Source organism: Lolium perenne, chromosome 5 (genome assembly GCF_019359855.2).
Source record: "Lolium perenne isolate Kyuss_39 chromosome 5, Kyuss_2.0, whole genome shotgun sequence".
NCBI lineage: Eukaryota > Viridiplantae > Streptophyta > Magnoliopsida > Poales > Poaceae > Lolium > Lolium perenne.
Genome location: NC_067248.2, coordinates 240,450,795 through 240,522,883, shown reverse-complemented (window position 1 = coordinate 240,522,883; position 72,089 = coordinate 240,450,795). Strand labels below are relative to the sequence as shown.

General features: G+C 44.8%; 2 protein-coding genes across 4 annotated transcripts; both read left to right on the top strand.

The window, feature by feature from the left end:
- The first annotated feature begins 30,785 nt into the window (after positions 1 to 30,785).
- LOC127302430 (GTPase-activating protein gyp1) lies at positions 30,786 to 35,173 on the top strand. Its single transcript, XM_051332897.2, has 11 exons — positions 30,786 to 31,110; positions 31,222 to 31,399; positions 31,677 to 31,809; positions 31,886 to 32,069; positions 33,143 to 33,213; positions 33,306 to 33,443; positions 33,535 to 33,626; positions 33,890 to 34,161; positions 34,413 to 34,498; positions 34,570 to 34,671; positions 34,810 to 35,173. Exons 2-11 carry the CDS (start codon positions 31,320 to 31,322, stop codon positions 34,969 to 34,971), a joined length of 1,320 nt encoding a protein of 439 aa, XP_051188857.1. The 5' UTR covers positions 30,786 to 31,110; positions 31,222 to 31,319; the 3' UTR covers positions 34,972 to 35,173.
- A 13,290-nt stretch (positions 35,174 to 48,463) lies between these two features.
- On the top strand, positions 48,464 to 55,993 carry LOC127302429 (disease resistance protein Pik-2). 3 transcript variants are annotated; one of them, XM_051332894.2, is made up of 6 exons: positions 48,464 to 49,313; positions 49,665 to 51,291; positions 54,122 to 54,200; positions 54,282 to 55,012; positions 55,325 to 55,403; positions 55,509 to 55,993. In XM_051332894.2, the coding sequence occupies exons 1-6, from the start codon at positions 48,499 to 48,501 to the stop codon at positions 55,706 to 55,708; spliced, it is 3,531 nt and encodes a 1,176-aa protein (XP_051188854.1). In that variant the 5' UTR covers positions 48,464 to 48,498; the 3' UTR covers positions 55,709 to 55,993. The 3 variants fall into 3 exon arrangements, with proteins under 3 accessions (XP_051188854.1, XP_051188855.1, XP_051188856.1); XM_051332895.2 differs by having other exon boundaries at positions 55,325 to 55,387; positions 55,472 to 55,651; XM_051332896.2 differs by lacking the exons at positions 55,325 to 55,403; positions 55,509 to 55,993 and having other exon boundaries at positions 54,282 to 54,670; positions 54,742 to 54,967.
- Positions 55,994 to 72,089: the final 16,096 nt, after the last annotated feature.

The window sequence follows — 72,089 nt, the reverse complement described above, 5'->3', positions numbered from 1 at the left end:
ACCACCTGTATTTCACTATCTCTTCGCCGAACTAGTGCACCTATTAGGTGTGTTGGGGACACAAGAGACTTCTTGCTTTGTGGTTGCAGGGTTGCATGAGAGGGATATCTTTGACCTCTTCCTCCCTGAGTTCGATAAACCTTGGGTGATCCACTTAAGGGAAAACTTGCTGCTGTTCTACAAACCTCTGCTCTTGGAGGCCCAACACTGTCTACAGGAAAGGAGGGGGAACGTAGACATCAATCGACCGCTGATAATCCCGACAAAATCGGAATTTCGAGACGATACGCTCCTTCCTTCTCGACGCGAAAGTGGAACCTTCCGAACATCATCTCCATGGGCTCCTCCAGATACGCATATGCATCCAACCGGGAGGGCGGGTGAGGCACAAAATCAACTAGACCAGTTTCGATCTGTTTACCTCTGTCCATTGCTTTGCTTGCAGTTGATGAAGTCGACGATCTTGAACGTGCCATCGAGTAATTCCCACAGACGGCGCCAATTGACAAGGGATTAACTTATCAATGCCTACAAGTTGTAGACTAGGGTTTTGCTGGAAGTAGAGGGCAAGTAGATCTCGAAGGTTTCAGCCGAAAAGTACTCGACGAATATGAAAACTATGGGTTTGTAAGACAATGATTCGATTCTCTCTTTGTCCCTCGACTCCCCCTTATATAGGAGGCGGAGCCGAGGGATTCGCGATACACAAGTTTACAGAGTCCGGGAGGGTTTCTGACCCGTCCCGCAAGATTACAAGTCTATGTTTCCTAATACAACTCTAACTTTCCTTAACACTATCTTGGGCTTCCGAACTTCATATTCTTCGATACGTGGGCCTTCAGTAAACCCCGGGTACTATCTTCAGCAGGCCCATTGGGGATGCCTATGTCAGCAACAACATCAAAAGAGAGACAGCGAAAACAAAAAGAAAAAGTGGTCAACTTGACCTCCGGCTTCGATGAACTTGGGGCTGGAGCTGGTTTGAATCCAAGGAATAAGGCAAGTATTTTCTTTGAGTTTGGCTTGGCAGCCTTGATCAAAGACACCCACGTCTTCGTCTCCATCTTCAGAACGTCGCCAACCTTGGCCCAGTCGACGTTTTGTTGGCTGCTAGAAACCAAGGCAATGGTGCCTTCAACACCAACCTTCAAGCCTTCTGGTCGAAGATTGTGTCCAAGATCTTCTTCAACGTTGAAGCACTTGGCCAGCTCGCCAAAAGACTTGGGTTCTTCTTTCTTCGAGAAGAAATACGGAAACAGCTTCGCCAGGCCCAAGTTGGCATCATTAATGCCTTGGCGTGCTTCATCTCCATGAATCTCGAGGAGGGAGAGCGCGTCGAGAAGGGGGTCACCCTCAGGAAATTCGAGTTCGTAATCTTGACGCGTCTTCCCTGATGGTGGAAAATATAGCTTGTCAAAAGAAAAGAAAAAAGCACGGTACCCGAAAAATAAAAAGTTGGTGAGAGTACTTACTAACAAAACGTCGACTCTGCGCTTCTAAGCGAGAGATAATTTCTTTTTCTCGAGTGGCTTGCTGAGTGATGTGGTCACTCAGAGAGGTTTCAGCGTTGTGAAGTCTTTTTCGAAGATCTTCCACAGCGGCAGCGCTGGATTCAGCCTTCTTGCGAGCCTTTTCGCTTTGCTCCAATTTCAGAGCAAGAGCGTCAGCACGTTTGTTAGCTTCCGCAAGATCGGCTGGAAAAACAGTCGACAATAATAATTGTCATGACAAGAATTATGAGGAAGGCAATTCAATCAAGAGAAGAACAACAAGATAGTACCTTTCAGCTTGTTCGAAAGATCACGGTACCCGACGAATTGGGTACCGAGACGGAAAAATTCATTCATCAAAGGCTGGAGAGATCCAAAGAAAGAAAAATCAAATATAGTATGGAAAAAGTTCGAAGACAACTAGCAAAAAAGAGAAAACACACAACAAAGGAGAAACTTACATCATTCAACGAAGAAGTCGTGAAACCACCACTTAATTGGGTGGGTTCTTCGATTGACTCAACCCTGGCTCTCATCGGTGAAGGGGCTCGAGGGCTTGCAGCTGGAGCAGTAAGCTCAACACCTTGTTGAGGTGCCGAGGTCTCATCTCCATCAGGTTGAGCTTCCGAGACAACCAAAGTACGAGACGTGCTCGTTCGAGCAGTCACGTCAATGGCGGGATTGTCCTCCTCTTCATCACTGCGATAAACAGGTTACAGTATAAAGAGACAATATAGTCAAAAATGACGAGAGCAACAAGTAAAAGAAAAACTTACGAGCTGATAAGGGCAGCTTCATAAGGGTTTAAAGTTGTCCTTTCTTCAGAAGGAGCAACTTCTTCGGCATGTGATGTGCCGGCTTTGGACGTACCAGTGTCGACAACCTCAAGCCTTTTTCTTTTGTTCCCTGGGGAAACAGTAGAAGGAAGGGATTGTGTCGACTCGCTGGCGTCAGATTCAACTTCTTTTTCAGAGGAAGCCGCAGATTTGCGAGAACCTGCGACTTCACTCCCAGGGAGAGAAGTACCCTGGTTGTCGTCAGTGACAACAGCCTGTTCTTCAACTTCTCCGTCTTCGGGGAGAGGAGGAAGAGAAGATAGGACCGGGTGGTTCTATAAGAAAAATAGCAACAAGGAAATATGCAGGGGTGTCAGTAAAAAAGAAGAAGCAGTAGTCGATAAAACAGCAAAAATTCGGGAAGACAAAAAAGTCGAGAGGACAAAATACAAGGAAAATACCTGGGGGAGAGGATTGGCGGCGCTGTATGGCACCACGCGGCAAGAGGATGGAATGGGATCCTTCTTGCTGGCCGATGAAATTCTTCGAATAAGCTTCTCCAAGTCCTTTACAGAAAGATCCTTGGAGAGCCTATTGGCATCTTTTTCGCCAGCATAAGTCCAAAGGGGATTTTTGCGAGCTTGCAGAGGCTGCACTCTAATCCTAAGGAAATAGGCTGTGATCTGGATACCCGACAGTTCCTTGCCTCGGGTATTCTGAAGCTCACGGATACGGGACATGAGAGCCTCTGTCGCCGTTTTTTCTTCTTCGGTAGCTTCAGCATCCCAGGAACGGCGGCGAAGAATCTTGGCGCTTCCGTCAAAAGGAGTAATGTTGTGCTCGACGGAGTTGGCACTTTCTTCGTGTATATAGAGCCATCTTTTGCGCCACCCTTGGACGGAGTCAGGGAATTCGACGTCAAAATACTCGACGTCGGAGCGAACGCAGATAACAACGCCCACTAGTAGGAAAACCCTTATAGGCGGAGCTTATTTCTGTGGCGCACCACTAAAAATGCGCCACAGAATATTATTTTGTGGCGCACCATTCTGGGTGCGCCACAGAAATAGCTTAATTTTGTGGCGCACGCTTGGGTAGTGCGCCACAGAAACTATGTGGGGCCCACATCCTGCCACCACCATTTATTACTGTAGGTATTTCTGTGGCGCACATGTCTTGCTGCGCCACAAAAATAATTTTTTCTGTGGCGCACTAGCTTTGGTGCGCCACAGAAGTAGTTGATTCTGTGGCGCACCTTCTCCGGTGCGCCACAGAATTAAGGGACTTATATCATCTCGCCCGTGCCCTCCCCGCCTGTTCACCTCTCCCCTCCCGAGCCCCTCCCCTCTCCCCTCTCCTCCGTGGTCGCCTGGATCCGCCACCGCCGCCTTCCTCCGTGGTCGCCTGGAGGATTCCTCCCCTCTCCCCTCTCCTCCGTGGTCGCCTGGATCCGCCGCCGCCGCCTTCCTCCGTGGTCGCCTGGATCCTCCATGGTCGTCGCCGCCGCCGTCGCCGCCGCCTTCCTCCGCGAGGGGCGCATGCCGCCGCGGTCCTCCCATCCCCGCCACCTGCAGCACAAACTGCCCCTACGGCGAGGAGGGGCCGCCGCGAGGAGGGGCCGCCGTCGCGGCAAGGTGGAGGATCCGCCGCCTCCTCCTCCTCCTCCACCCCTGCCGTCATCTTCAAGCTCGTCCTCCACCCCTGGCATCGGTGCTCTCTCTTCCCCCCCTCCTCTCCCTCTTAATTCCTCCTCCGCTGCCCCTATGGCTTGTGTTTGCAAGCTCTGGTGATCATTTGATCACCAATTGGTTGATAATTACTTACTACTTTCTCTATCTATGCATGTTGCTTGATATACTGTGTTGTTGCTTGATTTGTATAGCTTCTCACCATGTACTGGTGGTTGCTTATGCTTTGAAAAGCATATGAATGGATGCATGATGCTTGCCAAGCATCCCTGTTGCCTACCAGTTGACTAATTCATTTATCTGTGAAACTTTATCTTGTTAATGTAGATAATTGAGATGAACTACTTTGCAGTAATGATTCTATTACTGTATTTACTTAAGCTAGATGGATGCCAACTATTGTTGGGGACCCTAGCTTCATTTTGAATCCTGTTGGGTAATGATAAGTGTGTAGGCTTGGTGGTTTGGATGGTTTGGTGGTTGAATTGGCCTTTGCAGTCATGAACTGCTGGCTTGGTAAATCATCTGGGATGGTTTCCTTCCTAGTTCCATTTGGAAGATGCTACTATTCAATTGGTTGGCATAACCATGGTGACTTGAGTTGGTCAAATTCCTGGTCCTTGCCATTTGTACCAGGCTTCACTTGGTCTATGATTAAATGATGACCAAACATTGTTATTCCACCCTATGTGCTTGTGTTTGACATGGTTGTTGCTATGTCTCTGTACATATTTACTTGATGGATTCTTGTGAGCTTATGGTATGCTAAAATAGAGATATCCACAGTAGGGGATCATGTAAATGAATGCCACTGTGGTATCCTTTGAAGAAAATGGGAAGTTTCTGATGGTTTAAAAGACTAGGTGATGCTAGGTTATTAAGTTGGCTGTCAAGGTTGGTTTTATCTGGTTAACTTGGATAGGCTATGTGTTCTTGCTTACTTATGCATATCCATCTCTACTGGATTGACTAGCTCAGGCTTGGCCTCTCTCTTGCCAGCATCACTTGGTTACTACCAAGTGATGAATAATCCCTTATGGTACCCCAGCTTTGTTTTGAACTCAACTGAGTAATGATAAATTTCTATTTCTTGTTGGCTTTGATGAAAATAGAGATATCCACAGTAGGGGATCATGTAAATGAATGCCACTGTGGTATCCTTTGAAGAAAAAGGACTGTTTCTGATGGTTTTAAAAGGCTAGGTGGTGCTAGGTGATTCAGTTGGCTACCAAGACTTGTCTCATCTGGTTAGCTGGGATATGCTATGTGTTGTTGCTTGTTTAGGCATATCTATCACTTACTTAGTTCTTGGTTCTTGATTGGCCTCTCTTTTGCCAGCATCACTTGGTCTATATACCAAGTGATGAATAATCCCTTTGGAGCATCTGCTCCATGCATGCTATGTGTGTTTGAGCATCTTGACTTATGTCCCTATGATAATGGATCATCAAATGTTTCCCTTTGTCCCTGGTTGCCTCCTTAATTGATGCCTTATGATCCAAATGATCCAAGTCCCTTGCATGATCCCATTTGTCCCTAATGTTGCTTAATTAAGATGAATAAATTCCCTCTAATCACCATTTGGAGATCAAGACTAGTTCTTGATATCCATTAGTTACTGTCAACACATGTGTTTGCATGTGTGTGTGAGCTGCTTGTAGTGTCACTTGTCGACTATTCAAGTTTCAATGTTGGTTACTTTTCCTCTAGTGCAAGAAATGGTTGAGCAGATTTTTATCCACTGTTGGCCTTTATTCTTGGGTAGCTCAAAGTGTCATGCACTTACTGGATCATCAAATGTTTCCCTTAATTTGTCCCTGGTTGCCTCCTTAATTGATGCCTTATGATCCAAATTACTATATTATTGGATTGAGTGATATGGCTACTGCTTGTTTGCTCTCCAAATGCTATATATGTGTATTTGACCATGCTTATGATGGATTTCTTTTAAGGACTCTCTAGCTAGATTAGAGGGGAAAAAGTTGCTGCTTTGTTGCCTATGATAATGGATCATCAAATGTTTCCCTTTGTCCCTGGTTGCCTCCTTAATTGATGCCTTATGATCCAAATGACCCAAGTCCCTTGCATGATCCCATTTGTCCCTAATGTTGCTTAAGATGAATAAATTCCCTCTAATCACAAAGTATGAGGCATTCCATTTAGTTGATACCACTTGGCTCTTTCTTCCATTTTAGTGCCCATGATTAGAATGTTCGGTCAACTGTCCACTCCGGGGTGTCGCTAGTGAGCCTGGTGTGATGGCACAAATATCAATCTCTTGTGCATCCTACCTGGCCTCGCTAACGCCATCTCGGAATGTTCATATTTCTTTCGACCAACAAAGTATGAGGCATATGATATCTAGTTGAGATACCACTTGGCTCTTTCTTCCATTTTAGTGCCGATGATTAGAATGTTTGGTCACCTATACGCCGCAATATACTTTGTAGACGAGCCCCCCTTTCCCTGGCCGCCGTTCCGTGAACGAGTCCTTGACGAGACAACAACGCCGACATGCCTCTCCGGCACAGCACCACTTTTCTTCTCTCGCCGTCCAGTACGTGAACGAGTCCTTAAAGCCAAGACGGTGCCAGCCTCCCTAGCATCATGCCGACCCCTGTTGTCGCGCTTCAGGCCGTGTCGATCACGCGCCCTGCACTCTTCGCCTTTTTGCCCGGTGAACGAATAGACTAATCGTTGGAATAAGGAAGCCGATGACGGCCGATCGCAATTTAATCTTGCGACCGGCTGTCATCGGTTTCCTTATTCAAAACGATCAGCCTATTGGTTCACCGGGCAAGAAGGCGAACAAAGCGAGGCGCGGACACACGGCTTGAAGCGCGGCAACACGGCCTGGCATAATGCTGGGCAGGCCGGCACGGTCTTTGCATCAAGGACTCGTTCACTGGACAGCGAGGGACTGGCGTGGTTCTGCGTCGGAGATGCAGATCGGCGTTGTTGTGTCGTCAAGCACCCGTTGATGGAACGCCGACCGGGGAAAGGGGGCCCTTCTGCAAAGTATACGGCGGTGTATACTGCAACTATGGTTTCTGACCATAGTATTTGTGTTGACCAACAATGTATGAGGCACATATTCTATTTTGTCATTCCATTTGCTTTGAGATTTTCAAAATGCCGATGATTAAAATGTTTGGTCACCGTACACTTGGGGTGGCGTAAGTGAGCTGGTAAGATAGCACAAATATCAATCTCTTGTGCATCCTACCTGGCCTCGCTTACACCATCCCTAAATGTTAATATTTGTGTTGACCAACAATGTATGAGGCACTTATTCCATTTTGTCATTCCATTTGCTTTGAGATTTTCAAAATGCCGATGATTAAAATGTTTGGTCACCGTACACTTGGGGGTGGCGTAAGTGAGCCTGGTAAGATAGCACAAATATCAATCTCTTGTGCATCGGACTTGGCCTCACTGACGCCATCTCTAAATGTTAATATTTGTGTTGACCAATAATGTATGAGGCACTTATTCCATTTTGTCATTCCATTTGCTTTGAGATTTTCAAAATGCCGATGATTAAAATGTTTGGTCACCGTACACTCGGGGGCGGCGTAAGTGAGTCTGGTAAGATAGCACAAATATCAATCTCTTGTGCATCGGACTTGGTCTCACTTACACCGTCCCTGAATGTTAATATTTGTGTTGACCAACAATGTATGAGGCATTTATTCCATTTCTCTTGTGCATCGGACTTGTTGGTCTCACTTTCTTCCATTTTCATCATAGTAGGAACTGGATGAAGGACCCCGATGCAAGCGAGCCTGGTGGGTAGAGATGACGGAGCAAAGGAGGAACCGGATGAAGACTACTTTGTATCTCGAAATTGTGAATTTTGTATGAATTAAGAGTTGTATGCAAAACATTTGACACTTGCCACTATATATGTATCTCGATCGGGCTCTAAGTAATGTGATGATGATGTCTATGTTATATCTGTGCAATGTACATGATATTTATATTATATATGAATGTTGCTGTATATAACCTGTGTATCTGTATTGCTGTCTATAAACTGCATATGTATAGCAGGCAGCACAAAATCGTGTATAATACAAGCAAATTTTGTGGCGCACTTAGAACCAATTCTGTGGCGCACGCTTTTCTGTGGCGCACCTAAGAACAAGTGCGCCACAGAAACCTTAATTCTGTGGCGCATGGGCCGGTGCGCCACAGAAACCTTATTTTTGTGGCGACGTTTCTGTGGCGCACCTCCCATGCGCCACAGAATCCATTTTTGGTGCGCCACTGATGAGGCTTTTCCTACTAGTGGCCGCCTATGTTGTAGGTGGCGTTGTGGGAGCCATTGCGGCGGAGGCAGAAGATGCGCTTCCACAGAGCCCAATTAGGAGGGACTCCAAGGAAGCACTCGCAGAGGGTGATGAAAATAGCGACATGGAGGATGGAGTTGGGGGTTAGCTGATGCAGCTGAACCCCATAGACAAAGAGAAGGCCACGAAGGAAATCATGGATTGGGGTGGAGAGACCGCGGATGAGGTGGTCGACAAAACTAACCCGATACTCGATTGGCGGAGTAGGGTAGCTTTCTTCGCTGGGGAAGCGGATGGCGCCTTCCTTCTTCATCAGTCCCAGCCTCTTCAGCATGTTCATGTCCTGGTTGGAGATTTTAGATCTCTCCCACTCGAGATCTTCAACGGCCATCTTGGATTCAGGAGTGCTGTGGCGAGTAAGTCGCGCGCGTGGTGGCATCAACGGCAATGAAAGAGCGAAGCTTGTGCGTGGGTGAGCTCAGAGAGAATTGGGCGCAATGGAGGTTCTTTGCAAAGGGGAGCAGAGGTGCGGCGTGAGCGAAGGTGTGAACGGAGGTAGAAGAAGGGCTTACATAGGGATTTGGCGAAGCAATGCACCGTTGGATGGAGAAATCGTAAGGTGGAAAATGAACTCGTAACTGAAGGGTAAAAAGGTATTTTTACTGGGATGGAACAGAACAGGCGCTACAGTGCGTGCGCCAGGAAAAGCGGAGGACGTGTGTCCCCCACTTGCACGACGTGTCAACATGACAGGAAATTTGGACCCACAAGACAGAGAGAGTAGTCCTCGCGCTTTCCGGATGCAAAGATCGTAGCTATCGTCCGTAATGAGGTCATTTTGACCAAGGAGAAATTCTCGACAGTAACAACAAGAGAAGATTGATGGCAGGAAAAATTATTTCGGGAGCCTTTGATCAAATACAAGTTTTTGCCCAAATCCTCGGGGGCTACTTTGGAAAAAAGTAAAATTCGAGTATGACAATATAGAAATTGCGGGAGCCTATGATCAAACGCAAGCATTTGTTCATAGCCTCGGGGGCTACTCCCATCGGGAGCGCTGTTCGCGCACCCGATAGATATGAAAAGCTCGCGAAAGAATGACAATATAGCGGCATAAAGTATGGAGCCTACAAACAAGTCCAAGTCCTTGGCTGTAGCCTCGGGGGCTACTCCCATCGGGAACGCTGTTCGCGTGTCCGATGAAATAATACAAGAAGTGAGCATATTTCGAGTTATCCAAATAACTCGATATATACTCCCATCGGGAAGTCAATATAAGTCATCCGTGACTCAATAAAATGTGCTATTCCAGCAGCCGAAAAAGCACTCGACGATATATTCTCAGAGCGCTAAAAGTCGCGAAAAATATCTGAATGCCGCAAAACTTTGCGAAGGTAAGACCCCAGATCCGTTCTGAGCGGCGTGGCACCGTCTCTGACGTCGGATTGCTACTTTTTTCCGTATCAACAGATACGAAGAAAAATCCTAACGGACGCGTTAGGTACCCGATAAAATATGACTGGGACTCGACAGAATGGTAAGACCTTAAGCGGCACCTGTCGAAGTTTACACCAGTATCCCGAGATCATGTCCAGGGACGTGATCTTGAAGTAGGTTTTTGCGGATTGCCACTAGAGCAGTTAACTAGTACCTGATCCGTCAGATGAACTAGCCCCAATTACCAGTATTCTTGTACAATATAGAATTGCGTATCTAAAGATATGTGATGAGCTTGGTAAAAATATAAAATTGGAGATTTTCCCTGATTCTTCGATTCAAGCAAAATCTCGGGGGCTACTGACAAAGGCATCCCCAATGGGCCTGCCGAAGATAGTACCCGGGGTTTACTGAAGGCCCATGTATCGAAGAATATGAAGTTTGGAAGCCCAAGATAGTGTTAAGGAAAGATAGAGTTGTATTAGGAAACATAGCCTTGTAATCTTGTGGGACGGGTCCGAAACCCTCCCGGACTCTGTAAACTTGTGTATCATGAATCCCTCGGCTCCACCTCCTATATAAGGGGGAGTCGAGGGACAAAGAGAGAATCGAATCATTGTCTTACAAACCCATAGTTTTCATATTCGTCGAGTACTTTCCGGCTGAAACCTTCGAGATCTACTTGCCCTCTACTTCCAACAAAACCCTAGTCTACAACTTGTAGGCATTGATAAGTTAATCCCTTGTCACTAAGGCCATTAGTTGATGAACTTTTATAGTTGTGGGGCAGACCTAGTGTACGTGTGTGGGATGAGCACAAAGAAGAGGAATTTGACCTATGAGCGTTGCTTTTCGTAACCATCAACGATTGGCCTGCTCTTAATAACCTTTCGGGACAGTCAAATAAGGGATACAATGCATGCACGCACTGCTTACATGAGACTGAAAGTGTATATTTGCCAAATTGTAAGAAGAACGTGTACCTTGGGCATCGTCGATTTCTTCCGAAAATTCATAACGTAAGAAAGAAAGGCAAGCATTACAACGGCAAGGCAGATCACCGGCCGAAGCACAACGGAACGTCTTTGGTGCTTTGAGGTATTTGATATGGTCAAGGATTTGAAAGTCATCTTTGGAAAGGGTCCTGGCGGATAATCAGTTCCGCAGGGAGCTGACGGGCACGCACCCATGTGGGAGAAGAAATCTATATTCTGGGAGCTAGAATATTGGAAAGTCCTAGATGTCCGCTCTGCAATCGACGTGATGCATGTTATGAAGAATATTTGCGTGAACCTCCTAAGCTTCTTGGGCGTGTATGGGAGGACAAATGATACAAAGGAAGCACGGCAGGACCAGCAACGTTTGAAAGACCCTAATGATCGGCATCCGGAATGGTTTCAAGGTCGTGCTAGCTACGCTCTTACCAAAGAACAGAAGGTCATCTTTTTTGAATGCCTGAGCAGTATGAAGGTCCCGTATGGATTCTCGTCGAATATAAAGGGAATAATAAACATGGCGGACAAAAAGTTCCAAAACCTGAAGTCTCACGACTGCCACGTGATTATGACGCAATTGCTTCCGATTGCTTTGAGGGGGCTCCTACCGGAAAATGTTCGAGTTGCCATTGTGAAGCTATGTGCATTCCTCAATGCAATCTCTCAGAAGGTAATCAATCCAGAAGATCTACCACGGCTACAGAACAATGTGGTCCAATGTCTTGTCAGTTTCGAGTTGGTGTTCCCGCCATCCTTCTTCAATATTATGACGCACCTCCTGGTTCACCTAGTCGAAGAGATTTCCATCCTCAGTCCTGTATTTCAACACAATATGTTCCCCTTTGAGAGGTTCATGGGAGTATTAAAAAAATATGTTCGTAACCGTGCTAGGCCAGAAGGAAGCATTGCCAAGGGCTATGGAAATGAGGAGGTAATTGCGTTTTGTGTTGACTTTGTTCCTGACCTTAAGCCGATTGGTCTTCCTCGATCGCGGCACGAGGGGAGACTAAGTGGAAAAGGCACGATCGGAAGGAAATCAACGATATGTATGGACGGCCATTCTATGACTGAAGCACACCACACAGTTCTGACCAATTCCAGCGTGGTGGCTCCGTACTTTGAGAAACACAAGAATATTTTACGCTCGGACAACCCGGGGAAGCCTGAATCCTGGATTAGGAAGGCCCACATGGAGACTTTCGGCAGTTGGTTGAGAAAACATTTAATGAATGACAATGATGTTGGAGATCAGCTGTACATGTTGGCCAAGACACCATCTTCGACTATAACGACTTTCCAAGGGTACGAGATAAATGGGAATACATTTTACACGATCGCCCAAGATAAAAAGAGCACCAACCAAAACAGTGGTGTCCGCTTTGATGCAGCAACCGAGAATGGGCAAAATGTCACATATTATGGTTACATAGAGGAGATATGTGAACTTGACTATGGACCCTCCTTTAAGGTCCCTTTGTTCCGGTGCAAATGGTTCAAGCTAACAGGAGGTGGGGTAAAGGTGGACCAGCAATACGGAATGACAATGGTGGATTTCAACAATCTTGGTTACCTTGACGAACCATTCGTCCTAGCGAAAGATGTCGCTCAGGTTTCTATGTGAAGGACATGAGTAGCAAACCGAGGAAACGGAAAGATAAGAAAACGATCAGTACATCATGCGATGATCCAAAGCGCCACATTGTTCTTTCAGGGAAAAGAAACATCGTGGGAGTGGAGGACAAGACAGACATGTCAGAAGATTATAATATGTTTGGTGGGAAGAGGGGACGGGAACCAAATTTCCGGCGAAAAATGACCTTTAGTCGCGGTTGGTGTGGCCACACCAACCGCGACTAAAGGTCCCTCCCTATAAATACGCGCGGGCGGCGCGCAGGCGTTCACTTCTTCTTCCTCCTCGAACCGCCAGGCTGCCATGCGCCGCTGCGTCTCCTCTCCTCTTCGTCGGAACCTCGCCGTCAGGCTGCCGCCGCTGCGCCCTCGATGACGCTGCCAACGACGCCGCCTCTGCCAACGATACTGCGCGCCTCCGCCCCGTATGTCTGCCGTGCCACCACCGGCTGTGTGTCTATTTCGCCGTACGCCGTGACCGCCGCCGCCCCGTACGTGTGCCGCGCCGCTGCCGGCCGTGTATCTATTTCCGCCGTCCGCCGTGACCGCCGCCGCCGCCATCCGTACGCACCCGCCGCCGCACCCGTGACCGCCGCGCCCGTCGACTGCGCCACGCTGCATACACGTAACAGAGAGAGAGGAGCAGAGAGAGCGGCGGGTTTTTTTGTTTTTTTACTTAACAAAATAATTAACTTAGCAAAAAAATAACTTAAAATTTGTTAATCAAAATTGTAACTTAAAATTTTGTAAACTTAATTTTTTATAATTCAAATAGTTCTATGTAACTTAAAAAAGTAGGGCACCGACCCCGCGTGTATACGGAGGGGGCGGCGTGCACCGCCCCTCGCCGGCCCCTCCGTATACGCGCGGGTTTTTTTTTATTTTTTTACGAGAGAGAGGATTGGAGGGGGCGGTGCATGCACTACCGCCCTTTCGCCACCGCCACCGCCCCTTTCATCACCGGCGCCACCCTTTCACCACCGGAGCCACCGCCCTTTCACCACCGCCCCCCTTTCGCCACCGCCACCGCCTCCTTCTTTACTTAATATAATTAGTTTTTAATTTGTACATGTTTTCAGGAGTGACACATATGGCGGACGATAGAGCCGACCCGATTAGGGACAACTATAATGCGGTTGCTGAGGCACATATTTTCGGCATCATAAAAGGCGACATTCCTTATGTGGCGGCCGAAGAAGATGAAGAAGAGGATGTGTCTTCTTATCTGAACCTTGACGGTGACGATGAAGGTCGTCAGCGAGGTGATGACGAAGGAACGGGCATTGTCGATGGAGGTCAACCGTCGACAAACACCTCCGGCGATGTTGATAAGCAATTAGCAACCACCTCCGGCGAGGTATATATATACATTGAGCCTCTGGTGATACAAATTTACCAATTTCAATAAATATGTGTATTAACTCGACTCTCTTTCTTATTTTAGCCCTCGGCCAGCGGATCGTCGAAAAAATCGGTGAAGACAAAGCGTGGCAAAACCAAGACGCTGAAACAAGGAGTAACATATAACATTGATGTTATCAGTCCAACCGGCAAGCCGCTGGAGCCCGAAGAGGCGTACACCAAGTTCATCAACCAATGCAGAGTCGTTGTTAGAGACAGCGTCCCGATCACCGTCCAGGAATGGCATGAGCCAGTGAAGGCACGTGTTGGTTCCAGTTTCGTCAGCAAGATAACGAAAAAGGAATGCTGGAGAAAGCTTATGGAGCATTTCGTTCTACCTCCGGAATACAGCAAAAAAGATGAATTCGGAAACGACGATCCGGAGGGACGTAAGAGGAGGAGGCTGGTCAAAGAGTTCGCTCTTCAGAAGATGGCCACATCATTCCGGACCTACAAGAAAAATTTAGCGGCTCAATATGTCGAGAAGGGGAAGACTCCGGATTTCAACGGACAGTATGAGAAGCTGAAAGATGATTGGCCCGAATTTGTGAGGCAAAAGAAATCAGAGGAATTCAAGGCCATATCGGACAAAAATAAGGCAAATGCGGCTAAGAAAGTGTACAATCATATTATGGGGCCAGGAGGATACCGCCTTTCGGAGCCTAAGTGGCAGAAGATGGAGGATGACCTGAGGGCGCGAGGAATCCCTCTAGGTACAGAGGGATGGGACCCTAGGGCCAAAAGCTGGTGGTACGGGTGATACGTCCATTTTGCATCACTATTTTGTATCATAATTTGCTGTTATTCATTGATATATTTCATATTTGGAGATGATACTTATGTTATTTCATCTATTTTGCATGTTTCATGATTATTGAGGGATCGCGCACCGGAGCCAGGATTCTGCTGGAAAAAGCGTCGTCAGAAGGCAATATTTTGGAAGATCAACAATTGCGAGAAATTATCTGAAAAATCCTATTTTTCCAGAAGACGAAGGGAGCCAGAAGGAGGAGCCAAGGAGGGCCGCCGTGGGCCCACCTCATAGGCTGGCGCGGCCCAAGGCCTGGCCGCACCGCCCTGTGAGGAGGGGGCCCACAGCCCCCTCTGGCCTCCTCTCCTTCGCGTACATCTTCGTCCCGAAAACCTAAGACCTGGGGGAGAGTCGCGAAGAGTCACAGCCGCCTCTGCGGGGCGAAAAACACCAGAGAGAAAAGAGCTCTCCGGCAGGCTGAAATCTGCCGGGGAAATTCCCTCCCGGAGGGGGAAATCGACGCCATCGTCACCGCCATCGAGCTGGACATCATCTCCATCACCATCGTCATCATCTCCATCATCATCACCGCCATCTCCACCGCTGCACCTCGTCACCGCTGTAACAATTAGGGTTGAATCTTGATTGTTTGATAGGGGAAACTCTTCCGGTATTGATCTCTACTTGTTATTGATGCTATTGAGTGAAACCATTGAACCAAGGTTTATGTTCAGATTGTTATTCATCATCATATCACCTCTGATCATGTTCCATATGATGTCTCGTGAGTAGTTCGTTTAGTTCTTGAGGACATCGGTGAAGTCTAAATGTTAGTAGTGAATTATGGTTGAGTAATATTCAATGTTATGATATTTAAGTTGTGGTGTTATTCTTCTAGTGGTGTCATGTGAACATCGACTACATGATACTTCACCTTTATGGGCCTAGGGAATGCATCTTGTACTCGTTTGCTAATTGCGGGGTTGCCGGAGTGACAGAAACCTAAACCCCCGTTGGTATATCGATGCAGGAGGGATAGCAGGATCTCAGAGTTTAAGGCTGTGGTTAGATTTATCTTAATTACTTTCTTGTAGTTGCGGATGCTTGCAAGGGGTATAATCACAAGTATGTATTAGTCCTAGGAAGGGCGGTGCATTAGCATAGGTTCACCCACACAACACTTATCAAAACAATGAAGATTAATCAGCTACATGAAGCGAAAGCACTAGACTAAATCCCCGTGTGTCCTCAAGAACGTTTGGTCATTATAAGTAAACAAACCGGCTTGTCCTTTGTGCTAAAAAGGATTGGGCCACTCGCTGCAATTATTACTCTCGCATTTTACTTACTCGTACTTTATTCAATTGCTGCATCAAAACCACCTGAATACTTGTCTGTGAGCATCTACAGTGAATCCTTCACCGAAACTGCTTGTCAACACCTTCTGCTCCTCGTTGGGATCGACATTCTTACTTAACGAAAATACTACGATACACCCCCTATACTTGTAGGTCATCAAGACTATTTTATGGCGCCGTTGCCGGGGAGTGAAGCGCTATTGGTAAGTGGAATTGGTAAGGAAAACTTTTACTGTTAGTGCTGATTTTATTTCTGCCTGCTGCTGTAATTCATTATGGAGAGATCTTCTCTCGAATGCTTGTTTGGAAAATCTACTACTACTGCAAAGGTAGTGGATAAGGCGCCAGGTGAGGAAAATGTTCCATACAAATTACCTATGAAAATTATTGAACGTGTTGTGGATAACCGTTATACAGGGATGGAACTGTCCATCCTGGAGATCATTTACTGTTCTTACATGAATTATGCGGTTTATTCAAGTGTGCAGGTATTGCTATGGATGAAGTGGGGAAGAAACTATTCTCTATATCGCTGTCTGGTAAAGCGGCGCATTGGTATAAATTACTGGATGATGGGGATTCTCTTGAATGGAATGATATTGTGCCCCGATTTTATTCTAAGTTCTATCCTCCAAGTGAAATTCACAAAGACCGGAACCGCATATATAATTTTTGGCCTCATGATGGAGAGAGTATTGCCCAAGCTTGGGGGAGATTGAAGTCTTTAATGCTCAAATGCCCCATTCATGAGCTTCCTGGTAATATTATTATTGATAATTTCTATGCAAGACTTTCTTTTCAAGACAAGACCTTGCTGGATACTTCTTGTTCTGGATCATTTACACGCAACAAAGAAGAGTTTAAAAGGGACCTTCTTAATCGGATCCAGGAGAATACTGGAGGATGGGAGAACGACAAGGATAGAGAATCAGGTATAAATTATGATTATAAATGCATTGAAGCTTTTATGGATACTGATAAATTTCGTAATATGAGTGCTACTTATGGTCTTGATTCTCAAGTTGCTGCAAATCTTTATAAAGCTTTTGCCTCTCATTATGAATTGCCTAAGAAGAATTTTGATAAGTTTCATGAACCGTATAAAGATAAAATTGATTCATCTATAAATAAATGTGTTGTAATTGAAACTGTGGATCATGTTATTCCTGAAGCTTATATTGAAAAAACTCCTTTTCCTACTAAAATGAAGGAGTACTCTGTTATAAATAGTGCGGTTAATAAAATTGAAAAGAAACCTATAGAACCTGAAGAACAAATAAAATTTGAACCCGCTATTGCAATAGTTAAAGATCTTGTGACTGAAAATGTGGAAGATGGTCATATTATTTTTTGTGAAGATGCTTCTAATATTGTTTCACATCCTAATAAGTCTAGGAAAGCTAGTGTTCCTATGCTCTCTGTTAGAATTGGTGATCATTGCTATTATGGTTTATGCGATATTGGTGCAAGTATTAGTGCTATTCCTTATGAGCTTTACACAGAGATTATGCACGAAATTGGTTCTTGTGAACTTGAAGATATTGATGTGGTTATTCGGCTGGCTAATAGAGAAACTATCTCTCCAATTGGTATTGTTCGAGATGTGGAAGTTCTATGTGGTAAGATTAAATATCCTGCTGACTTTTTGGTACTTGGTTCTGCTGCTAGTAAGTATTGTCCTATCATTTTTGGTAGACCTTTTCTAAATACTTGTGGAGCTGTTATAGATTGCAAGAAAGAGAAAATTTTGACTAAATTTGCTGGTGAATCTTATGAGTTTAATTTCTCTAAATTTGCCAAAACTCCTTATAAAGCTGATTCGCCTAATAATGATTTTAGAGTTGAACAGTGTGCATCTATTGCTCTTGCTCCTAATAATCCTTTGCAGCAACATTTGGAGAATAGTGAGAGCGAAGTTTTTAGGGAAGAAAGAAATGAGCTTGATGAAATTTTCCTTCGTCAACCTATACTTAAACATGATTTACCGGTAGAAGATCTAGGTATAACATTGCCACCAAAAGAAGATCCTGTTTTTGATTTAAAGCCATTGCCTGATGATCTTAAATATGCTCATATTGATGATAAGAAAATATATCCTGTTATTATTAGTTCTAAGATTTCAGAGATTGAGGAAGAGAGGTTATTGGAAATATTGAAGAAACACCGAGGAGCTATTGGCTACACTCTTGATGACTTGAAGGGGATTTCTCCCTCTATTTGCCAACATGCCATTAATATGGAAGACAATGCAAAGCCTGTTGTTGAACATCAACGTCGTCTAATTCCTAAGATGAAGGATGTGGTAAGGAATGAGGTATTAAAACTTCTTGAAGCTGGTATTATATATCCTATTTCTGATAGTAGATGGGTTAGTCCTGTACATTGTGTTCCTAAGAAAGGAGGAATGACTGTTGTGCCTAATGATAATGATGAGCTCATACCTCAAAGAGTAGTTGTAGGGTATAGAATGTGCATTGATTATCGAAAAGTTAATAAGGTTACTAAGAAAGATCATTACCCTTTACCTTTTATTGATCAAATGTTAGAAAGGTTGTCTAAGAATACTCATTTTTGCTTTCTTGATGGTTATTCTGGGTTTTCACAAATTGTTGTTAAAACTAAGGATCAAGAGAAAACCACTTTCACTTGTCCCTATGGAACTTATGCTTATAGACGTATGCCTTTTGGTTTATGTAATGCTCCTGCTACTTTTCAAAGATGCATGTCTGCTATTTTTCATGGTTTTTGCGAGAGTATTGTAGAGGTATTCATGGATGATTTCTCTGTCTATGGGAATTCTTTTGATAATTGCTTGCGGAACCTTGATAAAGTTTTGCAGAGATGTGAAGAAACTAACCTTGTTCTTAATTGGGAGAAATGCCACTTTATGGTTAATGAAGGAATTGTATTGGGACATAAAATTTCTGAGAGAGGTATTGAAGTTGATAAAGCTAAAGTTGAAGCAATTGAGAAGATGCCCTATCCTAGGGATGTTAAAGGTATTCGTAGTGTTCTCGGTCATGCTGGATTTTATAGGAGATTTATTAAAGACTTCTCCAAGATTTCAAAACCTCTTACTAATCTTCTTCAAAAAGATGTACCTTTTGTTTTTGATGATGATTGTAAGGAGGCTTTTGAAACTCTAAAGAAAGCCTTAACAACTGCTCCTATAGTTGAACCTCCTAATTGGAACTTACCTTTTGAAATTATCTGTGATGCTAGTGATTTTGCTGTAGGTGCTGTTCTTGGACAGCGAGTAGATAAAAAATTGAATGTTATTCATTATGCTAGTAAAACTCTTGATGATGCTCAAAGAAATTATGCTACAACTGAAAAAGAATTGTTAGCGGTAGTCTTTGCTTGTGACAAGTTTAGATCCTATATTGTTGATTCAAAAGTTACAATTCATACTGATCATGCTGCAATTAGATACCTAATGCAAAAGAAAGATGCTAAGCCAAGGCTTATTAGATGGGTGCTTCTGTTGCAAGAATTTGATTTGCATATTATAGATAGGAAAGGTGCTGATAATCCTGTTGCTGATAATTTATCTAGATTGGAAAATATTGCTTATGATCCTGTTCCTGTTAATGATAGTTTTCCAAATGAACAATTGGCTGTAATAAAGGTGAGCTCGCGAGATAGCCCTTGGTATGCTGATTATGCTAACTTTATTGTTTCCAAGTACTTGCCTCCAACCTTTTCAGCCCAGCAAAGGAGGAAATTCTTTTATGATTTGAGGCATTATTTTTGGGATGACCCACACTTATATAAAGAAAGAGTGGATTGTATTCTTCGAAGATGTGTTCCCGAATATGAACAACAAGAGATATTGAGTAAATGTCATGGTAGTGCTTATGGAGGACATCACGCCGGAGATAGAACCGCGCAAAAGGTTTTACAATCAGGGTTTTATTGGCCAACTCTCTTCAAAGATGCAAGGAAGTTTATTTTATCTTGTGATGAATGTCAAAGGGTTGGTAATATCTCCAGACGCAATGAAATGCCTATGAATTATACTCTTGTTATTGAACCATTCGATTGTTGGGGATTTGACTTCATGGGACCTTTCCCTACTTCAGAAGGTAACACTCATATACTTTTTGCTGTTGATTATGTTACTAAATGGGTGGAAGCCATACCCACGAAAAGTGCTGATGGTGAGACTTCTTTAAGAATGCTTTTAGATATTATTTTTCCTAGATTTGGAGTTCCTAGATATCTTATGACTGATGGAGGTTCTCATTTTATTCATGGTGGTTTTAGAAAAACTCTTGCTAAATATGGTATTAATCATAGGATTGCTTCCGCTTATCATCCTCAAACTAGTGGGCAGGTAGAACTATCAAATAGGGAGATTAAATCTATCTTGCAAAAGACTGTTAATAAATCTAGAAAGAATTGGGCTAGTAAATTGAAGGAAGCATTGTGGGCTTATAGAACTGCTTATAAAAATCCCATGGGTATGTCACCATATAAAATGGTCTATGGGAAAGCTTGTCATTTACCTTTAGAACTAGAGCACAAAGCTTATTGGGCGGTAAGAGAACTAAATAAAGATCCTAAATTTGCCGGTAATAAGAGATTGCTACAATTGAGTTCTCTAGATGAATGGAGAAGTGAAGCTTATGAAAATGCTAAACTCTTTAAAGAGAAAGTTAAGAAATGGCATGATAGAAGAATTATCAAAAGAGAATTTAATATTGGGGATAAAGTCCTATTGTATCGGTCTCGTCTCAGATTCTTTGCAGGGAAATTACTCTCAAAATGGGAAGGACCATATGTTATTGAAGAGGTGTATCGATCAGGAGCAATTAAAATTAGCTCTCTCCAAGGCAATGCCACACAAGTGGTGAATGGACAAAGACTCAAGCATTATATCTCAGGTGATTCTTATAATGAAGATGTTGATGTTATTCGAGTGGTAACTCCGGAAGCTTTCATCAAAGGTCAAATTGATAGTCCGGCAGAATTCGACTTTGAATAGGTAACAGTACTGGTAATAAAAAGTTCGTGTTTTACTTTCTGAACAATGTTTTTGCTGTTTTTGGAAAATATGAAAAATTACGAGATCGAAACGGAGTGGAGGAGACGCACGAGGGCGTGCCCCCATAGGCCGGCGCGGGCCCCAGCCTGGCCGCGCCGCCCTATGAGGAGGCCACCTCGTCGCCCCTCTCCGACTCTGGTTCGACCTGGTACTTTCCTTATGTCGTAAAAAATTATTCTATATAATCCCCCGGACCCCTGGAGGTCCGTATATCGTTTTCTCGACGTGTTTTGTTTCGAGATGTTTCTGCCAGGATCTGTTTTCAATCTAGAAGCACCATGGTTTCCAACAACAAGGGCAAGGAGCTTTCGGATGAAGATATTCAAGATCCCGAGTGGAAAGAGGTGGACGAGAGCGTCAAGGAAGAAGATGAAGAAGAAGTGGAGGAACACTCGCGTGCGCACCCGCGTGCTACCATCGCAAGCATCAGGGTGGTGGAGAACCCTTTCAGTGCCAAGAGGGGCGCAAGAATTCGCACCGGAGGAAAGGTTCCACGTCACTACCTAGCTCCAAAGACATCCTCTCCAGGCACCTACAACCCCTTCCGCAATCTAATTTACAATAGTCAAATTGAAAGGACTCCCAAGGCAGCATTGCCTAGCAATTGGGATATAGATCGTTCTAACACTGCAGGAAGGATGAAGCCTGAAGCTGAAGAGTGGGGAGGTAACTCCAAGAGTTGGGACTCGCCGTCGGACATACTTCTCAACCGCGTCGAGCACAATTCGGAGATGATCCGCAACCTCATGTACAAGATTGATGAGCTTCAGGAGCTAGTTGAGAAGCTTGTCAAGAATTCATCACCACCACCGCCGAAGGAGTAATTCATCATCGGTATTGGCATCCCCTTGGTTTGTTCCAAGCTTGGGGGAGTGCCGCGGTATCACATCATCACTATCTTTTACTTTTTTTTTACTATCAAGTAGTGTCATATCATGAGTAGGGAAGTTATCATATAAGATGGATTGCAGTATGGAAGTATCTCTCCTTTAGTTGGTTATCTATGTATCCCTTGGTGTGAGTTATCGTTATGGAATATTAATGAGAAGTCTTATCATTTACACATTGCACACCTTATTTTAGTTTGCAATCTCTACTATATGATTGATCTTGTTATTAGTATTGGTATCACTTTGGGAGCATTGAGTAAATCTATTTGGTTTTGGCAAACTTAGCATTGGTCAATAGAACAACACTTTGAGATTTAAGTAGAAAAGAGAAATACATGTAGTTGTTTCATTGTCTACCTTTCTTGTTAGCTCATAGCTTATTATTCTGAAGTTAAAATTATTTGTGCTTACAAGGAAGATGCATGATTGTTTCTATCACATGTATATTTGTTTGCTTCCCTCAACTCTTATGCTTGCTAATTAACCTTGCTAGCCAAAGACCTGTACTGAGAGGAAATGCTTCTCGTGCATCCATACTTTAGCCCAAACCTATGCCATTTGTGTCCACCATAACTACCTACTACATGGTATTTCCTGCCATTCCAAGTAAATACTTCATGTGCTACCTTTAAACAATTCAAAATTTACTATCTCTTATTTGTGTCAATGTTCTATAGCTCATGAGGAAGTATGTGGTGTTTTATCTTTCAATCTTGTTGGGCAACTTTCACTAATGGACTAGTGGCTTCATCTACTTATCCAATAACTTTGCAAAAAGAGCTGGCAATGGGGTTCCCAGTCCCAAATTAATTAACTTTCATAATTTTACAAATAGACACTCCTCCACGGTATGTGATTGTTGGGTGGCACCCGAGGATTCGGTTAGCCGTGGCTTGAGAAAGCAAAGGTGGGGAGGAGTGTCATCTAAATAAAACTAAAATACAAAGGCACTCCTTCATGGTATGAGATTGTTGGCAGGCACCCGAGGATTCGGTTAGCCATGGCTTGTGTAAGCAAAGGTTGGAAGGAGTGCCAACCAAAAATAAAACTTTATGGGAGCCGCTCTTCGAGAGTTTGTCTGGCAAGGGGGTTAGAGAACCCGCTACCATTCGTTGACAATAACAAACACCTCTCAAAACTGTACTTTTATTCTCCTTATATGATTTCAAAAATGAAAAAGCTCTAGCACATGATTTAATCCCTGCTTCCCTCTGAGAAGGCCCTGTCTTTTACTTTATGTTGAGTCGGTAAACCTATCTCCCTCCATCTTAAGCAAGCATTTGAGTTGTTGTGATCAGACTATCTATATTGTGATTCACTTCATCATGTCTTTTACTCTTCCTTCTTTAGTACAAGTTTTATCTGAATGAACATAGCTTTGAAAGTTATCAATGATTATGAGGAGATTATCATGATTGAGTATGCAAGTTGTGCCATATAAGCTTTAACATAAGAGCGCTGCTCGATGAAGAAGTATAACCTGTTAATTGTTCTCTGACCAAGAACGAAGTTTGCCATTACCAATTATGATTTCTTGTGCACCTTTATTTGTGATTACTCTTTACTTGTTTCAAGTTGAACTATATGAGGAAGTTGTTCATTAGAATGTCTTGTGTGAGTTAATATGATGCTTCTTGTCCGTATTTTATTTATCGACTCTTCACTCCATAAACATGTGGTCCTGTTTACCGAGTTCAGTTTCGCTTGGGGACAAGCGAAGTCTAAGCTTGGGGGGAGTTGATACGTCCATTTTGCATCACTATTTTGTATCATAATTTGCTGTTATTCATTGATATATTTCATATTTGGAGATGATACTTATGTTATTTCATCTATTTTGCATGTTTCATGATTATTGAGGGATCGCGCACCGGAGCCAGGATTCTGCTGGAAAAAGCGTCGTCAGAAGGCAATATTTTGGAAGATCAACAATTGCCAGAAATTATCTGAAAAATCCTATTTTTCCAGAAGACGAAGGGAGCCAGAAGGAGGAGCCGAGGAGGGCCGCCGTGGGCCCACCTCATAGGCTGGCGCGGCCCAAGGCCTGGCCGCGCCGCCCTGTGAGGAGGGGGCCCACAGCCCCCTCTGGCCTCCTCTCCTTCGCGTACATCTTCGTCCCGAAAACCTAAGACCTGGGGGAGAGTCGCGAAGAGTCACAGCCGCCTCTGCGGGGCGGAAAACACCAGAGAGAAAAGAGCTCTCCGGCATGCTGAAATCTACCGGGGAAATTCCCTCCCGGAGGGGGAAATCGACGCCATCGTCACCGCCATCGAGCTGGACATCATCTCCATCACCATCGTCATCATCTCCATCATCATCACCGCCATCTCCACCGCTGCACCTCGTCACCGCTGTAACAATTAGGGTTGAATCTTGATTGTTTGATAGGGGAAACTCTTCCGGTATTGATCTCTACTTGTTATTGATGCTATTGAGTGAAACCATTGAACCAAGGTTTATGTTCAGATTGTTATTCATCATCATATCACCTCTGATCATGTTCCATATGATGTCTCGTGAGTAGTTCGTTTAGTTCTTGAGGACATGGGTGAAGTCTAAATGTTAGTAGTGAATTATGGTTGAGTAATATTCAATGTTATGATATTTAAGTTGTGGTGTTATTCTTCTAGTGGTGTCATGTGAACGTCGACTACATGATACTTCACCTTTATGGGCCTAGGGGAATGCATCTTGTACTCGTTTGCTAATTGCGGGGTTGCCGGAGTGACAGAAACCTAAACCCCCGTTGGTATATCGATGCAGGAGGGATAGCAGGATCTCAGAGTTTAAGTCTGTGGTTAGATTTATCTTAATTACTTTCTTGTAGTTGCGGATGCTTGCAAGGGGTATAATCACAAGTATGTATTAGTCCTAGGAAGGGCGGTGCATTAGCATAGGTTCACCCACACAACACTTATCAAAACAATGAAGATTAATCAGCTACATGAAGCGAAAGCACTAGACTAAATCCCCGTGTGTCCTCAAGAATGTTTGGTCATTATAAGTAAACAAACCGGCTTGTCCTTTGTGCTAAAAAGGATTGGGCCACTCGCTGCAATTATTACTCTCACATTTTACTTACTCGTACTTTATTCAACTGCTGCATCAAAACCCCCTGAATACTTGTCTGTGAGCATCTACAGTGAATCCTTCACCGAAACTGCTTGTCAACACCTTCTGCTCCTCGTTGGGATCGACATTCTTACTTATCGAAAATACTACGATACACCCCCTATACTTGTGGGTCATCAACGGGCATGGGGGAACGCTAGACCCGGTGACAGGGGAGTGTGTTCACCGAGACACAAAGTTTAAACCCACCCAAGCCCTTATTGACGCAATGAGGGATGCTCAAGAGGGGAAGATCAAGTTCAACAGAGAGAATGACGCGCTGACAAAAGCCCTAGGGAATCCTGAACACCCAGGACGTGTACGAGGCAAAGGCGTCATTCCGTGGAAAGAACGGTTTTCCCAGGAAAATGACCCCTACAGTTACAGAAGCCGTAAGAGAAAGGCGGATCGGGATGCAGATGTTGTGGCGCGGTTGGCATCGGAATTCGATGAGATGAAAAAACCCTGAATGTACTAGTACAAGAAAGAGAGGCAGCTGGGACGCATGAAGATCATCCAGCGGTTGTCGGAAGCCAGCAGCGGAGAAGCAGCGTGGCTTCCACGGAGCCCCCACCGGCTGGTGCTAATGCACCGACGATCGATATTACTGCACCGGAGCCTCCTCGCTACCCCGTGGACGATGTAAAGGAGATGAAAGAATGTCATCTGTATTATCCAATGGGGAACATTTCCATGAAGGTAGCCATCGGCAGTGCTTTACCATGTTTACCTGGAGCACTCCACCACAACAACCCCATTCAAGATGGCTATGCTCGTGTCACGGTGGAGGACATAGTACAAGGGTTTGAGGACCTGGAGATTGACATTGCTACACCTGAAGGGGAGAGAAGACTTGGAGATGTCAAGCGCCAGTTCATTCTATGGCAAAAGAAGTTTATCAAGTTTCCAGGCGAGGCGCCAAGGCCAACAAGTCCACCCCCCTACGGTGGTGGTGGCGGTGGCGGTGGTGGTGGTGCTTCACCTACACCTCCTTCACGTCAGCCGACGCCTCCCCCCAATTCACCTCCGGCGGGTAAGCAGCCGCCGCCCCCCAGTCCACCTCGGGCGGGTAAGCAGACGCCGCCCCCCAATCCACCTCCGGCGAAGAAGCAGAAGCAGTCCTGGACTATTAACCCGGACCCTTATGTACCTAAAACCACAAAGGTACCGGAGCCATCACTGAAGCCTCTCCCCACAAGGCCTTGGGAACGTAGTGCCGAGGAAGTCGAAGCGGTCGCGGCTGCTCACCATGAGAAATGGAGGGCGGATATGAAGGCGAAAAGAGAGCCCGAGCCCAAGCCAGTATATTCTGACAAGGAAAAGAAGTGGGCTAAGTCATTTTTGAGCACACCGTCCCAAGCCGCGAATAATCTGCCTGACGACTATGCACGTGAACTTCGTAGGCAAGCACTCATGTTGAAGGAGAAGAAAGACTTGGCGGAGAAGCAGGAGAAGAAAGCCTTGAAGGAGGCCGAGAAAGAATTAGCAAGTACAAAAATCGGGAAACAAGTTGCCCAGCTCGGGGAACAAAGTAAACAATCGATCCCCCCGCTCATAGTGAAAGCCGCCGGTCCGGATGCTGAACTAATGGACTCCACAATCATAGCAGCTGCGGCAGCACCGGGAATGACTGTAACGGGTGCCAGAGAACAAGCGGTCCAGATCGGTATGACTCTTCGTGCACTGTTAGGCCTTGAGGAGGCGCCAATGAGTGAGGTAGTAATTACATATGTGCCGAATGGGCCTCTCGTCGAGCCTGCGCAGGAAGAGGATCTACCTCCACAAATGAAAAATCTGGTAATTTGGTACAAGGGTTACATAAAAAATAACACCGCCAAAGAATATATTTATGCGGAAGTTAGACATGAGCATCACTTCAAATATTACTATGTAACAGTTCATCTGAGTGAATTGTTCCAGCTTTTCAATCTGCGCGAGCTCGACAAATCTATCATCAGTTGCTACGTTCTGTAAGTGATTTATTTCTACCCCATCTCGTTCGTTGCCTGCACTCTCTCTCTCTCTCTCTCTCTCTCTATATATATATATATATATATATATATATATATATATATATATATATTGTCCTAACTATATTGTTGTGTACGCTATTAATTATGCCGAATGAAGCTTAGGGAATGCAGAATAAGGAACATCCATGATGTTGAGTTCATTGACCCACAAATCGTTAATGGATATGTGTTAGAAAAACACCCCGCCGACGTGGAGCAAGACCTGTGGCTTTTTCTCAAAAGTGATATTCTATTTCCTTACCATTTTGGGTGAGTGTTTCTGTCTTGAGCACATTCTCTTTTGTTTACTCCATGCATGGTATGTGGCTAATCGATGAGTTATGCATGACTGTGCATGTATCGTGTCCGCAGGTTCCACTGGATTCTGCTAGTAATTCAATTTCACACCTCCACAGTTCTCGTCATCGACTCTCTGAATATGGATCCAAAGCTTTGGGTCGACATGAGAAGAATGATGCAAAAGTAATTATTTTCATTCATTTGCGCTCTATATCGATCGGCCTATTTCGTTCATTTTCTAATATCAAGTAACTAATTAATAACTCTCTTGTTTATTTAATTTTCTTTGCCTCGTAGGGTTTGGAGACGGTTCGCAGATGAAAAGGTCAGTGAATTCAAAAAAGAACTACAATTTAGAAGGTCAGTGACTGGGGATACTCAGCCACCGGGGACCAATCTATGTGGATACTATGTTTGTGAGATGATCCGGAGATACACCTCTAAGCGGCAGCCGTCTGATAACAATATCAAGAGGAATAACCTTCGGAAGACGCTTAGTCCAGAAGTTCGCTTCCGACCACTTCAAGAGGAATTAGCAGGATGGTTCATGAGGGAAGTCCTCCATCCTAAAGGAGAACACTATTACGAGGACGTAGAACTTCTGATGCAGTAAATTATGTATGGAAACTTGTTTAAATTTGTATATGGTCATCCGATATTGAATATATAATGTATATTCCTCTTGAATTCTTTTTGGTTCTAATTTCAAATTTGTTTGAAATTGTACATTCATATGCATGTATGTAGTACCGTAGAATATGTGAAAATCCTTCAAAATTAAAATAAAACACAAAAGAAATAAAACAATACAAATTAAAAAGAAACCAGATTTAGGGGGGGGGGGGACTAAAACCCTAAACCTGCGGCGGCCTTTAGTCGCGGTTGGCCAGAAGAACCGCGACTAAAGGTCCTCCGCCCCGACGGTCGCTTGGCGCCCACGTGGACGGGCCTTTAGTCGCGGTTCGTAAGCAACCGCGACTAAGGGGGGGGGGGGGGGGGCTTTAGTCGCGCTTATTTAATCCCGGTTGCGCAACCAGGATTAATGGCACTTGCCAATCGGGACTAAAGCTCCTTTTTCTACCAGTGAAGGTTGAGTTCACAAGTAAATGACACTACTTCTGAAGATATCTACTCTCTCCGGCCCTAAATAGTTGTCGCAGATTTAGACAAAATATAGTCTAAAATGTGTCTAATTTCATTAAAATCGTGAAAAGTATTTATGGCTATAGGGACTACTTATAGGACAAGTTGTTTTTGCAAAAAATCCGAATGAAAAATTGACGCATACACGTTCTATGAGCTCATAGTGTTGTTTTGCGACAAACTGACAATTTTTGTGTCGTGTGCAAAAAATTAAAAAAATGGTGAATAAAAAAGCTTTTGAAGATGCATTTCTTTATCTTTTTTTTCACATGACACAATTTCCGCGAAACTTGGCGTACACACATATAATATCGACGACTCGCTAATTTTTTGTTCAGCTTTTTTGACATTTAAAATGCTGTTTTGGGTAGCAGGAGCATATGCCTTCAAGTTCAAAAGTGAATTTCCCGTAATAGTATTGCTCTCATTCGGCTGAGAACCCTCAACTTTTAATTTGAGTAATTCACGGAAGATATAACTATTATTTGATACCAATATGATAGTCTTCCTCATAAAGGACAACTAGATTTTTAATAGAAAATAATAAAAGAATTGTTAAGATATTTGTGAGAACGAAGATTTTGACATCTTTACTAGGACATTTAAGGCTACTAGAATAACCAGAACACACATAGAAACTATAGTCCATGTAAGTGGCGCGAACTAATTTGTGTATTAATATAGTTTTATATTCATATGTTCTGATATCTAGGTGGAAAAATAAAATAACATGTGGATTCAATAAACTAAATTGAAATATGTCAAACTAAATTTAGGAAAAATAAAAGATAACATAAATGTCACTGAGAAATATGGACAATATAGTGTATTTGTATTTACATCCGAGACATGTGACCATTGCATTGTTACATTGTTAATTTTATGATTATGAGACAATTTCTGATAAAATAAAATTATTTAGTATAAATACGGATCACTCTTTAATTTTAACGGGTGAGGGATTTGGAGTTTGAGTATATAAACATGACCATGTGTGAGTTGAACACGAGACAGATCAAGACAATCATGTAATCAACTATATTCAATAGTTTATTTAACCAACACTGAGACACATTACAACAAATTTGTTCTTGTTGATCCCGGAAATTCACAAGTGTTAGGTTTAACTAATTTATTTTTGATTTTGTTTTAGTCTCCATAAGGGACTTTATAAAAAAGGTAACTTAATCCCAAAACAATGTTGAGTACATATTGCTCGTCTCCCGAAAACACCTTTGGTTTTAATCAAAAATTTACAACACAAAAAAAGAAAATTTGTCTCATCTATGACTAATTTGGTTATGTCCATGCACAACTTTTGAAATCAAAATACTAAAATTGTTGTTTTTCAAGAACACCTCAAAGCTGGCACGCCATACTTTTCTTGCATACATTTTACATGCATAGAAGATTAAATATTCAACTAAACATTGTTGCCATTATAAGAGGTCTTTGTTGCACTTGTTTCGTAAAAGTTGGCTATCACCCAAACATGCTTCAAATTTCTGTGCAGCCAATTATCTCTTTTCATTGTATGTAATATTAAAACTTATCCACCGGACGATTTCGGGATTTGGGCGAGTGGAGTTTTAAAATCTAGGTACACTGCACCCAGTTGTAATACTTCGCAAACAAGTATTTTGTCTACTACAAGAGATATAAACTAGAGTGTTTTTCCATCACAAATCTTGAGTAAAATCTTGTATTTTACCCTATAGTTTTAATCTTGTGATGGATTTTACCTCGTGTAGAAAATATTATTACTCCCTCCGTTCCTTTCTATAGTGCTTATAGATTTTTGGCATTTGTTTCAGAATATAAGGTTGTAGCTTAACTTTTTTCAATTACCCCCTTCCCGTTCAGCTCCCAAATCGTTCAGCTCCCAAAATTGTTATGGTAAGTTAGGAAGATATGGATTTCCCAAATTTTACGTTGATCTCAAATCGTTCAGCTATGGGGTTTTGTGTAAAAAATACTCTTGCGCTAATTTCCGTGCCAAAAAACAATAGGCATTATAGAATGGAACAGAGCGAGTATATTTTATCCTTTAATTGCGACTTCAAGATATGATTATATCATTTCCAAACTAAAAAGCTACATCCATGTGGCATATGACAATGCATTCACTAGGGACCTAAAATTTAGTCAATTGTTCTGAATTTACAGATACAAATTCGAATTGTTCATTGAGTCAAATGCCATGTCAACTAGCGACTGAGTCTATTTTATCAGTTTGAGAAAAATTAGATAAATACACCACAATGTCATAGTAAGAGTAAAATTCAACAAACAATTTAAATGAGCTAAAATTTGTTACAAATCCCTTTGGTTTCGAGACCTCCAATTAGGTACATTAACACATCCGAAGGGAAAACATTGTCCGTCCGTATTGCCACGTGGCGTTGATCCTGCCGTTCGCACCCGCCTGCCACCTCATCATCTTGTCCTCGCCCTCGCCCTCCTCCTCTCGTCTCCTTCGGCGATCCCCACTCCCTCTCCTCAGATCCCATTCCGTCCAAGAGAAAAGAGAACACTTTACCGCCTCCTCGCCGGCGACCCCCTCGCGCCGCCGCCGCCACCTTCGCACCAGCCGGTGGACCTCCTCTAGTCGTTGTCCCGCCCGGCGCGGTCCACCGATTTCAGCGCCCCGCATTGCTGCTAGGGTTGGCTGGACTGGCCGGCCGATCGCTCCGCCGCACGGCCCGCGTTTGCGAGCGCCGGACCCCGCCCGGCGACCTTCTGACCCGTCGCGCTCGGCCCAGCTTTTCTGCCCCGCCGCCGCCGCACGAGGTACGTGCCCCTAGAATGGCATCCGCTCTGCTTCGCCCCTGCTCGTTCCAGTGGACGCTCCAACCCCTGAGCTCCATCGCGCTCCGGAGAATGAACAATTAGTGCATGCAGGGACGCATCAGGAGTTCGACAGCAAGATCCGTCGAAGAACAACTCCTGATCGGTTGCTCTCAACCGGCAGCCCGGGCGGTTCGGAGTGACCCGCGGCCATGAGCGGCGGCAACGGCGGCGGAGGAAGCCCCAACAACTCGGAATGGCGCTTCAACCAGACACTCCGCAACGTGCAAGGGTCAGTCAGTCCCCTCCTCTATCAGAACTTCCCAACCATCTTTTTTTTCTGGATATGTGCAGTCGATGGTCTAATCATGATTTAACAGCCTCTGGAGTAAATTTTTAGTTTAAACAATGTTGGCTACTGGCCATTGATATAATGTTTCTGCCTAAATTTTATACCATGATCACAATTAGAGATATGGCTTGCTGTTTGCTAGCTATTGCGAAATCGGTCTGCTCATAATCTTACAGAAAGAGCTTATTTCTATTTTTTCCCCAATTTTTTTTGCCAGTATGCTCAAAGGACGGAGCTTTCCTGGAAAGGTTTTGCTAACCCGAAGATCTGAGCCCCTTTCACCTCCAGAATACTCCCCACGCTCTGAGAACGATCGCTATGATTATGAACAAAATGAGGGGTCACAGGAGGTAATGCGGCGTTTGCTGGCATTGTTTGGACATGTGAGTATTGCAGATTGAGACTGATAAAAATCTACTTGTTCAGGCAGAACGGCAAGCATCTGGAAGCACAACCGATAACCTAAATACTAAGAAATCAATTTCACCATCAACAAGTAGCGTCAATTCATTGCCAGATGCCCAAGGAATAGTTTCTGGGGCTAGAGCAACAGATTCTGCAAGAATTACAAAATTCACAGCTGAACTCTCTAGGCCAGCTGTTATATTAGGTATGCATATTTTCTATGTAGGACTATTCAATCAGTTGTTGAGTGTGTAACGATTTGAATTTGGCAATCGACATGGAAGTTATTTCCTAGTTAAAAAATGATTATTAGGTAAATCCTGAAGTCAAGCACCCACCATTGCATGTACAAAATCCAGTCTCTACATATATCTAGCTTCTATCACATCATTGAATGCAACTCAAATGGAGAAGGGTGCAGATTTTCCCTAGAGCGACAATCTAAATCTATATATGCCCTCTAAATTTTATGAAAATTATGTTTCTCACTTCTGGTTCTGTTGATGATCTCAGTTATAACTTTTTACAACCATAGGAAGTTGGCTTAGATGCTGAGAAAGGATTCAAAGGATTAAGTTTTAGTTTTTTACTTAAGTGAACTTTAGGAATTAGTCTGAAAGGTACTCCCTCTGTTCACTATTATAAGATGTTTAAGATATTTCAATGTGGACTAGATACGGACCAAAATGAGTAAACCTACACACTAAAATGCAACTAGATACATGCATTTTCGAAAAATCTTAAACATCTTGTAATAGGGATTGGAGGGAGTAGTTAGTAAACTAATTTGTTAATCTATTCATGGTTAAAGAGCATGATATATATCTACATTTGGGGGTCCATTCTGATTGGGTTCAACATTAGTTGTATACTCGTATAGTACATGATTCGTTTATACTACCTCCATCCCAAAGCTTAAGCTGCGGGTTAAGCATTTCTATTCGCTACTGAGTGAAGTGTCCATGCATGAGCTTATATTATTTTTAGAAATTCAAACTATGTCAAGTTTGACTAAGTTTTTACCAAAAATCATTAACAAGCAAAATACAAAATCAATATCATTAGATAGGCAATGAAATATATTTTTATATGGTATCTACAAAATAAAATATATTTTCATATGGTATCTACAAAATATCATATTTGTTGACGTTTAGTCAAACTTTTCTTCGTTTGACTTTTCAAAAAAAAAAGGCCTTAAGCTTTGGGATGGAGGTAGTATTCAATTAGCTTGTCGAGGTTTCAGCTTTCATTCATTGTTCTTACTTGACTATGTAGATAAATTGCGTGAATTATCTTGGAGTGGTGTGCCCCCTTATATGCGACCAAACATATGGAGGCTTCTTTTGGTGAGAAGACATTTAACATGTTTATTATTAGTTAAAATATCCTCTTTCCAGTGAGGTGTTTCAGTATTGAATTTAATATCAGCTGGCTTCAGGGATATGCACCTCCCAATGCGGATAGAAGAGAAGGTGTTCTAACAAGGAAAAGACTTGAGTATGTAGAATGCGTTTCTCAATACTATGATATCGCTGACACTGAACGCTCAGATGAAGAGATTAACATGCTTCGCCAGGTAACATTTTAGGCTTGAATTCGCCTCATCACACTTGCCCCAGTTTTCAGTAAAATCCACTATCTTAGACTCACATGCTGTTGTACTGTAGATTGCTGTTGACTGCCCAAGAACAGTCCCGGATGTTACCTTTTTCCAAGACCCTCAGATTCTGAAGTCTTTAGAGCGCATTTTATATACGTGGTGAGGAATTACGCTTGGCTGGTTCATTATGGTTCATTAACAAAATGCAACTATCATTGTTTTAGCATCCATTCTGATTGGTTCTGCTGAAAATACTAGCTTTATTTACCTACTCATAATTTACAATTGCCAGCATGCATTATGGGGGGAAATGTGATTGGGTGGGTGGAATTCTGCATGAAACTAGACCTCTGATTCTTCCACAAAAAGATTTTATTTGCTTTTCTTCACTATTAGTTGATGCATTGATGGCTTATTTTCAGGGCCATACGGCACCCAGCAAGTGGTTATGTCCAAGGAATAAATGACCTTCTTACACCGTTCTTGATTGTGTTCTTGTCGGAGCACTTGGAAGGCAATATGGACACTTGGTCCATGGAAAAGCTTTCTTTGCAGGACGTTTCCAACATAGAAGCAGACTGCTATTGGTGTCTGTCAAAGTTCCTTGATGGCATGCAGGATCATTACACCTTTGCGCAACCAGGAATACAACGCCTTGTATTCAGGTTGAAAGAGTTGGTTCATCGGATAGATGGTAACGTTCCACTGATTAATATATATGATGACCTTTCCTTCTACTACAATTCAGTGTAACGTATTAAAGGACATCTAAGGAGTTATAGGAGCATTGCAAGGAAAATAATAACAGTATTTATAGAGAAACATTGTTTTAAGTACTTAATCATTAAATTTTGCATGACTTTGGACCCTGCTGGTAATACTTGAAGTTTTGTTAAATAATTGTAGCACTGATTTTTTTCCACCAACATCTTGGTGGTAGTACAGAATCTTTATCGAAGCACATAGAGGAACAAGGATTGGAGTTCCTTCAGTTTGCCTTTCGTTGGTTCAATTGTCTTTTGATACGCGAGGTTAGTCTAGTCGAGGTCCATTGTTATGTGATCTGCACATTCAGGTTGCTAAATATGTTACACCATTGTAGGTCCCTTTTCATCTTGTGACACGCTTGTGGGATACGTATCTTGCTGAAGGAGATTATCTACCAGATTTTCTTGTGTACATATCAGCTAGTTTTTTGTTAACGGTAAGTTAAAGTGCGTCATGCTCTGTACTCCAGCTTATGATTTTCTACAAACGAGCCTGCTTGTATAGTATATCATTAATTATGCAACATTGTCTAAGCCTTAAAGAGTGATGTTTGTTTTCACTTCTTCTTCCCCAGTGGTCAGAGAAGCTGCAGAAACTGGATTTTCAAGAGATGGTCATGTTCCTCCAGCACCTACCGACCAGGAACTGGGCACACCACGAGCTCGAGATGGTCCTCTCCAGAGCATATATGTGGCATACAATGTTCAAAAGCTCGCCCAGTCATCTCGCCAGCTAGGACAACATTGTGGATGTCGATTATACATGTAAGCAGGTCCCTGGCTCCGTAGACTCACATATTTCATTCAGGGAGAAACCTTGTATGTTTGTTTTGAGAAATGGATTATCATATAGCTCCAATTTGTATATCTTGTGAAATTACTCAGTGGTAATGAATAGATGGCATTGGATTTTGACGTCCTAATTTTATTGCTTATAAATCGGCAACTTCCTGCTGTAATATTGGAAATTGGCAACTTCCTGGTTGATTATTTTGTGACAGTTTACATAAGGCGCTTGCTTGGTGCTCAGAGTTTCTGAATCTCTGACGTTGATCGTACCGACATTCCTGAGGCTGGATCTTTAATCTCCCAAGTCTGAACTCTTGCCTCACACAATGTGTCTAAAGTGCGCGCAATAGAATGTTTCCGTTCACGGCAAGATAAGATTTCACTAACCGTTCTTCACTAGCTATCGTCCTGATACCATGTTGATGTTGGACTTTGAGCACTTGATTTTTGTTGACGAGAAAATTACGGAGTAGTATTTTGAGGGCACGAGGAAACTAGTTTATCTTTGTGTGAAGAAGACACTTTTAGCCCGTGGAACTATCGGAATCCAACATAAAGAATTACCACACGGGCAACTCTGTGAGGTGCATGCACATGCCAACGCGACGTCGCAAACGAAAAGACAACTAAATTTCCGAACATATTTGTTTGCCGATCATCGGCGACTTACGAGTTGTACGCGTATAGGACGCGTATCATGGACCCATTAAGTAGAAGAAACAGGGCAGATAAGGATGTAACAACCGAGACCTACAGCTACGATATAATACGGTCATTTGACTTTGACTTACGAGTTGTACGCGTATAGGACGCGTATCATGGACCCATTAAGTAGAAGAAACAGGGCAGATAAGGATGTAACAACCGAGACCTACAGCCACGATATAATACGGTCAATTGACTTTGACTTTCCTGTATGCATACGCACCACATGGGCCAGCCCGGGACCACCAGGATCACGACACTTCGGTAGATAAAGAGAAAAGAAAGTATTTATACGTATGCGACGGACACTTCTACTGAAAAACTAGGGCGACTTGACTGAAGTGTGCATACAAATCCTCATCCACATGCCAAGGCGAACACGCAAACATAGAGACAACTAAACTTTCAAACATACTCCGTTCTTTTTTAATTGACTCAAATTTAGTACAAAGTTGTATTAAATCCGAGTCAATTAAAAGAGATCGGAGGGAGTACTTACGTACTTGTTAGCACATCATGGTGACGACTTAACCCATCTTCAGCGCCCGACGCAAATCAACTGGGTCTGTCTGTTTCGGTCCATAGACTGATGCAAATGGATCCGTGCACTCGCGACGATCCATTCACGGTCCAAATTTGAATTGTCAATGCGTCGCGGTGGGCAATAAGCATGTTCGTGCACATCCCCTTCTTCTATCCCCAGGGCCCGCCTGGTCAACGAAAGTCGAATTTCGCTGGCACCAAAACCCTCGCTCGCGATGGACGTCGACCATACCACACCACCCGCCACCCCCCTTCATCCCCAGCAAGATGAAGATGTCAGCAGAGACCATAGTTTTAAAAACGGATCGGTGAGTGAACCAGTGAGACGATTGGTTCGTCCCATATTACGGCCTTGGGCAGTAATGCTATGGCAAGGGCAGTGACACGTAGATGCTCGCCTTGATCAATGGTGGTGGCTTCGTCCCATATTACGGCCTTGGGATGGAGGAAATGACTCAAGAGTATGACATCGACGTGGAGCCATTGTTCGACCAATATGTACAACCAATGGGCCAAGACACCTTCGTGGATGTTGATGTCGAGGGAGAAGGAGAGGGAGAGGGAGAGGGAGAGGGAGATGGAGAGGGTGATGGTGATGGTTATGCCGACAAGTATGGCATGGTTGACCGCAACGATGTTACCAACGCCGGCGATCCAAAGAAGAAGGTGAGCCAAAGGACCACATGCTACATTGGCAAAGATGACCGGTGCCTTTGGAAATCTTGGGTCCTAATTAGCGAAGATCATATTTGCGGTTGACATAGGTATGCCCGCCAGGCATGTCGAATAAGTACCCTTGGTCTACGGGAATGCAGGAAGCCCATGGACTCGAAACTTTGGAGGCCCAGAAGGTTAAAGGCTTTCGGGTTAGGAAAGTAGAGTTGTAATAGGAAACTTGTGTCATTATAGGAAAGACCCAACATTTCCCGACAATTTGTAATTTGTACGATACGAAAGAGCCTTGGCTTCACCTCCTATATAAAGGGGAAGCTGAGGTAGAAAGAAAGGATCGAATCATTATAACCCTAGCCACCGTAATATTAAGTTGAGCACCTTTGTTTGGCTGAACCTTCGAGATCTACTTACCTTCTACTTCTTACAAAACCCTAAGAAACGCCGCAGCGGTGCCGAGCAAAAAGGAAATTCTTATTTGAGAAAGGTCACTCAAGAATTCCATGAGCACTGGCAAACGCCTCCTTCCGATTTGTAGTGACCGCATCCAAATATCAATCCAAAAAAGATGGGGCTACATCCAACAAAAAATCAACAATTTTTGCGCAACAATTAATCACGTGGTTTCACATCCCATGAGTGGCCCATTCAGGCTGTGAACATGCTTTGTGCATTTTATCACACCTAACGGTTTGCAAAATGCGTAGGTTTCCGGTGCTTTGGAGTACTTAAAGGTTATTTGTAAGAAGAGTTACCACATGGTCCATTGTTTGAGGGTGGTCAGAGATTGGTCCAAGTGGAGGCTAGGCTAAGAGGCCTACAAACATAGCATCAAGAATGGAGGTGTTGGGGTGGCGGGGGCGATTGATCTTGAAGAAGACCCCCCTCCCCCTTCCCCAGGCAAGGGTGCCCTTCCATCTCAGCCAAGGGGCCATAAGTCCACTAAGGTTGATCTCACGTGTGATGCTTCGACACTTGCATTGAGTGAGATCTTGAAGGCTATGATGGCCGAGAAGGAAGAGGCCGAGAAGGATAAGCGGCTCCGAGAAAAAGAGGCCACCTGTACCATCTTCATCGACATCACAAAACGAATCATACAAGTTCAAAAGATTGAGACCGAGACAAGTTACTCGTGGAGGAAATCCAGATCGTGCTCGGCGACTAGAGCCTCATGGAGCCAGGACAAAAGGTTGGCTCGAGATGAAGCTAACCATCATTTGCCAACGCGGTGCCTGATCACACATATTTATCCTACTTTATCTATTTTATTGAAACTTGTGTCCTTTTGCACTTTAATTGGACACTATCTATGTGAACTTGTGATTTCCTAAAATAACCATGTTAGGCGATATTTTCAGTTTGTAGGTCTTATTTGCCTCATATATTAGACTATTTGCTGAAATTGGGTAAAAGGAAATCAAACTGGGGCAGACCAAATGCGTTAGTCGGCTGGGGGCAACCCCGGTCCAAATGGACACATGTAGTCGAACACCGATTTTGCGTGCACGATTTGACCTAAAGGTACCAAAATAAATATATTTGATCTCTGAAATGGATCTAATCGCCCTTACATCCAAGGTTTTTAAGTATCAAGATACTAGGTGGTATCATTTTTTATCAACATTATCGCATCGTAGAATCATGTCGTAGTATCACGATACTATGAGATTTTCATTTTTTCAAAATAAAATTGATTTACATATTAAATAAAATAGTTATCTAACATATTTTTCTAGAAAAACATAGTGGCATGTCATATTGTTCTCGTAATGGTCTCGTAAGAGAGTGGTATATCGTATTATCAACTTGGAGCCTGCAATCCAACACTATAATAGGGATGAAGAGGTGCAGGAGGCGTTTTGGCTCATAGAAGTATTTGCACCCATTATACAAAATAATTTAAAAAAGTTTTAAAAATTTAAAAAATTCTAATATAAAATTTATGGTGTACATGTGATATTTTATGTTCGCACACAAGTTTTCGTGAATAAATAACATTTTATATGGCATTTACGAAAAATATAATAAAATATCTTGTACGTAGTCGTGTTGTAACATCAAAATTTGTCTTTTTTACAGAGACACATAAAAAGAAAGTCTGAAAATTTGTATACGAACATAAAATATCTAGATGTACATACAAATTTTTATTTCAGGATTTTTTAACACTTAAAAATATATTTACACACAACGAGTTCATATACTCCTATGAGTCCGAATTTCCCTGAAGAGGTAGCCGATAGCACGTTTAGTCCACAACATGAAACCAGTTTAGTGATTACGTGCTAGTAATTCTTTGATTAGTCTTAACAATGTGTGATATAATTTTTCTTTAAAGTATCGCGATACTACCGATTCGAGATATGGTATACTCTGATGACTATACCACCGGATTGGGATACCTAGTGTGATCTGTATCGTTCCACTCCGGTAGAATTTTACTATCTTAGAGCATCTCTAATAGGCGCTCTATTTTACGCTCGCGCTATAAAAACCGCCGGTATGTAGCGCGTGGAGACGAAATCAGCCCTCCAGCAAGCGCACTATTCGTGGCGGCGCTGCAAAAAATTTGAGGCGCGCGGCTTTTTGCACTGTCCGGGGCGCCAAATGTGACGCGTCCGCTGCAGCGCGGAGGCTGGCGCTTCCTCCTCGCCTCGCCCGCGCCTCCTCCTCTTTGTAGCGGCGCGCTCGAGCGGCGCCCATGTCATTGTCGTCGAGCCTACTGTCAACATGGCGCGGTCAAGATGCTCGCCGGTTTGCTCGCAAGGTATGCGCCTCCACCGGCCACCATTATTTTGTCGATTTTTTTGCTACTAGCTAGTTGTAGTGAAGTCATTTCATATGTATATTTTTAGAGTTTAATCTGATGACAAGTACGATCTAGAGAAAGAAGAGAACATATCCATACTATTAGCATACCACCCCGTCAAGAAGCCAAAAATAGGTGGACGGTGTTCGGTAGACATAAATTATGGAGAGAAAAGATTGAAGGACACGAGAAGTTGATGCGGTCGTTTTTTCAATGAGAATCCGATATTTGCCGAAAGCTATATTCGGTGGCGTTTTTGGATGAGCATCGACTTGTTCAAACACATCGCAACGGAGGTGACCAAGTGACATAGGCATCCCCAATGGGCCTGCCAAAGATGGTACCCGGGGTTTACTGAAGGCCCACGACTCGAATAAATATAAAGTTCGGAAGCCCAAGATAGTGTTAAGAAAAACTAGAGTTGTATTAGAAAATATAGACTTGTAATTTTACGGGACGGGTTAGAAACCCTCCCGGACTCTGTAACTTGTGTATTACGAATCCCTCGGCTCCGCCTCCTATATAAGGCCTTGTTTGGTACTAGTGTTTTAGTGGGGATTAGTGGGGATAATACTTTAGAGTATTGGGTGAATCACTTTTGTCACCCAATCCCCACAAAACCCCAACCCCAATCCACTAGGTAGGGGTAGAGTATTGGGGATTGAAAAAATTACACTAAAATTTGGGGAAAAGTGGGGATACATGGGGATTAAACTCGCTCATACTCTAGCACCAAACATGTATTGGGGATAATGTTGAAATATTGGGTCCACACTAAGTGGCCCATAGTAGATTTCAGATTTCCCTATAAATCTCAAAGCCCACATAGTGGCAGCCTTGTGAGTTTGAGCCCAAGTTGGTGGCAGCTCACTAGGGAGTGGCAAGAGGTGGGAAGTTTAGTCCCACATGGAAAGTTGGGAGGAAGTTAGACCACCTTATAAGGTGGGTTGTTCCACCACTAGTAAGTGAGTAAGAATAGGAGTGGTTCACGCGCGCTCCTCCTCCTCGCTCGCTCGTCTCGTCTCGACTCGACTCGACTCGACTCGACACGACACGTCACGTCGCGCGCCGCGCAACGTTCGTGCGACGTGGGCGTGGCCCACATTGCCTAGGGTTTCCTGAGCCTATATAATCTCTTGCCCGGCTACCGCAGAAACACATCTAATACACGAGTTAGGGTTTCCACCTCTTTCTGCTTGCGCCGCCATCGTAGCCTACTCCATCCCGCGCGCCGACGTGCATCGGTGAACGGGAGAGCAGGTCTCCGGAACCACTCGTCCTTGCGATCCTGTACGGGAGAGGGCGAATTAGGTTTTTGGGAAGCGCTCTGCGCGACTGCTCAAGCTCTTCATCACGGGTCGCCTTCCGTCCAAGTCGGGCGGTGCTGCCTACCGTCGTCTTCAACGCCGTCTACTTCGACCCGTCGTCCCTGTCGTCCACAACGTTGTCATCAACAACGTTACTGCTGCGACATCATCTGCTACACCTCCACCGCCACCTCCACCAGATCGGTACGTGCGACATATCTCGATCTGTTTAGCGATGGATGTTGTACTGTCTGCTCTGCTACTGTTCATGTTGATCACTGCATCTAGTATGTTCGAGTTTCACATGTTAGTAGTTAGCGTTGCCATGCTTAATATTCTGGAATTAATCATGGAAATTGTGCCTAATTATCCAACAATCCAAAAACCTAATTGTAGGCAATTTCCTGAGTTAACTATGGCTGGTTTTGCTGATGCACTGAGGCCGGATAAGTTTACCGGTGTGCACTTTAAGAGGTGGCAGATTAAGGCCACGCTCTGGCTTACTCATCTGAAAGTATTCCAAGTTAGTAATGGCTTACCTGAAGGAACTATATCTGACCAAGATCAGAACAAGTTCAAGGAAGACAATACTCTCTTTGTTGGATGCGTTCTGAGTATTCTTGCTGATCGTCTGTGTGATGTGTACATGCACATAACAGACGGTAAAGAGCTCTGGGATGCACTGAATGCTAAATTCGGTGCAACCGATGCAGGCAGTGAACTGTACATCATGGAGAGCTTCCATGACATCAGGATGGTAAACAACCGTTCTGTAGTCGAACAAGCTCATGAGATACAGTGCATTGCGAAAGAGCTTGAACTCCTTAAGTGTGCCTTACCTGATAAGTTTGTGGCTGGATGCATCATCGCTAAGTTGCCCCCTTCATGGAGGAACTTTGCCACAACTCTCAAACACAAGAGACAGGAGATATCAGTTGAAAATCTGATAGCGTCTCTTGATGTTGAGGAGAAAGCTCGGGCTAAGGATACTACTGAGAAAGGAGAGGGTCAGTCTAGCGCCAACATGGTGCAGAAGAAACCCTACAGCAAGAATAAAGGGAATAACAAGCCCTCCTTCAATAAGCCTATGAAGACTACAACCTTCAAGAAGAAGAAGATGATAAACAAAGCAGATCTGAGCTGCTTTACCTGTGGAGAGACTGGCCACTTTTCTAAGTACTGTCCAGAGAGGGCAGACCGCAAGAAAAAGGCGAGGCAAGTCAACACTGTGACCGCTAGCAATGCTGATGGGTACGGTAATCTCTTTACTGTTCTTTCGGTATTTCAATCTCCATGTTGGTGGATTGATACGGGTGCTAATGTTCATGTGTGTGCTGACATATCCATGTTCACTTCTTACCAGGTCGCCCGGGATTCTTCCGTCTTGATGGGGAATGGGTCACATGCTTCTGTTCGTGGTGTTGGCACGGTAGATCTGAAGTTCACTTCGGGGAAGATCGTGCAGCTGAGGAACGTGCAGCATGTCCCTACTATGAACAAGAATCTCGTTAGCGGCTCCCTTCTATGCAGAGATGGGTTTAAGGTTGTTTTAGAGTCGAATAAAGTAGTTGTTTCCAAGTTTGGACAATTTATTGGTAAAGGCTATGAGTGCGGAGGCGTGTTCCGCTTTTCGCTTTCTGATTTCAGTAATAAGTCTGTGAACCATATTTGTGGCAATGTTAGTGATGATACCAGTATTTGGCATTCTCGTTTATGTCACATTAATTTTGGTTTAATGTCTCGGCTATCCAGTTTGAGTTTAATTCCGAATTTCACCATTGCCAAAGGTTCTAAGTGCCATAGTTGTGTGCAATCAAAGCAACCCCGGAAGCCTCACAAGGCGGCCGAGGAGAGAAACTTGGCACCTCTAGAACTCATACATTCTGATCTATGCGAGATGAATGGTGTGTTGACAAAAGGTGGAAAGAGATATTTCATGACTTTGATTGATGATGCGACTAGATTTTGCTATGTTTATTTGTTGCGAACTAAAGATGAAGCTTTAGACTACTTTAAAATTTATAAGGCTGAAGTTGAGAATCAACTAGAGAGAAAGATCAAGTGTCTTAGGTCGGATCGTGGTGGTGAATATTTTCCTAAAATCTTTGATGAATTCTGTGAGGAACATGGCATTATTCATGAGAGGACGCCTCCCTATTCGCCCCAGTCAAATGGGGTTGCCGAGAGGAAAAACCGCACACTGACTGACTTGGTGAATTCCATGTTAGCCACTGCTGGTTTATCAAAGGCATGGTGGGGGGAGGCTTTATTGACTTCATGTCATGTCCTGAATAGAGTTCCCAACAAGAATAAAGATAAAACCCCTTACGAGGAGTGGGCTGGGAGAAAACCATCACTTTCGTATTTGCGCACATGGGGATGTTTGGCGAAAGTCAATATTCCAATCACTAAGAAGCGCAAACTCGGACCAAAGACAGTGGATTGTGTCTTTCTAGGTTATGCTCCGCGGAGTGTAGGCTATAGATTTTTAGTAGTTCAATCCGAGGTACCTGATATGCATGTTGATACTATTATGGAATCTCGTGATGCAACATTTTTTGAGAATATGTTTCCTATGAAAGATATGCATAGCATTGCTAGAATTTCTACTGAGATAATTCCTGAGTCTAGTCCATCTAATGAGTATTTTGAACAATCACATGAGAATGTTACTGAGAAGGATGACAATGAAGCTCCTAAACGGAGCAAGAGACGGAGGATTGAAAAATCCTTTGGTGATGACTTCATTGTGTACCTTGTGGATGATACTCCCACGTCCATTGCAGAGGCATTCGCATCTCCAGATGCAGATGATTGGAAAGAAGCTGTCCATAATGAGATGGACTCGATTCTTTCTAATGGAACTTGGGAGCTATCAGAACGACCCCATGGATGCAAGCCTGTGGGCTGCAAATGGGTGTTCAAGAAGAAGCTAAGACCTGATGGTACTATTGAGAAGTACAAGGCGCGGCTTGTAGCTAAAGGCTACACACAGAGAGAAGGCGAAGATTACTTCGACACCTATTCACCTGTCGCTAGACTTACCACCATTCGAGTACTACTGTCCATGGCTGCCTCCTATGGTCTTATCGTTCATCAAATGGACGTAAAGACAGCTTTCCTTAATGGAGAGTTGGAAGAGGAAATTTATATGGATCAGCCTGATGGATTTGTAGTAAAAGGTGAAGAAAGAAAGGTGTGCAAGTTGTTGAAATCTTTATATGGCCTAAAACAAGCACCTAAGCAATGGCATGAGAAGTTTGACAGAACTTTAACTTCTGTAGGCTTTGTTGTCAATGAGGCTGACAAGTGCGTTTACTATCGCCATGGTGGAGGCGAAGGTGTTATATTGTGTTTGTATGTAGATGATATTCTGATATTTGGTACAAACATGAAAGTAATACACGAAGTCAAGTCTTTCTTGTCAAAGTGTTTTGATATGAAAGATCTGGGAGAAGCTGATGTGATTCTGAACATCAAGCTTATTAAGAACGAGAGTGGGATTACTCTAACGCAATCCCATTATGTTGAGAAGATCTTGAGCCGGTTCGGCTATATTGATAGCAAGTCTTCTCCAACACCTTATGATCCCAGTGTGACATTACGCAAGAACCGGAGGATTGCCGTAGATCAACTGAGATATTCTCAGATTGTTGGCTCACTCATGTACTTAGCGAGCGCGACTAGACCCGACATCTCTTTTGCTGTTAGCAAGTTGAGTAGGTTCATGTCAAACCCGGGTACTGATCATTGGCATGCACTTGATAGGGTCATGCGCTACCTATGTGGTACAATGAGTTATGGGATTCACTATTCAGGGCACCCAGCTGTGCTTGAAGGATATAGTGATTCAAATTGGATCTCTGATGTAGCTGATCTCTACGCCACTAGCGGGTATGTATTTACTTTTGGAGGTGGCGCAGTGTCATGGAGATCTTGTAAGCAAACCATATTGACGAGGTCAACTATGGAAGCAGAACTTACTGCTTTGGACACAACCACTGTTGAATCAGAATGGTTGCGTGAGCTCTTGATGGACTTGCCTGTGGTTGAAAAACCTGTACCGGCAATCCTTTTGAATTGTGACAATCAAACTGTAATTGTCAAAGTGAACAATTCTAAGGATAACGCGAAGTCATCAAGACACGTCAAGAGACGTTTGAAGTCTGTCAGGAAATTGCGAAACTCCGGAGTAATAACTGTTACATATATTCAAACAGACAAAAACCTGGCAGATCCCTTTACAAAGGGACTATCACGTAATGTGATAGAAAGTGCATCGAGGGAGATGGGTTTGAGACCCGTTGATGTTACACCATAGTGGTAACCCAACCTTTGTGATCGGAGATCCCGTGAATTAGGACCTGGGAAAAACAAACTAGTGGTTTAATTGAGGAGAGTATTATGTAACCCTCTCTATGTGAAGATGCACAACTCTCAATTGCTGTAAGGCAGGTTGGCAACAAGCCTTAATGTGTTTATGTTGGCTATTTTAGCAAAGATGCTGTCCTACAGAGCATTCTTGAAATAACACACCTATATGAGTCCGATTGTTAAACGTCGCAATCTATGAGATTTGGGTGATCTCTAGTAAACTCATGAAGAGACCACGAAGTATGACGCATATGCTTCACCCGCGGGGTAGGCTACTGGCAGCCATGTACTGGTTATGACTTTGAGTGAAACCCTGTTCACGCAAAACTTGCAATTCAAGGCTTAGTCCATTGTTCAAGTGTGAATGGATGTAGCTTAAGGTTCTAGGCGGAAGTTCAACTTAACAGTCTCCGCTGAAACACTGGTATATAAACAAGCAGCGAGTATTGTTAAATCTCTAAATGGGGATTTGAGATCTGGTGGGGGATTGTTGAAATATTGGGTCCACACTAAGTGGCCCATAGTAGATTTCAGATTTCCCTATAAATCTCAAAGCCCACATAGTGGCAGCCTTGTGAGTTTGAGCCCAAGTTGGTGGCAGCTCACTAGGGAGTGGCAAGAGGTGGGAAGTTTAGTCCCACATGGAAAGTTGGGAGGAAGTTAGACCACCTTATAAGGTGGGTTGTTCCACCACTAGTAAGTGAGTAAGAATAGGAGTGGTTCACGCGCGCTCCTCCTCCTCGCTCGCTCGTCTCGTCTCGACTCGACTCGACTCGACACGACACGACGCGCGCCGCGCTCGTGGTGAGTGGATTGAGCCTCGAGCCGAGACTTTCCTTACTTTTTGCAGCTCAGGAAAACGAACAGAGTCCTAGACGGACGCGTCGCAGTTAGTCGGTTCGGGTCGCTCCCGGGAAGCGCTCTGCGCGACTGCTCAAGCTCTTCATCACGGGTCGCCTTCCGTCCAAGTCGGGCGGTGCTGCCTACCGTCGTCTTCAACGCCGTCTACTTCGACCCGTCGTCCCTGTCGTCCACAACGTTGTCATCAACAACGTTACTGCTGCGACATCATCTGCTACACCTCCACCGCCACCTCCACCAGATCGGTACGTGCGACATATCTCGATCTGTTTAGCGATGGATGTTGTACTGTCTGCTCTGCTACTGTTCATGTTGATCACTGCATCTAGTATGTTCGAGTTTCACATGTTAGTAGTTAGCGTTGCCATGCTTAATATTCTGGAATTAATCATGGAAATTGTGCCTAATTATCCAACAGATAAGTGGGGATTTAAAATTTGGAGCGGATTATCCCCGCTAATCCCCACTAAAACTCTAGTACAAAACAAGCCCTAAGGGGGAGTCGAGGGACAAAGAAAACACCGATTCATTGTCTCACGAAACCCTAGTTTTCATAATCGTCGAGTACTTTTCGGCTGAAACCTTCGAGATCTACTTGCCCTCTACTTCCAACTAAACCCTAGTCTACAATCTTTAGGCATTGATAAGTTAATCCCTTGTCACCAAGTATGATCGATTCTTTGAGCAACAGAGAAATGCCACTGGAGAACTTGGTCATAGCACATATCAGAAGGTGACCGCCGCCTTGCGTATGTTGGCATATGGTATACCGGTGGATCTAGTTGATGACCATTTAGCCATGGGAGAGAGCACTTCTATCTTGTGTGTGAAGCGCCTTGCCGTGATAATTGTGAATATTTTCGGATCCACATGAGATCCCCCAATGCTCAAGACACGGCAAGACTTTTGGAGTTCAACACCGATCGAGGATTTCCAGGTATGCTTGGCTGGCTCCATTGATTGTATGCATTGGAGTTGGAAGAATTGTCCTGCCATGGCATGGACAATTCAAAGGGTACAAGAATGATGCCATTATAGTCCTCGAAGCGGTCGGTGATCATGAGACTTGGATATGGCATGCATTTTTTGGAATGTCAGGGTCCTACAATGACATCAATGTTCTTCAACGGTCACCACTAATGACAAGACTTGCAATACGGGTACGTCCATTGGTGGAGTTTGAAGCAAATGACCACAAGTACAACTATGGCTACTTCCTCGCTAACGGCATATATCCAAGGTGGCAAACATTTGTGAAGCCGGTTATTCAACCACGAGGTAAGAAACAAACCCAATTTCACAATGTACAAGCGGTGGTTAGGAAAGATGTAGAGAGAGCATTTGGGATTTTGCAAGCCCAATTTGCCATTGTGAGGGGGCCGGCTAGATTTTGGGACCAAAAGTCATTTGGTATATCATGACCGCTTGTGTCATCATGCATAACATGATTATAGAGGATGGCCGTGAAAAAAATATGGATCATACCCAGTACGAGTTGAGGGGTTCCCGTGCAAGTGAGAAAATCCGCACATAGGATTGCCATGTTCATTGCCTCATACCATGTCATTCGCTCCAACGAAGTACATGATGAGCTTTAAAAATATCTCATGGAAGAATGGTGGAATTGACATGACAACAATAGTTGCATACTTGTTATATGTTTAAAAACTATATGTTGTATTGTTTCAAAACTATATTGTATTGTTGTATGTTGATCCGTAAACTTGTTGTATATGTTGTGAACAATTTGATGTACTTGTTGTATTCTTATTTTGTAATAATCAATAGTACATTATTTGTGAATTTGTGAATTTGTGAAGCTTGTTTGATGCATAGTTGTGCGTGGTTGTTGTTTCCGCCGGCGCTGCGCGCTGTATATTGAAACGTCCGGTGGAGAAATATTTTTAGCCCCCGCGCGCGCTCTAGTTTAGCGCTTCAGGTGGGGGAAAATTCGGGGCAGCGCGCGGTAAACGTTTACAGTGCGGTCGTATCGACATATAGGGCGCCGAAATATAGGGCATGTTGAAGATGCTCTTAGTATTGTAAGATACTAGATATGTACGATGATACTGATAACCATGCTTACATCCAGTAGGTAGCGGGTAAGTTTCACATCCTCTATAAATGAAAGGGGATGGGCGCAAGGCACGGTCACAGTCTAGACATCATTACCATATTCACATTTCACACCCACCGCAGCAAAGATGGAGGTCGTTACGGGCGCGATTGGCAGCCTCCTGCCCAAGCTGGGCAACCTGCTCAAGGAGGAGTACGACCTGCAGAAGCGCGTGAGGGGCGAGATCATGTTCCTTGAAACCGAGTTGGAGAGCATGGAGGCTGCCCTTCTCAAGATCTCACAGGCACCAATTGATCATCCACCAGATAGCCAAGTCAAGCTTTGGGCAAGGGATGTGAGAGATCTGTCCTATGAGCTCGAGGACAGCATCGACAAATTCATGGTGCGCATCGATGGTGATCCGAACAGGCCGCAAGGCTTCAAGGGCTTCATAGACCGATGCATCACCCTGTTGACCAGGGCCAATATTCGCCACAAGATCGGCACGGAGGTCAAGGATATCAAGAAACGCATCGGGGAGGTCAGCAAGCGGCGAGATAGGTACAAGGTTGACAATATTATCGCCAAGCGTATTGGTCCAACTATTGATAGCCTTCGCCTATCAGCCTTGTACACCAAGGCCACGCAGCTCATTGGCACTGATGAGAAGAGCCAATACATAATCAAGAAGCTGATGGGGGCAGACGACGAATCAGATAAACAAATGAAGATTGTTTCTATTGTTGGTTTTGGAGGATTAGGAAAGACAACACTGGCTAATGTTGTCTATCAAAAGCTCAAAGAAAAATTCGATTGTGCAGCTTTTGTTTCGGTCTCTCAAAATCCCAACATGGAGAAGATTTTCAAGAACTTGCTCGGTCAACTTGGCAACAACAACTGTGACGGTGTCAATGATGAAGGACGGCTCATTGAGAAAATAAGAGAACTCCTTGAAACAAAGAGGTATGTACTGATCGTCCATCTATTGTGATTGATCACGAAAGGGACATCATTCTTTTTCAAAGGTCCGCATGTAGAAATTTTGACATCTATGAATGTTCAATACACTTGTAAATTAATGGCGCTGTCCCCGGACAAGTTTTTGGACAATGCCGGATCGTGCGGCATGGGTTTCTACAGGTCTAACATATAAATTAATTATCCGTTAATTAGGCGTAAAAAACCATCATGCGGGGTACCGAAGCACAATCCTTCTTGTATATGTTCTCATTTATGTGCATACTCAAAAAAGAGATATGAAAACCTTTCATACTGTTTTACTAACTTATGTCCATTTACTGTCCTCCCTCAAAGGTACATCATTGTTATTGATGACATATGGGATATTCGTGTGTGGGAAATAATCAAACGTGCTCTCATTGAGAATGAATACGGAGGTAGAATAATTACAACAACTCGTATTCTTGATGTGGCCAAACAAGTTGGCGGTGATTACAAGCTAAGGCCACTTTCCTCTGTTGACTCAAGAAAGTTGTTCAACCAACGAACATTTGGTGTTCAAGACAGGTATCCTCCTAACCAACGTGCTCTTGACATATCAGAGCAAATTTTAAGGAAATGTGGGGGAGTACCATTAGCCATTATTACAATAGCTAGTATGTTGGCTAGTAAGAAGGAAGAAGAATATACCCATCAGTATTGGTCCCTTGTGTACGAGTCTATGGGTTCAGGGCTAGAAAATAGTTATGATGCTTTGAAGGACATGCGGAGGATATTATCAGTTAGTTACTATGACCTACCAGCACATCTGAAGACCTGTTTATTGTATTTAAGTTTGTATCCTGAGGATTATAAGATTAAAATCAAAGAATTGGTATGGAGATGGGTAGGTGAAGGTTTTATTCATGCCAAACAGGGGAAGAGCTTGTATGAAGTAGGAGAAGATTACTTCCATGAGCTGATTAACAAAAGCTTGATCCAACCACTTGATATTGATGGTGGTAATATGGCAATGTCTTGTCGTATACATGATATGGTGTTCGATCTCATCACTTTCTTGTCAATTGAGGAGAATTTCCAAACACCAATTGGTGGTCAGCAGCCTGTATTAACACCACGTAAGATCCGTCGAGTCTCCTTCCATGCAAGCGAGCATAAGGGTATAAGGCAGCCGTCAAACATGAGCTTGTCCCATGTGAGGTCAGTTATTGTGTTCAATCAAGCTTTCAGTCCATTGTTAGAAATTTCGGCTTTTCCAGTCTTACGTGTACTGGATGTAAGTGGTTGTGAGCAAGTAAAGAATCATCATTGTAAAGATATTTTCAGTTTGTTACATCTGAGATATTTGAGGCTACAAGGGACATCTATCACTGAGATCCCAAAGGAGATTGGGAATTTAAGGTTTCTGCAAGTACTGGACATAAGTGAAACTGACCTAGTAAAGCAGCTGCCATCAACCTTCAGTCTACTAACAAAGCTGGTGTTGCTTGACATGCTTAATAGCATCCTCTGTGAAGTGCCAAGATGGATGTCCTCGCTACTTTCCCTGTCATCCCTGAGTATTACATTAGGAACACTGCGAGATGAGTACATTCAGGTCCTTGGGAGCATACCATCTCTCAATGAACTCTTCATTCAGGTGGAGAAACCCATGCAAGGTAGAAATAAAAGGTTTGTAATTGACGGTGCTTCTCCATTCCCGTGTCTCAGGAGGTTCACTATCAGGAGTTGCCACACAGAAATGGATTTATTATTTGCACACGGAGCCATGGAAAATCTCCAGAAACTTGAGTTACAACTTGGACCGCTCAAGACAACTGAATTTGTTGACTTTGACTTCGGTATGGAGAACCTGTCTTCACTAGAGTATGTCTCGAATGGGATGATCTACTACGATGAGCAGAGACAGCAAGCTTTGGACACTGCAGTTCAGAAAGCGCTGGATATGAATCCCAACAAACCCAAAATGATAAGGCCGGAGGTAACTACCCAAATTGATTCATACCCTTTCATGAAATGTAGCGTTCAGGTTGTACTTACTATTAATTGGTCATCACTGGATTTTTTTATGTATTGCCATGGGTTGTAGATATTGACACATTTTACTATAATTTCAGTAAAGTTGTAGAAGTTTGACTTAGGACAAACCTAGAACTTTTTTTTTAGAAAAACAGGGCTCCACCTCGGTTCCATTTCTGAAACCACCAACAGATACAACTGTTCAGTCATTTTTACAAACTCCAGGACATCAACACCAAAACCTAACAGTTAACCATCCAAACACCACATTATTACAGACCATAATAGAGACTAGACATTTTTTCAGCGCAACAAGATGAGAGGGGGGGGGGGGGGGGGGGGGGGTGGCACATGATCAAATAGCAGCACAACTGGAGGTTTTTCGTGGTCGCTCCAAAACCCTGAAGTTTGCACCATCGCCAATTAGTATCAACGCATTGGCCTCCAGAGTTCTCGCTAGATCTTCCACCGTGATCAGCATCGGCCCAGACCCACTCATCCTGTTCATGTTGCACACATCCAGTGATGATCTTGCCTTCTTTTGTGGGGTTAGCCAGGTTCCAGCCACGAAAGCAGCGGCGGCAACCGAGCTAGCACCTCCACCTTGCTCAGCATTGGATTCATTCTTCCTTTTTCTTCTTCCTTCAACAAGATTTTTCATTGAGCACAGCTAAAGCCCACTTGTCTCCACATCATCTGCATCCCAAGCCATTGAGTTTTATTGAAAACGTGATCATTTCTGGTAATCCAGACAGTCCTCAGGATAGCAACAAAAATCATATTCCCTCTATTCCATTCTATAGTGTCCATAGTTTTTTGGCACGAAAATTAGCGCAAGAGTATTTTTTACACAAGACCCTCTAGCTGAACGATTTGAGATCAACGTAAAATTTTGGAAATCCATATCTTCCTAACTTACCATAACAAATCTCACAAATCTCTCTTGTTGATTCTCCATATATGTGCATCCAAGTTAAGTTATGGAAAGCAAAACATTGCTACCTAATTTTAAGGAATCGTTGGGCCATGCATTAGAAATCTCAATTAATTGTTTTCAATTTTGTATGGATTTTTTCTCACGCATGTTGTGTGGGAGCTGAACGGGGGAGGGGGTAATTGAAAAAAAGCCAATCTACAACCTTATATTCTGAAACAAATGCCAAAAATCTATAGGCACTATAGAAAGGAACGAAAGGAATATTAATTAGAGCATTCCTTTTCTTATCATTCCAAAGAACAATGATATCAGATAGATTGGAAACCTGGGTCCTTAGACCCAGGACCCTTTTTATCTCCTTCCATAAATTGGAAGCAACCACACAATCAAAAAAAAAGTTGGCAAGACTCAACTTTATTACAAAACACACAAGTCAAATCATCAACAGACTGTCTTTTAACCAAGTTATCTCTAGTGAGCAATTTGTTATGAAACAACAACCAGAGAAAAAACTGAATTTTAGGAGGAACCTTCAGTTTCCAAACACAATGTATGTCAACAGGCTTAATTGCACCAAAGTTCACCACAACATACATAGATTTCAGACTATATAACCCACTAGCTTCCCACATCCAGATCAAATCATCATTCTTAGTGTTCAAAATAATTGTCTGTGCAATTTGCTAGATTTCCATCGACTGCACTATCAACCTATGATCAAAACATCTTCTAAAGGTAACTTTCAAAGATTCCCCCATCCCAGAGCTCAACAATGGTTTTGATTTTCTCATTAACTAGGAAATAGACTTCCTGATATTGAATAGCTAGACTACAAGACCCAAAACCAGTGATCTTCCCAAAACTTAATTTTCTTACCACCACCACTTTCCATTGATAACCCATTTTGACAGCTTTAGCATCCCATAACACCCCTTTCCAGAAAGGTGAGGTATCAATAGAAGAGCAGGAGAAAATATTTGGATTATCAGCATTATATTTAACATCAATAATCTGTTTTCCAGAGCTTGTTTTCATCTAAATTGTATCTTTTAATCCAGGAGACTAAAAGGCACATATTCATCTATGCTAAGTCAGGAATTCCCAACCCTCCACACTTCTTCTTTCTAGTTACCAAACCTCAGTTAGCTAAATGGTATCTATGGTGTCCCTCATAATTATCCTAGAGACAATGAGCCATCTGAGAGTTATCAGAGTGATTTCCCACTTGGGGAATTTGATAATGCTAAGCAAATAAAGAGGAATGCTATCTAGAACACTTCTAACCAGCTCCAACTTAGCAGCATGATTAAGAAGCTTTTCCCTCCAATCAGCAGCTCTCTTCAAAATTTTATCAACCACAGATTGAATATCTTCTCTTTTAAGTTTACTATGATGCAGGGAAACCCCTAAATATTGAATGGGAAATTCCTCCAACTTACAGCTCAATGCCTGAGCAACAAGCTGCATCATTGCCATCCACATTAATCGGAACCAAGTCATATTTATGGAAGTTGATTCTCATACCAGCCATTTGCTCAAAACAGGAAAAGATCCACTTTAAATTTATAGCAGAGGACATGTTATTCTCTAAAAATAATAAAGTATCATCACCATACTGCATGCTGATAACACCACTAAACCTAGAACTTCAATAACCTTAAAACTGAGAGTAACATTTAATTTCGCATCTGACTATTAATGCTCGCACCATGCTAGTGACATTTATAATCTTCAGATTTCTCATTTGCACGACTACTCACTATATCATTATCTGATGAGTACCAAAACCCCCGGGTTCTGCAGGGTAAATCTTTGCTTCTTACTATTTATTAGTGTTTTCTCGGAACCTTTGCAGATAGAGATGGTCCTCAAGCTAGACGTCGGCTCAAGCAAAGACCCTATGAGAGCCATCAAAGTGGCCTCTGGAATTACCGGTAAAACCCATTTCTCAATTGTTTGAGCCCCACACATGTACTTTAAAGTGTTTAATGCATAGTGTTGCATGAATCAAGCAGGTATGAAGTCTGCCACTATCCTGGGCACTGACAGGAACCTTCTTCTGGTGATCGGCAATATCGATTGGACTGACATCATCCAGAAGCTGCGGCAGAACGTGTGTTGCACGGAAGTGCTGGAAGATATGATCCATTTCGAGCGCAAACCGAATCTTTCCAAAAAACTGGACATTAGTCAAGCTGAACTAGTAAAGCAGGTGCCATCAACCTTTGTTCAGCTAACCGAGCTTATGTTACTTGACATGCTTAACAACATCGTCTGTGAAGTGCCAACATTGATGTCCTCGCTATCTTCCATGTCATCCCTGAGTATCACAGTAGGAACGTTGCGAGATGAGTACATTCAAGTCCTCGGGAGCATACCATCTCTCAGTGAACTCTACATTCAGGTGGAGCAACCCATGCAAAGCAGAAATAAGAGATTGGTAATTGACCATACCTCTAAATTTCTTTGTCTCAGGAGATTAACTATCAGGAGTCCCAAATCAGAAATGGAGTTATTATTTGCACACGGAGCCATGGAAAATCTCCAGAAACTTGAGTTACAATTTGGACCATTGAAGACAACTGAATTTATTGACTTTGACTTTGGCATCGAGAACCTGTCTTCGCTACGGTATGTCTTGAATGGGATCATCTACTATGACAAGCAGAGTCAGCGATCTTTGGACTCTGCAGTTCGTAGAGCGCTAGATAAGAATCCCAGCAAGCCCAGAATGATAAGGCCGAAGGTTAGTACGCAAATTAATTCTTACCCTTTCATTCAAGCAATTTAGCATTCATGTGAATAAGTGCTTATCATTACTCGATCAATCTTTCAGTTTCTATAAATTGCGTATAGCTGTCTATACCATTTAATTTCGCATCTGAGTATTGTTACTATCAACACGTGCAAGATGCTAGTAGTAATGATATTTACAAGACTGGATTACTAGTTTACTACTCATTCTATCGTTAACTGACGGGTCTAAAACCTATCTCTATGCACGTGAATTGCTTTTCTTGCTTCCTACAATTCATTAGTTTGCTTGGAACCTTTGCAGATAGAGATGTTTCTCAGGATGGACGTCAGCTCCAGCAAAGACTATAGGAGAGCTATGCACGTGGTTTGTGCATGTAGTGGTAAAATGCATTATTCAATCGCCTATGCCATTTTATTTCTACTTGTTACTTGTGCAAAACTCATGCAGGTTAGAGTGCATAATGCATAGTGCATGAATCGAACAGGGATGGAGTCTATCGTTCCGCGTGAGAGTGACAAGAACCTGCTTCAGGTGATCGGCGATTTCAATTGGACCAACGTCGTCGAGAAGCTGCGTCGGAAGGTGTGTGCCACCCGGGTGCTACAACTTGCACATCTTCACAAAGTGGATGGTCGTTATGTACGTGGCACAAGACTCTGCTCAATCATCCTCAGGCAAGCATAGATGGAGGCTGAGGCAGTGAGGCCGAGTCTGAGGCCAGAAAGGATTAGTGGACCGGAGTGGACCACCTTGCAAAGTCGAACAGAGCAGGAGCAGAGTGTTGTTAAGTATTCCCTCACGTTAGCCGCCAGTCGGCGGATTTTGGGCCAGAAATTGGTTGTTGGATGATTATCCAACGTCCAGAAACCCCTCTAGCAAACTTTTTGCGTTTTGCCGCTCGTAGTTTGCGAATAAAACACGCAATCCTAATTTCCTCAGTTAAAACTAAGAGACATATCGTTTTGGGTCTGACCTTCCCGTTTCATCATTTATGCCATCGTGCTGATTTACCTAGGCAGAAGGTATTGTAACAAAAAATTCACTCGGCATATAAAAAAAATATATACTATTACAACAAAAATGTCGCAAAATTTATAAAAAAGTAATATTACAATAAAATAGTTAAAGCAACATTTTTGCTGCAGATTGATCAATAAAAGTTTCAAAAAAAAAGTTGCCAACAATTCAAAAAACCGTAGGTTACACTAGATGAAAACGGGCATTTAGTCCCGGTTCCCTTCCTCTTTAGTCATGGTTGTGTTACAAACCGGACTAAATTCACTTCACTTGGGCCGCGGGCAAGCGCTGGGCTGAGTACATTTAGTCCCGATTTGTAACACTAACTGGGAATAAAGGCCTCCTTTCACGCTCCGAGGCCAGGCTGGACGAGGCAGCCGCCGCGCCTATAAACCAAGAGGCTTATATTCACACAAAGATAAAAATGCAGGCTTAAAACCAACACAGTGGATCTTGAGAAGCTCACATACAACATATTATACATTTATTTTACATTTACACAAGAATTACAACTAAGTTCTCTAATTCGCTTCCCACCGGCTGGTTTCGCCTAAACCTCCGACGACGAGGTCTTCCGTTAACGTCATATGTGTCTAAAAAAATATAGGGAGCTGATAAGTACGACAAGTCATACTCAGCAAACCAATTATACACAATCATATACAGTGTAAAATAGAAATGCCTTTTAAGAAAAAAATCATGTGGTTAAGTAATTAAGCAGTTTAAAGACATGGTGCCACACATGAAAGTAGTTTCCCTACCCGAGAATCACAGGGATGAAATTCACACTTTTACATGGGGTACTCCGATATCGACAGCCTCGACTAGCACCACACAGGCGCTAGAGGAGCAAATCCCTTTAGCCCACTAGAACCCGATTGTACTGATATCGATCGCTCCTACGGATCCATCATCAACACGTTCCACAACAGGGTCGTCCCCAGCGGAAAACTCAGACAGTCCCATACCTAACTGTGACCGGTACAATATGTTTACCTTCGTAGCACCAAGTTTTCTCTTATAAAATAATGTATTTCTCAGTTGATGATTTTCTATCGATATTTGTGCTAAGGCCCGGTTCGTATCGGTGGCTCCAGCGGATCCATCACCGCATACCGACACCGGCGTATTAGACCATAAATATCTCAACGGAAATATTCACATCTCTACTAAATAATCTAACATGAATCTTAACAGCACAACATATTCTACAAAGTAGATGAAAGGGTATAAAATAGCTTGTCTCCGATAAAGATAATCATTCTCGCTATAAACCATGATCTATGCCAATAATATTTCCTCCGATCCATAAACCCCGCCATGAAATAAAAAGCAGTATAGATATCAATCTATATATGTCTCCGCTCTCTTCTACAATTATTCAAAACCTCCTCCTAAATCTCAGCTCTTCCAGCATATACCCAGAACATAGGTACGTACGATCTCTCACTCTCCCACCGGCGTAACCTCTCGCTCTCTGTCTAATTCTAGCTCTATGATTTCAGCAGCTTCTCTCTTGTACGTGGTCTCTCTCCCTCTGGCTTTCACTCTCGGTCAAACGTTGTGGCGTGTGTGTGTGTATAGAGTGCCGGCAGCTATTTATAGGAAGAGACAGGGTCGGTTTGGGGAGATTTTATAATTTGCCACACGTTACATAGGATCTTTATGATTTGCCACACATTACATAGGCTTTGCCACAGATTAGGCTGATTTCTTTATAATTTGCCCTATATCTCATTTTACAGACCTATTCGTTCTTTTTAACTATGATATACAAGGTCCTCGCCGCCTACTGGAAACAACGATTCACTTTCCGCCTGTGTCGGTTTGGAGAAGACAACACCAAATTCTTCCATGCATGTGCCTCCTCGCGCCTCCGGAAAAACCAGATCAAGGTCTTGCACGACGGGGGACGGGTGCTCTACAACCATGCGGACAAGGCCGATTTGCTTCGGGATTTCTACGTCAGCCTTCTTGGCACCTCTACCCCTCCGGTTTGGGGCTTTGATCTGCGCGCTACCATGCATGGCGTCGCTGGGTTGCAGGATCTGGACAAGCCTTTCACCATTCAGGAAGCTAAAGAGGCCGTTTGGGCTATGCGTACCGACAGTAGCCCCGGCCCGGACGGGTTTGGCCCCGCCTTCTTTCGTACTTTCTGGGACGTCGTCAGCCCGGACCTCATGGCCTTCCTCCAGGATTTCCACGAAGGGGTAGCTTCCCTTGACGGCCTCAATCGAGCTTTTATTACCCTAATCCCGAAGAAAGACGAGGTGCTCACTGCAGACGGATTTCGCCCCATCTCTCTCCAGAACTGCGTTATGAAGATTGTTACCCGAATCCTCACGACGAGACTCCAGCACTTCATTGAGCGGCTTATCTCGTTTGAGCAGTCAGGTTTTGTCAAAGGGAGGAACATTGTTGACAACTTCCTGTATGCCGCCGATGTGATCCAGAGCTGTCGAACCCGTAATACTCCTGCAGTCGTGCTCAAGCTGGATTTCAAGAAAGCCTTTGACTCCGTCAACTGGACCGCCTTGGACGCCATCCTGGACGCTCGCGGCGTTGGCCCCCTCTTCCGGTCTTGGGTTTCCTCTATACTTACCACCGGACGGACCGCGATTCTACTTAACGGGGTCCCGGGGCGATGGATTACTTGCAAAAAAGGTTTACGCCAAGGCGACCCTCTATCCCCGTACCTCTACCTCGCCGTCGCCGACTTGCTCCCCTGCCTCATCGCCATGGGGGGCCCCGACGAACCCCTCCTGCACCCTATTGTGGATGACCTCCCCTGCCCCGTAATCCAGTATGCAGACGACACTCTGCTGATCCTGCGAGCCGAGCACTCGCAGGTTCGTCGCCTCAGAGAGATCCTGGATCTCTTCTCCGAGGCAACTGGTCTGCACATTAACTTCCACAAAAGTACCTTCGTCCCCGTTGGTGGAGTCCCAGCAGACCTCGCCTCTGAGCTTGCCGGCATTCTCGGATGCCCCGTTTCGTCGTTCCCCCAAACTTACTTGGGGCTGCCCCTCTCGGACCACAAGCTACCTGCTTCGGCGCTGGATTTCCTGTCAGTGAAGATATCCAAGCGCATCCCTGGGTGGCGTGCGTCGCTGCTCCCCATCGGTGGGCGTCTCACGCTCACCAACGCGGTGTTGTCCGCTCTCCCGTCGTTCGCTATGTCCGTCCTGCCAATCCCGAAGGGGACGCTCATGAAGATGAACAGACCCCGCCGTGCGATGTTCTGGAAGGCGAAGGAGAAATGCTCTGGCGGCGACTGTCAAGTCGCCTGGGACTACGTCTGCCGGCTTCGATCCGAAGGTGGCCTCGGCGTTACTGACCTTGAACTCCAAAACAAGTGTCTCCTGCTGAAGGTCCTGCATGGTCTCTTCTCGGGGCGTGACTCCCCCTGGACCAGGTGGGTAAAGCGCAGCTACCTCGGTGACCACCCCCATGCGGCCACACCCACCTGGAGGTGCTTTCAAGCGCTTATCCCCCTTTACCGCTCCATTACCAGAGTGGATCCCCGGGATGGGCGCTCAACCTCCCTCTGGCATGACTCTTGGAGCCCTCTGGGCCCCCTGGCTGCGGCCCTCCCTGCAGCTTACTCCCACTGCCTCCGTCCCCTTGCCACGATTGCCGACACCCTCGGACATGAGGGAGTGGGAATACCCGTCACCCATCGAGTAACCGCTGCTGCCGCCGGCGAACTGACTTTTGTACGCGCTTGCCTCTCCCGGGTCTCCCTCACCACGACACCTGACATCCGTACCATCTCCCTCGGGCCCTCTGCCAACTTCAACACTGGAGACGTCTATCGCGCCCTGCACTCCTCGGGATGTGTTGTCCCCGGCCAGGACATCAACTGGGACTGTTTCGCCCCCCTCAAAGTGCGCGTTTTCTTCTGGATTCTACGCCTTCAAAAGACCAGAACTCGAGCGCTGCTGCACCATCTCGGCTGTGTCCCCTCCCCAGACTGCCCGTTCTGCCCAGGGAATGAAGAAACCATTTCGCATCTGTTCGTCTGCTGTCCCCGCCTCCGACCTTTGTGGGGCATCGTCTCTCCCTCGATGCGCCCCAGTGGCAATACCGACCTATCAGCTCTCCTTGATGGCCTCTCTGAAGATTTGCCTCGGATGCACGTGAAGGCACGGAACACCGCCATCCTTGCTCTCCTATGGTCCGTGTGGAAGTCCCGGAACAGGATGGTCTTCGACGCGGATCTTATGCCTACTGCTCGAGTGTTATCTATGATCGTCGACCACCTACGCCTATGGATCGTCCGCGCCCCTGCTAGAATAGACACGGACCCCCTGTTAGCTTGGTGTCGGTCCATCTCTTAGCTCTGTAATCCCCCCCCCCCCCCTGACCCCGGGAAGTGCTGGATGCAGCCCCCTCCCCCTGGGTCGACACCCCTGTAATGTTTGACGCAAAAATGAAATACAAATATGAGTTCAGGTGGGCAATCGCCCCCCGTTGATTCCTCAAAAAAAAATATACATGTGAATACGGTACATTGTACCTGCACGTCTTGGTTAGAGGATCGGGAGGTCGTGCGGCCGGTGCGAGCACTGCAGCCATGGCCGTCGTGCCCTCGGTTGCACGCCTTCATGACTGGATGGAGAGGCGCCATGGTCGTTCGGTCCGCCGGCGCTGCTGCCGTCATGATCGTCATGCGGAAGCAGGTCGCACGATCGCCTGTCCGTGAAAACAAGATCGGGCGGGTTCTTCATTCATTCACCCCTTTTTCTCAATTCTGTGTCGGTCAGAGGATCCAATCACCCCTTTTTTTTAGTATTCCTCAGTAATACTTCCCTGATGATACTTAGGTCGCATCTAAACCAGATTCTGAAAGTTCTATGTAAGAAAGTCTGGCTGGTTACCGGGAGTAAATGTGCATGCATTTCGGGATATCGTCATAGGCCTATCAACAAGAGCTAGTCTCTTGATTTTGGTCCGGTCGTTGTCGGCTTGTCGCCGGCTGGAGCCTGGAGGCAGCTCTGCACCTCCGCCGTGGTGGGTGCGCGTCTGTGCTAGCCGGTGGGCGGCGGCGCTCCCGCTGCTATATTTTTGCTCCTCTGCAGGGGAACGATCGATTTGGGGAATCCGGTGATTTGGGATCGACCAACTAGGTTCGATCCAGCCAGCTATACTGTATTTCACAAGTATTTGGGAGTTAAAAGAAATGAATAGATAGGTAAAAAGAGATGAACCTAGGTGTGAAAGAAATGAATAGCCAGCTATACTGCCAAGAATGACTAAGCAACTCAGGCGCTACCAACAAAGCATGCATGAGCAAGGCCACGTTGCATCTCCATGATTAAATATTTCAAACTTCAACAACACTAGGTCCAGTTCAGTGCTAGTACTACGCATCATGCTGGCTGAGCAGCACTAATACATGCATGTAACAAAACGCTATGCACTTCTACTTATCTCGATCGATGCATTACCACTAGTAGAAAACCTCACATCCATCTAAGCCATTGGTACCGGTTCCCTTACGAACCGGTACCAATGGGGCCATTTGTACCGGTTTGAGGGCTCAGGTGGGCGAGGGGCTTTCGTACCGGTTTGGGAGGGGCTTTCGTACCGGTTCGTGTTAGGAACCGGTACGAAAGGTCTTCGGCCAAAATTCAGACGCGTGGTGGGGCCCGGGCTGGACCTTTGGTACCGGTTCGTAACACGAACCGGTACCAAAGGGTACCCAGCCATATCAAAATCGCCCAGCTCGTCCCGAGCCCCCTGCTGGCTCTCATTTTTCTCATCTTCCTCACACTCTAAATTTTTCTCCACCTCTCACACACTCCAATAATCTTTATTTTTCTCCACCATTTTAACAAGATTAACGGCATACATCTATCCAAGGGTTAGCAATATCATCCTTCCTTCCGGCGTTCCTAATTTAGCTCAGTTCTTTGGTAGTTTTAACTCGTACTATTTTTGTAGTGCAATCAAGGTGTTCGATGAAATGCCTAAGTTAGTGATTTTATTTTTTTATATGCAATTTGAGCTGAAATTATGGTATGTTTTGTAGGTTTTAATTAGTATCATCCCCGTCCTCACCGCCGTCGATCGCTAGCGTCGTCCCCTAGCCGGCACGGTACCACCTCGGTGAGCCCCTCTTCTTTTTTATAAAAATAACTTAGTTTTATGTGATGAACTTGAATATTAATTAAGTTGGTCACTCATATATCCATGATGTTGTGTACTTAATGATTTTTGATATACATATAAAATGCAGATGAGTCGACAATGGATGTACGGTGACCGGTGCCATCCCGAGTTCATTATCGCATGCATTATTTTCTCAACGTGGCTGAGGCAAACAGCAGTCGAATGGTTTCATGTATTGTCCATGTAGTTCTGTAAGAATATGAAGGATTACTCTACCTCGAAGACCCTTCACGTCCACCTGCTGGAGAATGGTTTCATGCCCAGCTATAATTGTTGGACCAAGCACGGAGAAAGAGGAGTTATATTGGAAGACAACGAAGAAGAAGAGGATAGTGACAACTATCCCAGCTTATTCACTGAAGACGGTGGTAGTAGAATGGGGAAGATGAAGCTGAAGAAGAGCTCATTTTCGATGAGCCGATTTTTGATGACCCGGATGACGATTTGGGTCGGGCCATTCTTGATGCGAAGATGAACTGCGGAAATGAAAAGGAGAGGTTGAAGTTGGAGAAAATGTTAGAGGATCACAACAAACTGTTGTACCCAAATTGCGAAAATGGTCAGAAAAAGCTGGGTACCACGCTGGAATTGCTGCAGTGGAAGGCAGAGAATGGTACTTCTGACAAGGGATTTGAAAAGTTGCTGAAAATAATAAAGAAGATGCTTCCAGGGGAGAACGTGTTGCCCTCTAGCACGTACGAAGCAAAGAAGGTTGTCTGCCCTCTAGGATTAGAGGTGCAAAAGATACATGCATGCATCAATGACTGCATCCTCTACCGCGGGGAGTACGAGAATTTGAATGCATGCCCGGTATGTAGTGCATTGAGGTATAAGATCAGGCGAGATGACCCCGGCGATGTTGAGGGTGAGTCCACCCCCAGGAAGAGGGTTCCTGCGAAGGTGATGTGGTATGCTCCTATAATACCACGGTTGAAACGTTTGTTCCGGAACAAAGAGCATGCCAAGTGGGTGCGATGGCACCAAGAGGCCCGTACGACAGATGGGATGCGGAGACACCCCGCGGACGGGTCGCCGTGGAGAAAAATCGACAGAGAGGTCTAGTCATGTTCAGATGACGCAAGGAACTTAAGCTTTGGTCTAAGTACAGATGGCTTTAATCCTTTCGGGAGCAGAGCTCAGTCCATAGCACCTGGCCAGTGACTCTATGTATCTATAACCTTCCTCCTTGGTTGTGCATGAAGCGGAAGTTCATTATGATGCCAGTGCTCATCCAGGGCCCGAAGCAACCCGGCAACGACATTGATGTGTACCTGAGGCCATTGGTTGAAGAACTTTTAGAGTTGTGGCGTGACGAAGGTGTACCTGTGTGGGATGAGCACGAACAAAAGGAATTTAACCTACGAGCGTTGTTATTTGTAACCATCAATGATTGGCCTGCTCTTGGTAACATTTCAGGGCAGTCAAACAAGGGATACAATGCATGCACACACTGTTTAGGTGAGACTGATAGTATTTATTTGGGAAACAAGAATGTGTACACAGGGCATCGTCGATTTGTTCCCAAACAACATCCCGTCAGAAAGAGAGGAAAGCATTTCGGCGGTGAGGCGGATAACCGAACCAAGCCTACCCGCCCTAATGGGGAAGTTATATATGATATGGTCAAGGATTTAGAAGTGATCTTTGGAAAGGGTCCCGGCGGACAATCTGTTCCGCATGATGTTGACGGACACGTACCCATGTGGAAGAAGAAGTCGATATTTTGGGAGCTACCCTACGGATATTCTTAGAGGTTCACTCTGCAATCGACGTGATGCACGTGACGAAAAATCTTTGCGTGAACCTGCTAAACTTCTTGGGCGTGTATGGGAAGACAAAAGATACACCGGATGCACGGCAGGACCAGCAAAGTATCCACGAAGGAAACAACCTGAATCCAGAGAAGTATCAAGGTCCTGCCAGCTATGCTCTTACCAAAGAGGAGAAGGAGATCTTTTTTGAAGTCCTGAGTAGCATCAAGGTCCCGTCTGGCTTCTCGTCGAATATAAAGGGAATAATAAACATGTCGGAGAAAAAGTTTCAAAACCTAAAGTCTCATGACTGCCACGTGATTATGACACAATTACTTCCGGTTGCATTGAGGGGGCTTCTGCCGGAAAATGTTCGAGTACCCATTGTGAAGCTATGTGCGTTCCTCAATGCAATTTCTCAGAAGGTGATCAATCCACTTACTCTACAAAATTTACAGAAGGATGTGGTCCAATGTCTAGTCAGCTTCGAGTTGGTGTTCCCACCATCCTTCTTCAATATTATGACACATCTCCTAGTTCACCTGGTCGAAGAGATTGGCGTTCTCGGTCCTGTATTTCTACACAACATGTTCCCCTTTGAGAGATTCATGGGAGTCTTAAAGAAGTACGTTCATAACCGTGCTAGGCCCGAAGGAAGCATCTCCAAGGGCTATGGAACAGAGGAGGTCATTGAGTTTTGTGTTGACTTTATTCTGACCTTAAGCCGATCGGTGTTCCTGAATCGCGCTATGAGGGGAGACTGCGTGGAAAAGGCACGCTAGGAAAGAAATCAGCAACGTGTATGGACGGACATTCTTTCACTCAAGCACACTACACAGTTCTACTTAATTCCATCTTGGTGGCTCCGTACAAAGAGGAACACAAGGAGATCTTACGCTCTAAATAACCGGAGCAACGTGAAGATTGGATTGATGGAGAACACATGAAGACTTTCGGCGGTTGGTTGCAAACACGTCTCATGAATGTCACCGATGACGAGCAGCTGTACTTGTTGGCCAAGCAACCATCTTCTACTATATCGACTTTTCAAGGGTACGAGATTAATGGGAACACATTTTACACTTTCGCCCAAGACAAAAAGAGCACCAACCAAAACAGTGGTGTCCGCTTTGATGCAGAAGATGGCAATGGGAACAAGGTCACATATTATGGGTACATAGAGGAGATATGGGAACTTGACTATGGACCTAATTTCAAGGTCCCTTTGTTCCGGTGTAAATGGTTCAACCTGAAAGACGGGGTACAGGTAGACCCGCAGTACGGAATGACTACAGTGGATTTCAAGAATCTTGGGTACGACACCGAACCATTCGTCCTAGCCAGTGAAGTGGCTCAGGTTTTTTATGTGAAGGATATGTCTAGCAAACCGAAAAAAAGGAAAGAAAGGCAAGAGGACACATCATACGATGAGCCAAAGCGGCACATAGTTCTTTCAGGAAAAAGAAACATCGTGGGAGTAGAGGACAAGACAGACATGTCAGAAGATTATAATAAGTTTGACGATATTCCACCCTTCAAGGTAAAAATTGACCCAAGCATCATCTTAAACAATGAAGATTGTCCATGGTTGCGTCGCAGTAAGAAGAAAGGGAAACGAGCGAAGAAAACTCAGAAGACTAGCTAGCTACATATAGGGATCATAACTTGTGTATCTCAATATGGAAATCACTTTTGTGTAATGATGTTACTGTATGTAAGATATTAACAATGGAGATGGTTGGCTTGTTTTACTAGTTAAGTCACGCGGGCTTGCAGGGAAATTTTTCCGAGGCGGAACTTCCGAATATGCCATATATAGGGCATGTGCACCAAGGGCATATTCGAGAAGTTCCGCCACGGGAGATTTCCCAACCCTTTCCGCAACATTGTTAGAGGAGATGGAGTCTTCCACGGGCTTGCAGGAAAAAAATTCCGAGGCGGAACTTCCGAATATGCCATATATAGGGCATGTGCACCAAGGGCATATTCGAGAAGTTCCGCCACGGGAGATTTCCCAACCCTTTCCGCAACATTGTTAGAGGAGATGGAGTCTTCCACGGGCTTGCAGGAAAAAATTCCGAGGCGGAACTTCCGAAGATGCCATAGGGCGTGTGCACCAAGGGCATCTTCGACAAGTTCCGCCACGGGAGATTTCCCAACCCTTTCCCCAACATTTGTTAGAGGAGATGGAGTCTTCCACGGGCTTGCAGGGAAATTTTTCCGAGGCGGAACTTCCGAAGATGCCATAGGGCGTGTGCACCAAGGGCATCTTCGACAAGTTCCGCCACGGAGATTTCCCAACCCTTTCCTCCATCCATGGTGATGAAACTCTCCATCCATGTTGGCTTGTTGAGCTGCTTCCCATGGTGTATCGATGCTCCTTTTATAGGCAGAGCGTCCTTATCCTGCCGACAGCTTTAGTACCGGTTGTAGACACGAACCGGTACTAAAGGTTACCCACGCGTCCTTATCCCACCGACAGAGCGTCGTGCGCTACATACTTTATCTCATCGAGCAGGGCGTCCTTATCCTGCCGACAGCTTTAGTACCGGTTGCACCCACCAACCGGTACTAAAGGTTACCCACGCGTCCTTATCCTGCCGACAGCTTTAGTACCGGTTGCACCCACCAACCGGTACTAAAGGTTACCCACGCGTCCTTATCCCACCGACAGGGCGTCGTGCGCTACATACTTTATCTCATCGAGCAGGGCGTCCTTATCCCGCCGACAGCTTTAGTACCGGTTGCACCCACCAACCGGTACTAAAGGTTACCCACGCGTCCTTATCCTGCCGACAGCTTTAGTACCGGTTGCACCCACCAACCGGTACTAAAGGTTTGCCTCGATCTGTCTTCCCGCCTATTTTCTTCCCGCGCTTTCCACCGGTTCCCGCCTCTGTCTTCCCGCCATTTTTTCACTATATATATGTAGGCTTGGCCACCATTTACATATCACATCTAGACTCATATCTGCAAACCTCATCATTCTCTCCCATGGCTTCCATCGCATCTCTAACCCCCCGGGAGGCGGAGGCGCTTTGCGCCTCGAACTACCCCTGCCCGCCGGGCTACCGCGTCCCGACCGGCTGGTTGCTAAGCGTCGGAGGCGTACCGGTCCCTCCAGTCCCTCTAGGTGTGGCGCGCGAGATGGCCATCACGAACCACTACTACTTCGAGCTCACGCCAGAGCAGCGGAGGAATCCCCAGTGGCATCCCGACTACAGCCCGACTTGGGAAAGCTTCTTCATCAATCGGCGTGAGAGGGCGCTTGCCAGGCACGAGGAGGGCGGCCCGCCTCCTCCGAACTTCAACGAGGCCGGCCGTCGGCTGTGGTGGCGCGGCCGGACTCTCCAGGGCGTCATGGCCTACCGTGGCCCCCGCCTGCGCTACCCTCAGTCCCAGCCCACGCGTGCTCACCCGCCGACGTTCGAGTACCGCGACCCCGATGCCAGCGACGATGATGACGGCGACTACGACGACTACAGTGGCGAGTACTACAGGGCTAGGCAGGAGTATGACTGAATGACTCCCCAGTAGAATTTGGTCATGTATCTTTAATTTTCAGTTAAGCTATGTACTTTTAATTCGAGTTCAATCGTAATAAAATTTCATTCCCGCCCTTTCTTTTCCCGCGCGGCGTCGTGGCCGGAAAGTTTCCCGCGCGACGTCGGGGCGGGAAAGTTTCCTGTGCGGACGGCGTCGTGGCGAGAGTAAAGAAAAGAAATAGAATAGAGAAAAGAAATAGAAAAGAAATAGAAAAGAAATAGAAAAGAAATAGAAAAGAAAGGAAAAAGAAAAGTAATAAAAAAATAAATAGAAAAGAAATAGAAAAGAAATAGAAAAAATAAATAGAAAAGAAATAGAAAAGAAAGGAAAAAGAAAAGTAATAGAAAAAATAAATAGAAAAGAAATAGAAAAGAAATAGAAAAGAAAGGAAAAAGAAAAGTAATAGAAAAAATAAATAGAAAAGAAATAGAAAAGAAATAGAAAAAATAAATAGAAAAGAAATAGAAAAGAAAGGAAAAAGAAAAGTAATAGAAAAAATAAATAGAAAAGAAAGGAAAAAGAAAAGTAATAGAAAAAATAAATAGAAAAAATAAATAGAAAATAAAGAAAAAGAAACAGGAATAGAAAAGAAACAGAAAAAAAAAGAAAAGCAATAGAAAAAAGAAATAGAAAAGCAAAAGAAAAGAAACAGAAAATAAAAAGAAAAGAAACAGAAAATAAAAAGAAAAGAAACAGAAACAGCAAAAGAAACAGGAAAGAAAAAGAAAAGAAAAAGAAAAACAAAAGAAGCAGCAAAAGAAAAACCAAAAAAAACCTTTGGTACCGGTTGGTACCACCAACCGGTACGAAAGACCTTTCGTACCGGTTGGTGGTACCAACCGGTACCAAAGGCCCCTCCCCTGTGTTAACTTAGGCGCGCGGGAGGGGAAATCCCCAAATCGACACTCTGCAACGCGCGCGCCACCGTACGTCCGAGCCACGCCGCCGTCCGCAGCCACGCCGCGCCGCCATCCGAGCCAAGCCGCGCCGCAGTTCGCACTCACGCCGTCGCCACGCCATCGCCGTCGTCCGCGTGCAGCAGCTCCCGCGCCGGCAAGGTAAGCTTCTTCCCTCCCTCTCCACGCCGGCCGCCGTCGCCATCCCCTCCCCTTTCTCCTTCCCCTCGCCCGCACGCCGCTCCCCTCACCGCGCAAACAGCCGCACACCGCAGCCACGCCGTCGCCACGCCTACGCCGTCGTCGTCGCCGTCGGACGCGCGTCTTCCTCCCTGCCGCGCTGAGCACATCCCGGACGCGCTCTAGGTGCTCGATGAAATGCGGCGGCGCCGCGGCGGCGCAAGGGCAACGCGCTCGACGCCACCGCCGTCGACTGGGTCAACGCCGCCGACCTCCCGTCCCCCGTCGCGCCCGGCGCCGCCGTGCGGCTCACGCTCGCCAAGGTCAAGGACGGGATGGAGGTCGCGCGGCTCGTGGAGGGGGTGCGCGAGGCCAGTAGGGCCGCCGCCGCGGAGGGGAAGGGCGCCGGGGTCAGCTTCGGGGGGACGCCAAGGTGGAGGAGGCCAAGGCCGCCCTCAGGCCCTTGCTCGACGACGTCATGGTGCTGGACTTCGTCGTCGACGCGCCGGCATTGCTTCGGTTTTGAGTGTGTTTTGTGCTGTCTATTAGGAGTAATAATGGTGAGGCCGTCGTTTGTGTCGTCGTCGTCGGTGTAGGGGTCGGGGTCGGCGGCCACCTTGGCGGACTCGACGGAGCGGCGGGTGGAGGGGTCCCGGAGCGAGCGGGTGGTGGTGGCGCAGGTGGATGTAGTTGGCGAGGTGCGCGTGGCCGCGGTGGTGGCCGCCGCCCGTGGCGGCGGCACGGTCCGGCACCGGCATTGCGGCGCCTGAATATCAGCGCCGAATCCCACCGGCCCTTGCGCTAGGCCATATCTGAGCATTTCGTTTCTATCTAGGCATTCTGCTACTTTTGCATAGATTGATTTTTTAGTTTACTTTCGGGAACATATTTATAATTTGGCTTGCACTCTGTCAGCTCAGCTAACAGAAACATAATAACACGTATCCTTCTCCACCTATATTTATGTTTATATTTGAATAAGTTTTTTGAACTATACTATGATACATACATAGTTCCATACTCCGAGTAGGAGTGGCGGTGGCGGAGGAGGAGGGGGAACGCCGAGTGTGTGGCGGTGGCGGTGGCGGAGGAGGAGGGGGATAGGGTTAGGGTTAGGGTTTTTTGCTTTCTTCATTTCAATTGTTATCCATGATGAATGAAATACAATTGCTTTCTTAATTTTGCAGTGACATTGAGGTATGGAGGACGGCACCTTCGTCCGAGATGAGGAGGGGGAAGAAGCGGTGCAGCGATTGATCTATGAGAGTGCCCGTGGTCCGGAACCCGACGATGGAGATGACAACGAGTACGCCGACTTTCTGAATGATTTTGGCGAGGGACTTGAGTCTGAACAAGTTAGAAAAGACAATGAAGTGTCCATCACAAACTCCGGCGAGGTGTATATCTATGTATCAATTAGTCTGTGTTCATCCCTAGATGCATTCATTTATTTGTATTGCACTTATTAACGAATAATTTTTTCTTTTAGCCTTCTGGATCATCGAGCAAGTCTGTTAGAACAAAACGAGGCCCGACGCGGGTGCTAAAGGGCGAGGGCAGGTTAGCCCTCACGGCATTCAAGGCTAATGGTGAACCAGTGGAGCCCAAGGAGTTTTGCCGCAAATTTACAAGTCAATCCGGAGTTATTGTTAGGGACCATGTACCGATCAGCATTCAAGAGTGGCATAAGCCGAAGAACCCGGAGAGTGGTGCTACTTATGTCAACGACAGCATGAAAAAATTTCTTTGGGAAACGCTACTGACAAAGTTCAGCCTACCGGAAGACATGACGGAAGGCCAGAAGGATAAAGTCAAGGAATGGACATGGAAGAAGATGGCCATACAATTCCAGAGCTTCAAGAAAAATTTATGGGACAAATATAAGAATGAAGATCCAGTATTCGATGATAATACCGAAAATCTAGTGAAGATAAAAGATCACTGGGCCGCATTTAAGGAGTATAAGAAATCGTCTAAGTTTGTGTCCCGATCGAAGAAAAATACCGAAAATGCTGCAAAGAAGAAACTTCCGCATCATTTGGGGTCAGGTGGCTACAAGAGTGCCATTCCGAAGTGGACAGCGTTTGAGAATAAACTGATGGATCATGGAATCACTCCACAGACATGGGACTGGCCCGAACGGTCCAAGTTCTGGTTGTTCGCTCATGGGGCAGGGTTGGACCCAAAGACAGGGTTGATCGTTGCGAAGGGAAAATGGAAGGAAAAAATTGAGGCAATTGTACCGAAGCTTGTAGATGCAATTGAAAAGGTCAGAAAGGGAGAGTACATTCCCGATCGAGAGAATGACGAGCTGACACTCGCTATGGGGAACCCTGAACATGTTGGACGGGTACGAGCTCGCCCAGGTCTCACCATGAAGGAAGCGTGGCCGGACAGCGCTGACACTTATAGAAGCCGTTCGCGAAAGAAGAAGAAGGACGCCGACATTGTAACGGAGTTGTTATCTAGGGTGGAGGCTCTTGAGAGAAATCAGAGGGCACCTGATCAGCCGCTGTTTCTACAGGATCCACAAGCCGATGCTGCCCCATCTCAGCGAAGAAGCAGTGTCGGTTCCTCGCATCTTGACGGATGTGGAGGAAGCTACCCCGTGGATTATGTCACGGAGAAGACAGATTGCGAGCTACATATGTTAATCAGGACCGCGTACGTTAAGGTGGCGGTCGTCTATGTGTACCCAAGTGAAGATGGAGCAATGCACCATCATATGCCCATTCCACCTGGTTGTGTTCGTGTCGGGGTGGATGAAGTTGTTTCGGGGTTTGAAAAAGTGGAGCTTGATATTCCTAGAGGTGAAGATGAGAGGACACTGGGCGATGTCAAGCACGGTTTCGCCCTATGGCCGAAGAAGTACGTCGTCCTTTTGCAAAGGCCACCGACTCCTACACATGAGCAGCAAATGCCATCGACTCCTCCTGGTGGCAGTCCTGGTGAGCAGCCAAGTCCACACCTACCTGAGAGGGACCCCAGCGTGAGTCCACCATCTCGAGATCCTCCGCGTAAGACAGCGTCCGTTAAGCGGAACGGTACGCCGCCTAGGAAGAAAGCTAGAAAGGAGAAACAACTGCCGCCTCCACGAGAAGTTACCTTGGGAAAAAACTCCAGGAGGAAAACGCGGAGGCCGTTAAGGCCGAGGTGAAGAAATTTTGCACCGAAAGTGCCGAGAGATACCTTTCGAGAAGACACTAGATCGGGAGAAAGTTGTGCGTACCGTTGACAATCTATATGACCCTGTACCATCGCCGCCATCGACTATGCGCGTTCTATTGAAAGGTCGTATGACAAGATGATCGAGGCGACAAAACCCGTTAAATCGGGTATCGGGAGATAAAAGGGATACGAGTGTCTACCAGCTCGGACCCCACCCCGGTCAAGCGGGCGCCCCTCTCACGGTGTTTGACGGGACGACCGTTCAACGGCCTCGACAAGACGCAACGGAGTACGCCTTAGCTGAACGAGCATATCAGTTTGTTCAAGGGAAAG

Excerpts from the sequence above, each read along its gene's own strand:
- LOC127302430 (XM_051332897.2), top strand. The coding sequence starts at position 31,320 with ATGAGCGGCGGCAACGGCGGCGGAGGAAGCCCCAACAACTCGGAATGG. Across the intron at positions 31,400-31,676 it reads ACACTCCGCAACGTGCAAGG|TATGCTCAAAGGACGGAGCT; the intron begins GTCAGTCAGTCC and ends TTTTTTTGCCAG. Across the intron at positions 34,162-34,412 it reads GTTGGTTCATCGGATAGATG|AATCTTTATCGAAGCACATA; the intron begins GTAACGTTCCAC and ends GTGGTAGTACAG.
- LOC127302429 (XM_051332894.2), top strand. The coding sequence starts at position 48,499 with ATGGAGGTCGTTACGGGCGCGATTGGCAGCCTCCTGCCCAAGCTGGGC. Across the intron at positions 49,314-49,664 it reads GAACTCCTTGAAACAAAGAG|GTACATCATTGTTATTGATG; the intron begins GTATGTACTGAT and ends CCTCCCTCAAAG. Across the intron at positions 51,292-54,121 it reads CCAAAATGATAAGGCCGGAG|ATAGAGATGGTCCTCAAGCT; the intron begins GTAACTACCCAA and ends GAACCTTTGCAG.